At 36.2% G+C, this 72,089-nt stretch overlaps 5 protein-coding genes across 5 annotated transcripts; all 5 read left to right on the forward strand.

Moving 5' to 3' along the window:
- Positions 1–20,774: 20,774 nt before the first annotated feature.
- On the forward strand, positions 20,775–22,494 carry LOC112741561 (stilbene synthase 3-like). Its single transcript, XM_025790581.2, has 2 exons — positions 20,775–21,064; positions 21,380–22,494. Exons 1-2 carry the CDS (start codon positions 20,887–20,889, stop codon positions 22,369–22,371), a joined length of 1,170 nt encoding a protein of 389 aa, XP_025646366.1. The 5' UTR covers positions 20,775–20,886; the 3' UTR covers positions 22,372–22,494.
- Positions 22,495–33,500: 11,006 nt separating this feature from the next.
- Positions 33,501–35,305, forward strand: LOC112741560 (stilbene synthase 3-like). The gene is made up of 2 exons (XM_025790579.2): positions 33,501–33,767; positions 34,129–35,305. The coding sequence occupies exons 1-2, from the start codon at positions 33,590–33,592 to the stop codon at positions 35,118–35,120; spliced, it is 1,170 nt and encodes a 389-aa protein (XP_025646364.1). The 5' UTR covers positions 33,501–33,589; the 3' UTR covers positions 35,121–35,305.
- Positions 35,306–40,574: 5,269 nt separating this feature from the next.
- Positions 40,575–42,442, forward strand: LOC112741555 (stilbene synthase 3-like). Its single transcript, XM_025790575.3, has 2 exons — positions 40,575–40,850; positions 41,209–42,442. The coding sequence occupies exons 1-2, from the start codon at positions 40,673–40,675 to the stop codon at positions 42,198–42,200; spliced, it is 1,170 nt and encodes a 389-aa protein (XP_025646360.1). The 5' UTR covers positions 40,575–40,672; the 3' UTR covers positions 42,201–42,442.
- Positions 42,443–61,444: 19,002 nt separating this feature from the next.
- Positions 61,445–62,607, forward strand: LOC112741562 (uncharacterized). The gene is made up of 4 exons (XM_072215571.1): positions 61,445–61,638; positions 61,709–61,786; positions 61,889–62,026; positions 62,482–62,607. The coding sequence occupies exons 1-4, from the start codon at positions 61,621–61,623 to the stop codon at positions 62,605–62,607; spliced, it is 360 nt and encodes a 119-aa protein (XP_072071672.1). The 5' UTR covers positions 61,445–61,620.
- Positions 62,608–62,889: 282 nt separating this feature from the next.
- LOC140178480 (beta-galactosidase-like) lies at positions 62,890–63,841 on the forward strand. The gene is made up of 4 exons (XM_072215573.1): positions 62,890–62,958; positions 63,333–63,420; positions 63,508–63,593; positions 63,731–63,841. Exons 1-4 carry the CDS (start codon positions 62,890–62,892, stop codon positions 63,839–63,841), a joined length of 354 nt encoding a protein of 117 aa, XP_072071674.1.
- Positions 63,842–72,089: the final 8,248 nt, after the last annotated feature.

The raw sequence follows: 72,089 nt of genomic DNA on the forward strand, positions 1-72,089 counted from the left end.
AGGAATATTTTTGTTCTTAGTCACATCGGTATTCATTTTCTTTTCAAACTCTACATAATCTATTTCAATATGGAATTGTATTAATGTAAGGCCACAAATATACTTTTGTTATTTCCTTTACAAAGTGTTTGATGCGCACTTCTCCTTTGAAAATGTGAAACAGTTTTTGAAATATTTTTCATTCTCTATGAGCAATTCATTCGAAAGTATTTTTAATTCTAGTCGAGATTTATGAGCCTTGTCTTTGGTCTTAGACATTCATTTTCTGTAAACCTCATTCTTTGATTCGACTTAATTTTGCTTCAAACTACTGTACTACTTTTTCTTTTGTTATTCCTATCGGGTTTTGTTGATTAGGGAATCATTTTTGAGATTGCCAAACTAATTTCCGTCTGACACTCTTCATTCTCTATGCATTCCTGACTACTTGTAGTTTTAACAATCCTTTCAAGCCCTGGCGGATTTTGTCCCTTATCTTTTTCCAAGGTCTTGTATTCTTTTGAATAAACTCGAGAATTGCCTTAGAATCACGTACAGCTCTTACGGCTAGCAAACGAAACTTTAAAAAAATGCTGTTCATAGACATGAAAGATGAATTGGTAAGTGTGCAACGTTATGAGGAGAATAGCAGTTTGTTCCTCGTAAAAGTTTGCGGATGTTAGAATTGTGACGGATTATGGAGTTGTGAAATGATTGATGGAATTGGGGAGTTGAAGTTCTGAAATGGGTAAGAGATCTGTGAGCGAGCCTTAAATCCGTTGTTTTATACCAGCCTGTTTTGTATCCCTTTTTGCCACACTAACGACTGTTCTATTTTGTGAACGCCTATCTTGATTTGCACCCTATTTTGTTCTTCCAAGCTTTTGTAAAGTTTTGAACATTTATATATGCATATTAAGATTTCATACTTTTTTATAAAGTGTTTAAAAAAGTAGAGTACAAAGACTATGTGTTACCTTATATATTACTTTAATTTTCGAGGACGAAAATTTTTATAAGTGGGGTAGGATGTAAGACCCTTAAGTTTTTGAAAGTTATTAATAAATTATTATGATGTATTATATTTATTTAAGGCTGCATTTTAGATATTTTTATATAAAAATTGAGTAAACTTTTATTTATTATTTCGAGTTCTTATAATTGAAAAAATGATGAGTATTTTATATACCTTAATTTTAATATATAGATTCTTAACCTTATTTTATAAATGAAGGAGAATTAATCTAATTACCACTGATTTTCGTTGAATTAGTATTTATTCGAAAATAGATTTCAAGTTGATAATAAAATGATATTTCAAACATAATTATTTTATATTAAATTTTAATTTGAATTATTACTTAACCCTACTATCTTATTAATATTTTTACTTTATACAAATCCTAATATTTTACACTACAAAACCCTAGTTTTAATAATTTCCCCCTTTTTCCCAGCTGCCATTACCCTCCCCCTTTCTCCTATTCCAGAAACGTAACATAACAAAGAAATCAAGGAAAAAAAGAAAAAGAGAAAAGAAAATAAAGAAAGAAACAGAAAGGGAGAACAGGAAAGGGGAGACCAAGAAAGAAAGAAAGAAAGGAAAACGGGAAAGAAAGAAAGAAGGAAAGAAAGAAAGGGAGGGCAAAGAGGAAGAGAGACCGAGAAGGGAGAAGGGACCGCGCCACCATTGCGGAGGGAGAGAGAGGCATCGCTGAGCCAGAGCTGCCGCTGGAAGCATCTTCATCGCCACCGTTCCATGGAGCCAAGCCAGCGTCGCCATTGCAAATGAAGAAGAGGCCGCATCAGCTCGCCGCCAAGCCGCTGCCGTCGAGGGTTCGCGCCAGCACCGTCATCGCCAAGTTGCTTCATCTTCCAGTCTCCAGGGTCGCCGTCGCTAGGTTACCACGAAGAGGGGGATCGGGAAGAGAGAGGGAGTTTGCATCTGTTGCTGCTGCTATTGTTGGAAGTCGTCGCCGTCGCCAGAAAAGGGGAAAACAAGCGAGAGTGACACCGGAGAAGGGGGTTTCCATCGCTGCCGGTCCCTGTTGGATTCCACCGTGGAGAAAAGAACGACGCGAGGGAGAGAGGGAGATAGAACCGTGCGAGCCAGAGGAGCCACCATCCTTGCCGTTGCCGCCACGGTTGCCGGTGAGTCATGCACCGCCATCAGAGTCGAAGATAGCACCAACCTTCTTCTTCTGGGTTCGATTCTCCTGTTCTTGAACCTGTGATAGTATTAATGGTACTAACTAGCTATTAGAGTTGTTGCTGCTGCTGAACCGACAGAGACACTTCTAAGCTGCCGCAGCCATTGTCGGAGTTCTTAGCTGCCACCACTGCCATTGGTAAAGAGTATTCTTGCTTTCGATTTCCATCCTTTCAATTTCTAGGGATATGGTTATCACTGCGATGTTATTGCAGCTGCCACTGAGGTTTTCCACCATCACCGGAGCCGCTGTGGGGACAGTTTGGAATTGCTGCCATTGCTTCGTCTCCATGTTTCTCCTTTGTTAAGTAAGCATATCTTTTTCAAAACCTTCACCGCTAGTGTATGTCTGCTCTGTTATGAATTTGATAAAGATTCTGAGATGTTGGTAACGTAGGTTCAAGTTCCGGTTGTTGTGTGTCGCGCTTAGAGTTGCGGTTGCTGCTACGGATAGTGGATAAAGCTAAACTGCTGTCACTGGCCGAGGAAGAGGGGTTTTTGACGCATTTTAGTTTTGCGAGTTTCGACTTTAAGGTAGGGGTTTTTCTTAAATCTATTTTACATTACAGGGTTGTTATAAATCGATATTAACGCGTAAAATACATTTTTGTGATTTCGTGAGTCTTATGAATTGAATTGAGTTGTTTTGGTTGAATGAGATCATTAGTTTGATTTGATATTAAACCTGATTTGATATTGGAATTTGATTTTAAAATAAACTTGGAAAAGACTTGATATTTGAAAATGGGTTATTTATTGAGAATGATTTGCTATTTTGGAGATGATTCGAAAAGTGTTTGAGGGAATGGTTTGGTTTGAAACTGTTTGAGAAGACCGAGAATTCTTAACTATTGATTGATGCTGTTGGTTGAAGTCGGTTTAAATTGTGATTTATAGGATTGGTTGATTGAAATCTGGATTTTGTAATTTCCTTGGGTTGAGTACTGTTACAGTGATAATGGTTGTTGGAAGTGATTTGACTGATTAACAGGTGTTTGGTTTGGTTTGGTTGGGACCCGAAAAGGGTGGCAGTGTCCGAGTTTTAGAGGAGATGCTGCCAAAATTTTATAAAATTGAAAGTTTTTCCTGAAGTGATGATTTAAAAAGATTTAGTTTTTGAACGTTATATGTTTTAAGATTGATTTATTTAGAAAAGAAAGAATTATGTTTTGAGTTGAGATTGTTAATGAACGGGATGGAAAGAAGGATGATGAGGATTCTCTTTGAAATATGGTTTTTGAATGAATTTGGAAATGAGATTTTGGATTGAAGAATAATTATGATGTTGAGAATGTTGAGATATGACCTTTGAATTATTCATATGGCTTATGATTTGAAATATCTGAGATACGAGGTTCCCTGGATTAAGTGCCGTGGCTTGCCACCACGTGTACCAGGTTGAAAACTCGATACTCTGTTGACCCTACGACGTAAGTGTGACCGGGCACTATATAAATTCCCGGGAATGTTACCCCCATTGAGCAATATTGATTATTTGAGAAAAAGCTATGCATAGACTCTTGGGGATGCATGTCGGGGGACAGTCTAAGGACAATTCAGACTTGTCGGCTTGGCTGGATAACCGACAGATGAGCCTCATCAGCCATAGGACAGGCATGCATCATATGCATTTGTATGCTTTGCTTGGGTTTGAACTTGTTTTGGTTTGCCTAATTGCTAAACTGTTCTTAACTGCTACTTGAACTATTTGCTGTAACTGCTACCTACTTGTGTTTTCCTTGTCTGTCTTGCCTGTGTTTGTTCTGGCGTGCTACATTTGGGAATGAACTTGGATGCTGAATTAATGATTGTGTTGTTTGATTGCGTGGTTGATTTCTGATTGAGATTTTCTTATAAGAAAGGAAAGATTTTGGATTTCTGAAAGATTAAACATTGTTTCTTTGAAAAGAGTTTTGAACGATTTTCTATTGGTTTTAAAAGATTCATAAGGCAATGATAATCACTGAGCTTGAAAACAGTTTCTTATTAAATATCTTCTTATAACAACTTTGAAACTCCGTGGTGAGACCGTGTGGTTAGGTTCTCACCCCCTACAGCTTTACCTTTTCAGGAACCGGATGAAGAAGCATTAAGAAGAGATATACTGCGTTTGGTTTATAAGATGTATTAATTAGATTATTTTCTTCCCTCGTCTTTGTTATTACGAGTTTGTAAGAGGGATAGGAATTGTATGTTTTATATGTATATTATATTATGAGTTATTATATAAGGAGTCTTGTATATGAATCTATGCCTGTTTGTATTTTTCTTAAGATAAAGTGTTTAATTTCGGTTTTTCTAAGAAATCAGCGATACAGTGTTGAGTCACAGGCTCCTATTTTAGTATTTAGTATGTAAAGTAGTCGTAATACTTCTTGCTATCAGAGTAGCGCAGCCGGAAGCGTGACTTCTGATAGTGAGGGTGTTACAGTAACTAGGCTAGGATGCCCGAAAGTTTCGTTTAGGTTCAAGCAGCGTGATTTTGTCAATAATTTAATCTGCTTACCGATGATCGGTCTTGATCTTATCTTGGGATTGGACTGGTTATCTGAGAACCATGTTCTGCTTGATTGTTCTACAAAGTCGGTGTACTTTACGCCGGAGGATACAGAAGGGCCGGTCGTGGTGAATAATTATTACTTGAATTCGATGATGGTGAACTGTTCTGGAATCGAATGTCAGGGTATCCTGTTGTTAACCGCTGGTGTTTCGGGTGATGATCAAATGTTGGATCAGATTCCGGTAGTGTGTGAGTTTCCGGAAGTGTTTCCCGATGATATTGAGGAATTTCCACCTAATCGAGAGGTCGAGTTTGCTATTGAGTTGGTGCCTGGGGCGGGACCAATCTCAAGTGCTCCTTATAGGATGTCACCGTTAGAGATGGCCGAGCTAAAGTCTCAGTTAGAGGAATTGTTGGTTAAGAACTTTATTCGACCAAGTGCATCCCCGTGGGGTGCTCCAGTGCTACTGGTAAAGAAGAAAGATGGAAGTATGCGACTCTGTGTGGGTTACAGGCAGCTGATCAAGATCACCATAAAGAATAAGTACCCATTGCCGAGAATTGATGATCTCATGGATCAGTTACAAGGAGCTGGGGTTTTCTCCAAGATCGATTTGCGATCCGGTTATCACCAGATAAGGGTGAGGGGTGAGGATATCCCTAAGACCGCTTTCAGGACTCGTTATGGTCATTACGAGTATACTGTAATGTCTTTTGGGTTGACGAACGCTCCTGCAGTATTCATGGATTACATGAATAGAGTGTTCCGTCTGTTTTTGGATAAATTCGTTGTTGTCTTTATTGACGACATACTAATTTACTCCAAGACTGAAGAAGAGCATGTGGAACACTTGAGGACCGTGTTGCAAATTCTAAAGGAGAAGAAACTCTATGCGAAACTGTCTAAGTGTGAGTTTTGGAAGGAGGAGGTGAAGTTTTTGGGTCACGTGGTGAGTAAGAAGGGAATAGCCGTAGATCCAACTAAGGTGGAAGCTGTGATGGATTGGAGGCAACCAACCACAGTAACCGAGATAAGGAGTTTTTTGGGTTTAGCTGGCTATTACCAAAGGTTCATCAAAGGCTTTTTGCAATAGGCTTGCCGTTGTCAAAGTTAACCCGCAAAGACACTCCGTTTGTTTGGACTCCTGAGTGCGAGGAGAGCTTTCAGAGATTGAAGAAAAAGTTGACCACTGCACCTGTGTTAGTGTTACCTGAGCCGAACGAGCCTTTTGAGGTATACTGTGATGCCTTGTTAAAGGGTCTAGGATGCGTGCTGATGCAGCATCATAATGTGGTGGCGTATGCCTCACGACAGTTGAGACCTCACGAAGTTAGTTACCCTACGCACGATTTGGAACTCGCTGCGGTTGTGTTTGCCTTGAAGGTGTGGAGGCATTATCTCTATGGTGTTAAGTTCCAAGTCTTCTCTGATCACAAGAGCTTGAAATATCTCTTCGATCAGAAAGAGCTTAATATGAGGCAGAGAAGGTGGATGGAATTATTGAAGGACTACGAATTTGAGCTGAATTACCATCCGGGAAAGGCGAATGTAGTGGCGGATGCGTTAAGTCGGAAGTCGTTATATGCGGCTTGGATGATGCTTCAAGAGGAGAAGTTGCTCAAGGGATTCGAGAGTCTAAAAATTGGTGTTCGAGAAGTATCTGGAACCTTGTGTTTGAGCCGATTAGAAATCTCGAGTGACTTTAAGTCTGAACTCCTAAAGGCTCATGAAAATGATGAAGCGTTATGGAAGGTGTTACCGGCTATCGAGCAAGGAAAACAGTGGAGAGTGTCGGAAGAAAAAGATGGGTTATGGAGATTCAAGGGTAGGATCATTATGCCGGATGTTGGCATTTTGAGGCGAGATATCTTAAAGGAGGCACACAAAAGCGGATTCTCCATTCACCCGGGAAGTACTAAGATGTACCATGATTTAAAGGCGATGTTTTGGTGGCCAGGTATGAAGAATGATGTGGCAGAATATGTTTCAAAGTGCTTAACTTGCCAAAAGGTAAAGATTGAACATCAAAGACCTTCTGGGATGTTGCAACCTTTAGAGGTTTCGCAATGGAAGTGGGAAAGTATTGCAATGGACTTTGTGTCGGGATTGCCAAGGACTAGGACTGGTTTTGATGCTATCTGGGTGATTGTGGACCGACTGACGAAGTCAGCTCACTTTTTACCCGTTCAGATGACTTACACCCTTGAGGAGCTAGCTCGGTTATACATAAAGGAAATTGTGAGACTCTATGATGTACCTGCTACTATAATCTCTGATAGAGATCTTCGTTTCACTTCGAGGTTCTGGGGTGCATTTCAGAAATCTTTTGGAACCCGATTAAGCTTGAGTACAGCTTACCATCCTCAAATAGATGGTCAATCCGAGAGGACGATCCAAACACTAGAGGATATGTTGAGAGCTTGTGTTTTGGACCAACCGGTGAGTTGGGATCGGTATATGCCGTTAGTGGAGTTTGCATACAATAATAGTTACCATGCGAGCATCGGAATGGCTCCATATGAGGCATTGTATGGGAGGAAATGCCAATCTCCGCTATGTTGGTATGAAGCTGGAGAGAAAGGCTTGTTGGGGCTGGAAATGATAGCTGAGACCACTGAACAAGTCAAGAAAATCTGAGATAGGATGCTTACGGCGCAGAGTCGCCAGAAGAGTTACGCCGATCAGAGGCGGAAGCCCTTGGAATTTGAGAAAGGAGATCATGTTTTCCGTAAGGTTACTCCGACCACAGGAGTAGGTAGAGCGATTAAAGCAAAGAAGTTGAATCCTCGATACATTGGTCCATTTCAGATCCTAGAGAGGATTGGACCAGTGGCGTATCGAATGGCTCTACCACCACATCTTTCGAACCTGCACGACGTATTTCACGTGTCGCAACTTTGGAAGTACACTCCTGATGCTAGTCATGTGTTAGAACCTGAATCGGTTCAGTTAAGAGAAGATTTGACGCTTCCAGTGGCTCCAGCCAGAATCGATGATACTAGTATCAAATGGTTGCGTGAAAAAGAGGTTTCATTGGTCAAAGTGGCATGGAGTCGAGGCGGTGTTGAGGAACACACTTGGGAACTTGAATCGGAGATGCGAACGGATTATCCGCACTTATTCTCAGGTAATTGAATTTGAATTTTGTGGGCAAAATTCCCAATTAGGTGGGTAGGATGTAAGACCCGGTTAATTAACGGCTAATTAACCCATAAATGAGAATTTATTCTAGAAAGCCAAAAATGTTATTTTTATGGCTTAATATGATAGAGGAGATTGGGACGAGAATTTCGGTACCAATTTTATAGAAATCGGACCAAGATTGGACCGAACGGGCCAAACCGGTCCAACCGGATCCAAAATGGGCCCTTGGCCCAACTAAACTAAACTAAAACCCTAGTTTTCAGCACTCTTTCTCCTCACAACACACAAACACATGCTGAAAATTAAGATGGAGGGGGGAAGAACACTCTCTCAAGTTCTCTCCCTTGGTTGATCTTCAAACCACCATAACTTTTGATCTAGAGCTCCGATTGCCGCACCGTTTGCGGCCACGCATTCATCACGAAGAGCTCTAAAAAACCCATACAATCAATCTTGAGGTCAGCCACGTTTTCCTCTTCGAATTTCCAGCCTTGTTTTCGAGTTTCATGATCAAAAATGTTGAGATTTTGGGTTCTTTGATGTTATAGGACCCAACTCTCTTGGAGGAGAAGGTTAATCTTGTCTCCTTGGACCTTGGGTGTGGTAAGATTCTCAACCCTAGTGTAATTTGTTGTTCTATGATGTTTGGGTATTGAGATGTTGTGTATGGATATGATTATTGTGGCTTAGGTTGTGTATATGTGAATATTGGAGCTTGATTGGTGACCTTGAAAAGCTTGGGAGAGGGTTTTGTGTGATAAAATCTGTTCTTGGAGGTGTTGAGACCTTGAGAGCTTGTGGACAAGTGGTTTGGAAGTGCTCCGGTTGAGCTTGGAAAATCGGCTAAGGTATGGTTTCGGTTTCCCGTATCTAATATGTAATGTGGTAGGAAATACTTAGGCTAGAGGCCCTAAGATAGGCATTGAATTGATGATGTTGTTGAATGATTGAGATATATGATGTGATCATATATGTGATTATGAATATTGATGCCTTGATTGTGTGATATATGAGAAAATGCATGTTGTGATATATGCTTGATGAATGATTGAGGTTGAATTGATGGATGGTACCATGTTGATGGTGAGTATGATGATGATTAGGTATAATGATGGTTGATTGGAAATGGAATTATTGGAAATTGGGATGAGGAAGGATGTATGACATGATATTGTGTTTGTCCTTTAGCCATTTGATTGAGAAGTGTTAAAATGGTTGGATGTGGTTTTGGGAACCTTGGTAAAGTGTCAATGTGTGAGTTGAGGATGGCTTGATGTTGATTTTGGTACATTTTGATTGATTTCAAAGAAAAGGGATGAAATTGGCATGTTTTGATTGATTTTGAAAAGAGTTGAAAGTGGCTTGTTTTGAAAATGGCACTTTATGGTTTTGTATAAAAATATGGTTTTTGGGCATACTTTGACGGGACATAACTTGGACTACGGATCTCTGATTTGTGCCAAATCTGTTTAGAAATGAAATTGGATCCGGGATTTCCATGCCGTTCGAAGAACGGGTGAAAAACGATTTAAAATGAGAAAGTTATGTCCGTCGGAAGATTGGGGGTTGAATCTGTAAATTCTGCAGCTTTTAACTTAAAAAATTTTTAGCAGAATGACCCTCCGCGCGTAGGCGCACTTGGCGCGTACGCGCCGTTCTTCGAGAAAGCACCATCCACATGTGCGCGTGGTGTGCGCGGGCGCGTCGATGCGCTGTACCAAATGCCCAGCCATTTTCCCGAGAGTTGTGCCAAAGTTGTGCCAGTTTTGTGCCTGGGGCGCAAGAGCACCCACGCGTACGCGTGGCTGACGCTTGCGCGTCGTTGGCTAATTTTCAATCCCCGCGTCCGCGCGTGTGACGCTTGCGCGTCGATGAGTTTTAAGGCCATCCACGCGTGCGCGCAGAGTGCGCGTACGCGTGGCCCTGTTTTCATCCCAAAGTTGATTTTTGAGTTTTAAAAGCCAAATTTCATACTTCTAAGCCTTCGATCTCACGAATTATGTCTTAAATCATTATGATATGCCTAGCATGAGAAAAAGGGCTAGTGAATGTGGTAACTTGCGAGTGAAGCAAGGGGAAAAATGAATGATCATTGAGGATCAAAGATGATTATGTGAGACGTGGAGGATGGCGGTGGAAGTGCTTGTTGTGCCATGGGCCGAAGGGCCGTAATTGTTAATGAATTGGCTGGTTATTGATTTAACCGTGAGCCGGATGGCTAGATTATTGACGTGTTACGGCGGAGCCATGATTATGGCTAAGTATAAATGCATATATGCTATTGAATGAATTGTGAATGTTTGCACTTCCACCATCGGAGATGAGGGTTTCCCTGGGAGGAAGCAGTGGCTAGCCACCACGTGCTCCAGGTTGAGACTCGAAGCTCTTTTGACCCTATGTCGTAAGTGTGGCCGGGCACTATGAAAGGCTCGGATGAGCTCGCCCCCGTAAATATTCACCAGTGAGGGTGATGGATATGGATCATGATTATGATCAAGTTTATGATGAGTATAACTCGAGTTGGGGATGCGCGACAGAGGGACAGTCCAATGGTTAGCTACCGGGACTTGTCGAGTTGGCTCTATAACCGACAGATGATATCATCAGCCACTAGGGACAGGCATGCATCATAAGCATACTATATTAATTGTTTGAGATTGCCTATTTGACTGCATATTACTTGCTAATTGTCTAAATGCCTTATCTGTTCCTATTTGTAAATCTCTTGTCTGATATAACTGTGTTTGCTATATTATACTCCTGCTGGTGGTTGGGAGGTCTGAAGGAATTGGAAAGGGAAGTATTAGTTAGACTGAAGGATCTTTAGTCAGTTGCCACTTACGGTTTAGCTTGTTTATAAGCTTTGATATTATCTGGAGGAAGTTATAGGATTGCCTTCGGCTTTCCTCATTATTATGTATTATATATGTGGAAGCTGTTACCGTGCTGGGGACCTCTGGTTCTCACCCATGCGGATTTTGTGGTTTTCAGATGCAGGACGCGAGGCTTCTCGTTAAGGCATGCTGGAGACTTCTGGATTAGCGAAGATCCTTTGTTCTCGGGACTCCGTCTTGGTTTATATATCTTGTTTAGATACTTTTATCTCTATTAAATAATACAAACTGTGATGACTCCTCTTATAGGAGATTTTTGGAGAGTATGGTTCTGTATTTGTGTCCCTTTGGGTTTCCTTTGGGTTTTCCTTATTTTATTATATGTATATATTGCTATGCTCGGACCAGTTATCTTCGCAGCCGGATTTTGAGTCTTGATATTCCCGTTTTTGACACTCTTTATATATATATGATCTTGCGTTAGCTTATCCTTTGCTCGTTACGTTATCGATCGGAGTGTTGCGCGTTCGAGTTACGGTTTTTGTTTACCCCTTTTTCTACAAAGGCTCCTAGTTATAACCAATTATTCATACTACTATACGTACTAAATTTTTGTTTTAGAGGTCGTAATAACTTGCCATCTCTAAATTATGACTTAAGCATAAGACTCTGTATGGTAGAGTGTTACATGTCTAATTTGGTCTTTTTATCTATGTGGTACTGCTGAGAAAATTGAGATTAAGCTCTTTACAAGTTAAAAAATTGGTTATTGAAGTTAATGGCTTAATGCAATGTGTGATCCTACTGATGACATATTTTTTATTGTATGATGATGATAACAAGTAAACCAGTTAGTCTAGAATTATGCAGAATCTGTTCTCCATTTCTTTTTTCAAATTCTACATTTTTTCTTGTTCTATTTTTGGTACTTATTAAATTATTATCTCCCTTACATAATCATTTTATTAAATTTAAGATGAGTGAATTTTTGGGTTTATTTCTATTTTTGTTACTTAATATGCTTTATTTTTAGTTTTCAAAGAAGCACTTAATATATACCTTAATTTGGAAACCAAGTTGGGTTGGTCTAGTGGTTAGCTCACTAGTCTGCTTAAGCAAGTGTCGGGGGTTCGAATCCCGCCTTGTGCATGCAGCAACTCATTGGCCAGCGACAAACCCTTAAATGGAGCTCAGTACCGCGACGGATTAGTCTTTGGCCTGTCGGGCTGGGGGATACCGTGGGAAACCAAAAAAAAAATTATATACCTTAATTTGCTGTATGTATGGTTTCACTAGCTAGTACCGTTGTTATTGAAAAAAAAGGATAAGACTGTGCTTGTATATCATATTATGTGATGTATGACGTGCGTGGTTTTTTTGTCTGGAAAATGGTGTTTCTTATTCTTTTTATTGTCTCGTGTAATAATTAATCTGATTTTGATATTGGCAGGATAAATTTAAGAGTTCTATAGAATAGGCTACGCAAAAAGGATTTGAAAAAGGAAGTAATCCACCAAATGAGATGGATGTCTGGTGTGAAATAGCCAGAGTTAAAAAGAGAAGAATTTATGGACTTGGAATAGAATCCACTACAGTTAAGAAAAGATCTAGTTATCCTGACTCCAGTTCCGATTGGTTTCAAAGGTCAGAACATGAAGAAATAATGAAGAAAATACAAGAAGAGAATGATGATTTGAAAACTAGGCTGGAAAAGACAGAAAAAAGATTTGAACTCAATAACTGTTTGCTTCAACAAATGATGAAAAAACTTAATTTTAAAATTTCGATTCCTTAACTAGAAGGTAGAAAAATAAATATAGGAGAGGATGAAGATGGTAAACATACATCTGAAGAGTGATTATTTCATTGTAGTTGTGATGCTAGTTAGTTAATAGACTTTAAATGATGTAATTAGTAATTTGAAAGTGTTGTTTACTTATTATTGTTGTTGATAATAATATTGAATTGATTAGTTATTTTGGTTATTGGTTAAGTGTGTTATGTTATTTAAGATATATCTTTTATGGGTTGGCTTTTATGTGTTAAGGTGTAGATTTTGTGTTGATGGTTTTTCAATATTTGATGGCCTAGATGTAGAGATTTAGTAAAAAATTGATAATTAAAAAATTAGGATCAGCCATGGAGATTTGGTCACTAAAATGCTTGGTTAGGAATTAGCGATTGAAATGTTGGTTGCTAAAATATAGGTCCCCACTTAGCGACTAAATTAGAGACTGAAACATTGGTCACAAATTAGCAACTGAGTTAGCGACCAATTTACTCAGAGACCGATTTAGCGACGGAAAATTTGGTCACCGACCAATTATATTAGCGACCGATTTATCGACTGATACTCTTTGGTGAGAGCTTGGTGACCTTGTTCACAAATCGGTCGCTATTGTTTAACGACTGAAGTTGGTTGCTATTTTCTGATTAGCGACCAAGGTTTTAGCCACCACCCGAATTGATCGCTAAATCGATGCTAAATCGGTCATTATTTCAGTAATTTCTTGTAGTATAATCTTAAAAAAGTATCACTACAACATTTTCAGGCTGAGGCAACATTTAAAAAGTGTTGCCTAAAAGCTGACAAAAGGTTGCTTTTGATCTATGGCAACACTTTTAGACCTAAGGCAACGTTTTTGGGCGGCGTTGCATATGCAGCCGTTGCCTTAGATCAAGGCAACACTTTTTTGTTTCAAAAGCAACGCTTTTGAGAGCAACACTTCAAAAGTGTGTTTGAGACAACACTTTTGCAATGTTGTCTTTTCTCATATTTTGACCACTACTAAAAAATGTTACCTATTTGTAATAAAATACAACCTTTTTATATGTTGCTTATAAGTTTGAATTTGTAATACTTTAAAGTGTTGCCTTATAGTTTTGAATATACAACCTTTTAAAGTATTGCCTTTTCTTTTGGATATACAACTTATACAAGTGTTGCCTTTTCTTTTGGATATGCAACCTATACAAGTGTTGCTTTTTCTTTTGGATATGCAACCATACAAGTGTTGTCTAATATACAAAATATGCAACTAATAGAAGGGTTGCCTTTTTGGTAAAAATAAAAATTACTTTTGTAATAAAAATACAAAAAAATAAAATATACAATAAATTTTTCTGTTCATACATGTGTAATTATTTTAATTAATAAATAAATTTATGCACAATAAAAAAATTATAAAAGAGACAAAATAACTAATAATAAAATTCTAATTAAAATATATATTAAAAGTTCAATTAGTATTTTAAATACATGATCTGTAAAAACAGTGATAGATACAGAATTATATATAGAATTAATTGATTGCAATGAAGCATCAAGATACATAGAGTAAATTACAGGAAAATTGGTAGTAGTGGATGTCCCCCAATACTTTAATGCAGCCAAATCATAAGCCCTAGCTGCTTTATCTTCTTTATCATATCCACCTACATATATATATGCATACAAATTAAATAAACTAGAGTCTCCCTAAACACATAATAACAAGAAGGAATCAAAGAGAGACTCTTACCCAAATACACTGAAGGAAGAGAGAAGTTGCATTGCATTCATGAAAATCACAAGAGAAAAGTCATAAAAACCTTGATTGAATGTAAAAATAAAATAAAATAGTAGACACACACCTTGGCGACCTTTTCTTGATTGTCCTTCCCTTCTACAGCTATTATTCCAAAGATGAGCTTTATATCTTCCGGTCCATCTATGTCTATTTATTTATTTCTTTCATCAATTAATATATTGGAATAGACAAGGCAGGAATTTCCAAATTAAACACAATAATGAAATTGAAACCTTGTTACGCCACGGTATATTGAAGTTCTCTGGCCAAAGGTATCTAGAGTTCTTCCATTAGAAGGTGGGGCTTCAATAATGCTGTTATTGTCACAGCTGGTTGTTGATGAATCCTTATTACTACCACTTCCCATGGACAATGTGAGTGCTTGCAGATTATTACTTATTTGAAACTGCTGCACACAATATAAAGTGGAGCACTAGGATGCATCAGTGGCCAAAATAACAATAAAAGAAAGCACTTAATATTAAGAACAATGAAGATTCTTAATTAACTACTTTTTTTATCATTTGCACAAAAAAATTTCATCAAATAACTAGAAAATCAATTACCTGTGTCCCAAATAGTAAGCTTTTTTATATGGTATATAGCAGCATTTCTGTATATGGCATATAGCAGCATCTGAAGTACCCCAAGTGCAAAATCCAACACATTTGGTAGCTGACAATTAATTACTCAATTAATAAGTCAAGTCGCTTTCAAATTCTTTAACTTTATATTCAAACTGATAAAGTTGGTGTACTTATGGCAATACATATATCACTGAGAAATAAACCATATGCAAACCACATAACCGCACTTAATGTGAGGAAAAATGACAAATTGAATGGCATAAATTGAACACTCTTTGTTCTTATAACATGTGCCTGCATCACGTACAATAATAACTAATCACAAAGCTAATAACAAGTATGATATTAAGAAATTAATGAAATTAAATGATAATTAATCACTGACCACAATGCTTAGAGGTGCTGCAAAAACAGAGCAATCATGAATTAACAAAACACAAAGAAACTACTATTCTTAATTAATAAGCCCTTTAATTTCTTGTCCGCCCTCATCACCACCCTCATTTATATACTACCTGGGTTTCAGTTTTCTTTTCCCTTCTCCACATACTCCTGAATCCTCCATTTTTTCTCTTCTACAAATTCATTGAATCAAAATCAGGTTCTTCTTTCTTTCTAGTTGAACAATAACCACGTACTTGAACCATTAATTTAGTCCTTACTCATATTCTTTCTTTCTTTCTTGACCAAAATCCATTGGCCTATAAGGCTATAAATCATAGTACAAATGCTACACATTTTCTAGGAAAGAGCCATTTCTTTTCCCTCTAAACAGTTTCCATTGGTGGGGTATGTATGCTACCTATTAATTAATGACGTGTTTTAATGTTCAAGATCTGAGAGAAAAAGAACACATTACCCTGCATTCTCTTTACTAACATCTGAATCTGAATATGGATCTTGTAATGAGAAGACACATGATTTATATGTCATTGTCAGAATCAGAATCTATTTATAATAACTGCGAAACCATAACCAAGTTACCTTCATGTTTGTTGTTGCCAAAACAGATTTCAAGTTGTGGTTGGCTTTTCCCAAGTCTATATTTCTGCAATGACCAGAAAAACAAAGAAAATATGTTGGTAAAAGAAAAGAAGTCCATGATATTTGGAATGAGTGAAAGCAAGAATAAAGGGAAATGCCTATAAATAAATGGCTCTTGAGATGAATTTGCAAATATTATAGCTATGAAAGCAAACCTACAAAATTTTCAAAAAGAGAGAAGCAGAAAAAAAAGAAGTGAACGTAATTGGAAACATGGCGAAAAACTTAGCGCTAACTCCATTGAACTGAAATATAGCCCAACAAAAAGAGAGTTTCAATTCCAAACTCAATAAAGAAATAAAGACCATACCTCTGCCAAGATGGTAGGGTGAGCATTGTGTATGCGAGTTTGATCTTATTGGCAACTCCCGAAAGGGATTTAAAATTTGTAGCTGCCTTCCTTACGGCCAAGGATTCGACAGGGTGCTGCCAAGCCCATTCAAACTGCAATCCCCCAATCAAAATGTGTTAAAATCTGGCTATAATCCCCATTTTTTTTATTTCTTCATGTATCAATATAATATACCCTATTCATATAAAATTACTCATATGTCATATATTTAAATGTCCTAATATTTGTAACAGAATCTAATTTAGGACATTTGCATTATTTCATAACGAGCTATTTATTTTATTTTATTTGGACAAAAATCAGCTGAAGAAAGCTTCATTTTCAGCAAAATTTCAAAACTAGAAAAGATGAGCTTTATATCTTCCAGTCCATCTATGTCTATTTATTTATTTCTTTCATCAATTAATATATAGCAACATACCTTGAAATTGCTTTTCCATCCTAAGAAATTGCTTGTTAAACACTCTAAAATTGAAAGATGTGTCACTGACCCACCATAGCTGCAAAAAAGCACAAGATAGTTTTGGTTTATGCAACCGAAAGTCCTAAAGCATCAAAAAATGGATCTAAATGGAATTCTTTCATATATAGCAACGTACCTTGAATGTTTCCCAACCTGAAGCAGAAGCTGAAGTACAGTTGGCAACAAGATCAGCTCCTCCTCCATTTTCTGCGGCGAGATATTTCTGGAACTTAGTGGCATTAGCTGCACTTGAGTTCCATCCTGAAATCATAAGGAGTTCTATTAAATTTGCAAATGAAGTGGACCTTAATAAAGAAAGAATCATAACAAGAGACCTTTGTTGGCATTTCCATCAAAGAGAGAAGGTTTCATCCATCCCTCAGCAAGCAACCAATTTCCTAGATTCACAGCTTTGTATGGCAAATTTTGTGCAACAAGAACAGAATGAGGAGGGTGTGAGAGGCATAAAGCCAACAAGAAGGCAAACAAGTATCTAAATGCCATTCTAAATTGTTTCGTGGATAAGATTGTAAAGAATCACAGAATTTATATAGCCATGGTTTGTAAATCAATATCATACAATAAAGCACATTAAGTTTGTATTAAAAGAGGAAGGACAAATTGTAATGACTTGACCCAAGTGTTAACCAAATTCAGATATTCATATTATTAATTACTAATTTGACACCAGTATCATAGGCACTAATAGAGCCACTACCATAGTCAAATGTGGATATAATCACATCTAAATGCATAATGAGTGAGAAAGAATATCAGGAAGAATCAACCCATAGAAATATCTTACGAGGTTATGACGCAACAATTTGCTATATACACACAATTTGCACATAGTGTTCACCAAAGATCCATAAATATTTTTTTTATCAATCTCCTTCAAGATAAAAACAAAAGCCAAACACCAAGCACAGGGGATAGAGACAAACTCAGGGCATAAATTAATAGTATGAACACTTTAGTTATCTTATATGAGACAAAAGACACTAAAACAGGGACTGGCGACAAACTCAGGACATAAATTAACAAATTGAGGAACGACAGCCTACCTGGAGGACTACAGCAACAAGCACAGAGGCAAAGATGGCGACAAACACAGAGCAGTAGTTAAGAGGCAAAAAGGCAACAACAACGGCAGAGAAATAAACATTTATGAGACTTGTAATCCAATTTGTGTTTGTTATATGGTCTTAGAACATGAAGTATCTAAAAGGATAATAATTAAATAAGCTATCAATTCAGATCATGAAGTATTTATCAGTGGACCTAGCTAGCTAAACCAAAATTACTTTAATTTCAGGATGATAACCATAAATACATATAGAATTAGGCTATAAAATATGCAGTTATATCATTATGATCCAATAAACAAGTTTATATAATAGAACTCATACAACAATTGCTAAGGGAACATTGCAAGTCAACCAAGAGTAAAAGTTCAATTTACCAAATAAGAAAGAATACTAAAATGCTAAAGTTAAAGTTCACAACTCCACATTTCATAATCACAAAATCTGACCAAACCCTTAAATTTACACAATAACGTTCAATATTAAATTCTACAGAGAAATTTCAATCCAAATAAACACAGTGAGAGTAGAACCAATTACTTTTAATTTGTAGCTACACACCGTGAGAGTAGCTACGTCAAAACTAACGTGCACAAGTTTCATATAACCAAAAATTAGGATTCAAAACAAAAAAAGTGCTAAAATAGAAAAGAAAAACAGAGGCAGAATCATCAATACCTACAGAATAGTGACTGGCAATGGTGAATACTAGCAGAAGAACGCCGGCAAATTGGAAGAAATCAGAGATGAAGGGCGAGCATTAATGATCGAACATGAGAATCTCAAAATAGAGAAGCTCAAAGCACGAGCAGAAACGCGAGCACTGATAATCGAGCATGGCAATGGAGATTAAATATCACCAAAAAGCTATAATAGCAACATCAACATTATTAAAATTAGGATTTAAAGCGCAAAAAAGAAAAAGAAAAAGAAAGAGGTAGAATCATAGGTACCTGCGGAACAATGACCAGTGGTGATGAACAAACGCCAGTAAAATCGAAGAGTTTAGAGATGAAGACAACGAACAGTGATGATCGAAGCTCAAAACTAAAGAAGAACACGAGCAAAACGATGAACACAAGCAGATTAGGGCAAACCGCGAACAATGATGAACGAGCAGAGAAGAACGCACATCAATGTCTCCATTGCCATAATCGAATTCGAGATTGTGTTTAGGGATTGTGTGCTGGGGTTAGGGATTTTGTGTTTGTGTTTCGATAAAGAGAGGAACACGAGGTAAACTGTGTTGAAAACAGAAATGAATGAAAAAATAACTCAGCAGAAAAAGAAAAACTCAACTAAAAAATATACTAGCTGAATTGATGCAAGCTAACAAGGCGAGAGCAGGAACGCGAGCAAAACAAGGCGAAGAGAAGAACCTGACTAGCATGACGAACCGTGAGTAGAGAGGAACACGAAGAGAGCACAACAAGGCCAGTAGGGACAAACACGACAAACTGTGACTAGGGAGGAACACAGAGAGGGAATGCTTCTCCGCGAGTAGAGAAGGAATCGCGAATTGCATTGATTTAGGGGTTAGGGTTACCAGTAGCATTTTGTTTCAACATTTTGTTTGGAATTGAATGTGAAGATGATGAATGAATAAAAGTTTGTGTATTTCAATCATTTGGTTTTCTATTGATATATTTAGCGAAAAAATTGAAATTTTAACAAAAATAGAATACTTATATATTTTAGACAACACTTATAATGAGAAGCTTATTAAAACTTTTAAAGCAATTCTAAAAAAGTGTAATTTATGTACATGGTAAGCGTTATATGTGTATTTCGCTGAAGCAACGCCTTTCACGTGTTGTCTATCTAATCAAAGGGAACACTTATGTAGTGTTAGTTAAAAAAGTGTGGCGATAGTAATATTTAATTGCAACAAATATTAAGCATTGTTTTTTATCATTTTAAACAACACTTTTTAGGTGTTGCTTACCTTACATGTTGCAATAGGTCAAAAATGTTGTAGTGTATTTTATCCTTTTATAATCAACAAAAAAATAGTATTTTAATCTTTTATAATAAAATTTTATTTTTGAATACAAACTTTGATCCTAAAAAGAGCATTTTAGTCCTTTTAAACTTAATAAAAAGGATATATTAGTTTTTTATTCAATTATATTTTTCTCGTTTACCTGTAATAATTAACAAGAAAGTATGTTATATATATTAAGAAAAAAACAACATAATAATATTTATATAGTTGCCAATGAAGAATATGATAACGACATATATATGCTTCTTATACACTAGTGGGGATGTATTATTACATTCTGATGTGGACATAAATATATAGTGGAATATCTTAGTCAAATAGGTTTTGCCTAACATGTTATATATCTTAATCAAATATGGTTGCCGCCATCTTAGTAAATTCATCTACTAAACTCATCTAATATAATCAATTAATTAAGACCAGCAGACTCATATGGTGGTAGACTCCACTGTCATCCACCAAACTCCTCACACACTCAGTCAAACTACATCATGTTTAATTTTAATAATGAAATTTAGATAAAAACGATAAGATCACTTATAAATATACATAAATATCGTTAGTTATAATAACAAACGAACATTTTTGCTTCGAAGAGATTTCAACATGGCATGGATATAATGGTACTAGTGAAGCACGTGATACGCCCAGCTACCCTTTTTTTTTTTTTAAAGTAGAAATAGGTATTTTAAACATGTGCAAAAAGGCTTTACGATTTGATATAATACCACCAAAATAATTATTATAAGTGTTTGCTTCCTCGAGGGCTTTACAATTTTTATAAGTTTCTCCAATAAATCACTGAATAAGAGAGTGATGTAATCTAGTATTTTTTTTCCTTTCAAATTCAAAGTAAAACAATTAAACAATACGAAAGTCAGAGCACATCGTTTTTGAATCCAGGGACATCATTCAAGTTTACTACATCAGTTGCACTTCGTGTATTTAATTCCTCATATGCCCCTACTCTCATGCATATAAATACCTTCCTCTCCCATGCCTAAGTCTTCATCCAAATATCTTTGTTATTACAAAGAACATAGCTAAGCTTTGCCATCCTAAATAACATAGCTAAACTTCGCTATTCAGATCCAAACAACACAGCTCAGAAAATATGGTTGCCGTGAGTGAGATCCGCAAGGTTCAAAGGGCAGAAGGCCCTGCAACCGTATTAGCGATTGGTACAGCAAATCCATCAAACTGTGTTGATCAGAGTACATATGCAGATTACTACTTTAGAGTAACTAATAGCGAGCACATGACGGATCTCAAAAAGAAGTTTCAACGTATTTGTATGTATTCTTATTAAGTATTTTAATTTTGTTTTATTTAATATTTATCAAAGTAAAATTCATCGTTTTACTTTCATAAATAAAAGTATTTGAAAATATAAAAAATAAAAAAATTTGGATATTAATAATAATAACTACTTAAAGATAACAATAACTACTTAATAATAACTTTACTTCTATAATTACAAATTTGGATAAATTATATATTCAAATGGTACTTAAAAGTAACTCAAGAATAATATTATTGCTATTTATATCATTTGCTAAAGTTTATCGAAGATAATGATGGATGTGAATTACACATTATTATTTCAGGTGAGAGAACACAGATCAAGAACAGACATATGTACTTAACAGAAGAGATACTAAAAGAGAATCCTAATATGTGTGCATACAAGGCACCGTCGTTGGATGCAAGAGAAGACATGATGATCAGGGAGGTACCAAGGGTTGGAAAAGAGGCTGCAACCAAGGCCATCAAGGAATGGGGCCAGCCAATGTCTAAAATCACGCATTTGATCTTCTGCACCACCAGTGGCGTTGCATTGCCTGGCGTTGATTACGAACTCATCGTACTCTTAGGGCTTGACCCATGTGTCAAGAGGTACATGATGTACCACCAAGGTTGCTTCGCTGGCGGCACTGTCCTTCGTTTGGCTAAGGATTTGGCTGAAAACAACAAGGATGCTCGTGTGCTTATCGTTTGTTCTGAGAATACCGCAGTCACTTTCCGTGGTCCTAGTGAGACTGACATGGATAGTCTTGTAGGGCAAGCATTGTTTGCGGATGGAGCTGCTGCGATTATCATTGGTTCAGATCCTGTGCCACAAGTTGAGAAGCCTATCTTTGAGCTTGTCTCGACTGATCAAAAACTTATCCCTGACAGCCATGGAGCCATCGGTGGTCTCCTTCGTGAAGTTGGACTTACATTCTATCTTAACAAAAGTGTTCCTGATATTATTTCGCAAAATATTAACGACGCGCTCAGTAAAGCTTTTGATCCATTAGGTATATCTGATTATAACTCAATATTTTGGATTGCACATCCTGGTGGACGTGCAATTCTGGACCAGGTTGAACAGAAGGTAAATTTGAAACCAGAGAAAATGAAAGCCACTAGAGATGTGCTTAGCAATTATGGTAACATGTCAAGTGCATGTGTGTTCTTCATCATGGATTTGATGAGGAAAAAGTCGCTTGAAGAAGGACTTAAAACCACTGGTGAAGGACTTGATTGGGGTGTGCTTTTTGGGTTTGGTCCTGGTCTCACTATTGAAACTGTTGTTCTTCGCAGTGTAGGCATATGATGCACTTCTACGCATATATACAATTGTGGTACCTTCTAATAATTATTTTTTTTCTCAAGAATAAGGCCCTGATGTTCTTTATATATACAAACACATGATTGAATGAGTGAAAATTTTGACAAAGATGTCTAAAGTTATTTCTTTATGCTAAGATTTAATATCAACGTTTGTAACTGTTAGTAAAAAATATATCAAATTCTTTTTTGATTGGGCAACATGACACATTCCAATATTTGGGTTGCATTTTCATCTTAAAACAACTATAAACACCTTTGTATGGGGTTGCATATAAGTAAAGTAAAAAAGTATTATGTATGATAGTACAAGTCTTGAGAGTAATATGTTTGTAGTTTTTTATAAATTATCATGTGTGTGAAGTATCTCAAATAATTATATACGAAGATCCTATAATTGTTTTCTTGTGAATATACTTTTTTTTATCATTGAATGACAGATTTTAGATTTAATTTTGGTATATTATAAAAATATTATCTTTATCTAAAAATGATATTATTTCTTTTAAACCGTTACTTTCTCCCATAAAATACGCTTTTAAAGTGTGACTAAATAAATATCTTTATAAAAAATATTTTTAACATCTTTATTAGAATAGATATTTTATATAATAATATAATGTCACTTTCTTGTCTAAATTTTAATCTGTTATTATACAAGCTTGAATATAATAAAATTAATTATATAGAAAAAAGAATACTCATGTCATATTGTGTTGTAGCAAATACGAAATAAAATTCAATTTCATATATACTATTCTGTATTGTTCTAGTCATAGCTTGTGTTACACACATTAAAGTAGCATATATAGTAGTTCAAATATATTCATGATCAGGTTATCTGGTTTTATACCTCTACAAGCAGAATACGTTGCAAAAATAGCAGCATTTTTTGCAACTGTTGGTATCTACGACTTTTGAAATCAAATTTAAATTTTGAGAGTTTAATTCAATTAAACAACTCTAATTCAAAAAGGGTATTTTAGTTTTGATATTAGAGTAAATAGGCGTTTTTGACCATGAAAGATTCAGATGCATGCTGACATTTCTACTCATGAAAGATGGAAATTAAAGATATACCCATGAAAGATGGGCTTTTGTAGACAAAATTATTCGAACCCTAAACAATTAAATAAAATTCCCAAACTACCCTCTAATATAACCTAACTCTAACATCTAATTTTACTCCACACCACCACTTTCCCAATCCCAAACCCTACCACCAAACCCTGTCTTTGCCTCAAAAAACCTTGAACTTGTTGGACTCCTTGAAGCACAGGAACATCTCCAACGGCATCCTCCATGCCTCTTCCCACTCCATCGTTGTCAAATCAAGCCACAGAACCAGGATCGTCGAGCATGGCGCATTCAACAAAAATGACGATTTTAATCTCCAACCATCATCACCGTTGCGTGACCTCCATCAACCATGTAGTGGTATTTTTTCTTAGTTGGTCTTTCAATTGGTGAGAAAGAGCTTTGAGGCATGGTGTTTCCGGTGGCTGTGGTGGCAGAAGAAGAGTTAAAGCGCTTGGGAACCCCTGTACGCATAACTTGCGTACGGGACCATTGTACGCGACATGACCAACCTATTCGGGTTGGGTATCTCGCATACGCGAGTAGAGTGCTTGCGTACAAGAGCATTGAAAATTGTACGCCCACGCATACGCGTGGCTCATGTGTACGCGTGACCCCTGTTTTCAGCAAATAAATTTTGTGTTTTAAATATGATTTTAAATCTCTAAACCTTTGTTTTCACTCTTTTAACCCTAGATAGTAGTCAGCCTAACAATAGGATGAAGCTAGGGAAAAGGTGGTAGCTTAGGGATGAAGAAGGATTTTTAAAAGGTAATATGTGGTGGGAGAAGACGGTACTTGATATGATAAATATGATGAAAGTGGTGTATGAAGCATAAGAGAGGAATATGTAATTGAGAATGATGTATGAGATAATTGATGAAGTTAATTAATTAGGAGTAATAAAACTTATGATAAATGATTAAGTGGCTATGATTTATTGAGGAAGTGCGGTAGTGTTGCGAGTATGCCGGAGATACATATGTGAGCTAAGGGTTGAGTATTTTTGAGCTTGGGGTACTGTCTTCCCCATGTCAGCCGGGGATTGTGATTATTGTTCATGTAGCTGTGATGTTCTTCCCATGGATATCATTGAGCTTGGGGTATTATTTTTCCCATGTCAGCTTGGGACTTTCCCCATGGATGTTATTGAGCTTGGGGTGTTGTCTCCCCCATGTCAACTTGGGGATTCTCCCCATGGTGAATTTTGAGCTTGAGGACATGTCGGGCTGGCTACGTAACCGACAGTTGATATCAACAGTGATAGGATAGGCATGCATCATATTGCATTTGTTTGCTCTGCCTAGGTTTGCTTAATTGTTTTGGCTTGCCTATATGATAAACTCTGTCTAATTGGTAACTGTGATACTTGTTGTAACTGTTCTCTAAATGTGCTAGCCTTGTATTTGCTTGTGTTTGTAATTGTCCTTCTGTTTTGAGTACTTTGGTGGTGGATTAAGGATAATGGTGTTTTGTTCTGAATTGGGCCAGAGGCCGAGTTGGTTTGAATTTGGGCCTAAGGCGGTAATTGGTTGGATCAGTGATAAGTATTAGTTAACAATGATTTACTAGTAAGCGATAAAATGTATAGAATATTATGTTTTATGAAGGTGAAAACAAGGTTTAGAGTTAAATGGAATAGAAAGTAAACTGCAGAGTTAGAGTTAAGTTGTGACTTGGGTACCTTAGAGAGTTTTACCAAATTTATGGTTCAGTTTACTCCTTTAAGTTTTATAATCTGAGTGTCGAAGTTCTAGGATTGCCTTTGGCTTTCCCGGGACCTTATTTATTATATTTGTGGGTACCTTAACCATACTAAGAACCCATTTTTCTCATCCTATACAATATTGTTGTTTTTCAGATGCAGATTGTGAAGCACCACTCTGTATTCTAGAGACGCGGACGAAGCAAAGAACTTTTGGGACTTAGGGTCGTATCTTTGTTTATATTTATGAATGTATATAGATTCTCCACTTTGTATTTTTATGTTTGTTCCTCTTAGAGGTTGACTCGGAGAAACAGGTTGTCGTTTTTTGCTTTTGGTCATTTTAGGATCCTCTTATATATATGTATATATATACTTGTATGTTCTATCCGGTTTATCTTCGCGAACCGAGTTAGAAGCTTTGTTAATTATATCTTTGACACTCCCTTTTTATTATTCATACACGTATATCTTACGTTTCTTCGTACGCAATTTTTTCATTTACAAGAGCGATGCGCCCTTTGTTTTAAACTCTCCTTCAAAGGCTCCTCGTTATAAAACTCCTTTCAACTATTATTATATATATTTTTACTTTTAGAGGTCGTAATATTGCCACCTCGGTTTTATGACTTAAGCATAAGACTCTGTGTGGTAGGGTGTTACACATATCCTAATACAAGCCATGAGCTCACGTGTCGGTTGGTTGCCTGCACCCGACAACATTCCTAAAATAGGCGTTACATATCGCCGTCCCTATCTCAGAAAATATTCCTTCCATGAGCGTTACATATCACCATCCTCATTGGGCCGTACTCATAGTCTCAGGTGGGCGTTACGTATCGCCGTCTCCACTAATCCTCATGCACAATATCTCAAGTGAGCATTACGTATCGCCGTCCTCACGAGATTGTACTCAATAATAATAATCACGCAAGCGGGACAAAACTTTCATCCTTGCCAATCAACAATCACACTTCAATTATAATCACGCAAGCAGGATAATGCCTCCATCTTTGCTAATTCAGTCATCCACCATAGTCAAATTCATCACTTTACCAATTATATCATCAATGACATAATCAGTCATCATCAATCATAATCGCTAGTACATATCTTAATCACATTTTCATCATAAGCCTCATATAAATCTCACTTTTGTCATAAGCCTCAAATCAAACACGGTTTCTCATCATTACTCTCATAATAAACATAATCCTCATCATGATCATCAACTCTACTCTGTACACTTTAATATTCACCGGGTTTAGACTTAGGTCGTTACATATGGCTTGCGGGTATTAAGCGTCTAATAAGATACCCTAAACTCGAGATCAAGGTTACAACCAACTCAATGCAAGTACAATATAATCATTTCTGAAGCGTCTAATAAGATACCCTAATATGAAGCGTCTAATAAGAAAAATTACTGTAAATAAGGAGGAACGACGAAACAAAACAGCAGTAGCTCCAGCGGTGCTCACGGCGATAACTATGTCATTTCTGATTACTAGAATCACGGTGTGGCTTGCAGCAACGGCGAACCAATCCAGTTCCAGCGGCCTCCTTCCATAGCAATAGCAGTGTAGCAGCAGCGACAACTCCGGGAAGCTCATGCAGTGGCACAACAGCTCGATGGCTGTGCAGCAGCTCAGCAGCAGTGGAAGTAGCCCCTCCTTCCTCTTTGGCCATCTTGTTCTCTTCCCCTCTCTCTCTCTCTCTCTATCTCGTTCGACGACGATGGCAGCGGCCAGGGTTCGGTGGCAATGGCTTCTTTGACGGTGGCGACGACCCTTGATAGTATCAGCGGTGACAAGACGCAGCTTCCTCTAGCTCGCGTTTTCAACAGCAGCAGCTCCCTCTCTCTCCCATGGTTCTGTCTCTCTCTCACGTGGTGGCACCAAGCCCTGCCGACGCTGTCTCCCTCTCCTATCTTCTCCCATTCATGTGTGTGTGTGGGAAGGGGAGTGACGGCGCTGAGTGTGGGTGAGGGTTAAGGGTGAATGTGTTAGGGTTAGAATTTTTGAATTAAGAGGGTAAGGATAGGAATTTTAATAAAATTAGAGGGTAGAGTGGTAATTTAAAACCAAATATAAGTATCTTTAAGAATACTATTTAATTATCAACTTACAAATTATTTTTAAATAAGTACTCTAATTTTTAAATTAGAGATAAATAAATTAATTTTTTTTATTGTTAAAATTATATTCAAACTATCAATATTTAAATTAAATTAACAAATTATCATTATTTTTCAATAGCTAACTTTAAATTTTGAATACGAAAATTATACTATTAATATAAAAATAATATAAAAATCTCTGAGTAATAATTACTTTAAACTCAAATTACTAAAAACTCAGGTTTTAAATATCTTAAATAAAAGAATCTCTGAAAATAAAATCTTGAATAAATATAATAAATTATAAATAATTTATTATTTAATTTCAGAAAATTCGGGATGTTATAAGCAATGTGAAATTCATGTACAAAGATATAATATTAAAGCCTTAAGTATCCAATTATGTTATTGATGACAGTGGTGGTGATGATGACGACGGTAGTGATAATGGTAGTTGAGAATGAAAATGGTGGTAGGGTTTGGGATTGGAAAGTAGTGGTGTGGAGTAAAATTAGATATTAGAGTTAGGTTATATTAGAGGATAGTTTGGAGATTTTATTTAATTTTTTAGAGTTCGGATAATTTTATTTGCAAAAGTCTATCTTTCATGGGTATAACTTTAATTTCCGATTTTTATAGATAAAAAATTCAGTGTTCAAATATTTTATGATTAGAAATGACTATTTACTCCTTGATATTAGGATAAATTATCAAAATGGTATTCAAAAATTAATTTTATTAACAAAAATAATCTAAAAAGTAGTTACGAAAAACACATAAGAGTTTGAAAAAACTAAAAACATGACAAAAAAACATGTGATGAAAATCACAAAAATATCTATTTTTAATAAGTGGCAAACAAATTTTATATTTAAAAAATACTTATATATTTGATTTAAATTTTTGTAAGAATATTTGGATAAGTAATGCATAAAAAAATTGAAGCAAAATTTGATCACAAGACTTCTTTTACAGTTTTTTAAATTTATTTTTTCAGTTTTTTGCAAAAAGTTTATTTGGAGTGAACCAATTTTGAGAATGAAAATGTTCGAGTGTATATTTGTCGTTCATATCTTTTAATGTTTTTTAACAATATAAACTTTTAAATATTATTTCGGTACGTGATTTTTCCTTAAAATTAATCCTAAACGAGGTAATTTAATCTTTTTAAAATAAAATTTTTTACTTGCTTGTCTTTTACAATTAATCTTGAAAGAGGTATTATTTTAGTTTTTTTTTCTTAAAATTAACCAAATTTGTATTTTATAATTTTTATAATCAAATTTAAATTTCTAATGTCTAGTACAATTAAAAAAAGGGTAAAAAACCCAAATAAGCCAAGGAGAGCTCCAAATTACCCAAATCAAAAATCCACACCTGAATCCACCAGGACGAATTATTATATAATTCGAATCAATAAGATTCGAATTATACTCTCAAGTAATTCGAATTGATATAATTCGAATTATGTGCATGCAACGAGTTAAAGTAATTCGAATTGAGTTAATACGAATTACTATGAAGGAAACAAAATAAAGTAATTCGAAACAAGTTGTTTCGAATTATAATTAACTAATTCGAGTTTAATTAATTCGAATTACTAGGTTAGCTTGTGATACAACATAATTCGAAACAAATTGTTTCGAATTATATATATATAGTACGAACCAGAGCTGTATATATATGCTGTGAACTCATGATGCTCTCAACAAAGAGGGGAGATGGCTAGTGAGGAGAGTTTCCTAGTGCTGGTACATTACAGAGGGTCGATTAAGAGAAAAACTCGGTCCGGCGTGAAGTTCATTGATAAGGATCCCCTATGTATTATCGTGACGCCAACAACCACCTACGATGCTCTTGTTAGCTCTGTGCTGGAGAAGCTTGGTCTCGAAGGAGTTAAAAGGGTCAAGAAGTTTTTCTACCGCATTCCAACAGCGGTGCTCCATGACACCGTGAAGTTTGATTGTTCCACAATCGGTAGTGATGAGGACTTGTAGGTTATGTTTCTTTGTCGTAGGCAGTTTCCCGAGGTAAGGACACCAGAGTTGTTGGCAAAGTTGGTTGATGTGGTATCTAGCTCGGGTGGTTCGAACCGGAATGCCAATACTATAGCCGCGGTTGCCGGCTCGAGCTCGAGACCTGCTGTTGCTTCATCCTCTGCTCCTGTGTATGAGCCACCGATGCAGCTTGTTGCGTCCCCTTCGTTTGCCGTTGATCTGAGCGGCAATGTTAGAGACGAGGTTCGGTATGGGGAACATATTCCCACCGAGGTACATTGTCCCACACCGGCTGGTGTTGGTGATGGTTTGTTTGATGATCCAGATGACGATGACGTGGAGCCGGATATGATCGCTGATGAAAGCGGCGATGATGTTGGAACTACTGTTCCGAGAAGGGCTACAGGTGGATCTAGTTCTGGCACACAGCAGTATCCACCCCATTTTTCTTCGTTGGACCTGGATGCCATGCGGCAGGACGAAAATGCACAAACCACTAACATATACAATATATTTCATAAGGAACCAGAAAATAAATCGTGATGGGTAAAAGATATATGAAACAAACGACCAACATTTTATACACAAACCGCTCACTCAAACCACGTGCAAATACCATTAACAAAAACAGATGCATTTTCACATTTATCATAAATCACTACCGTTAACCGCTAACCATCACTGAAACCACTATCCAAAACCGTTAACAAAAACCCAGTACAAAAAACACTAACAAAAACCACTGGCCTAAACCGCTTGCTTAAACCGCTAACACTAAAATAAACCGCTATAAAAAACCATTAACAAAACCCACTACCATACACCACCAACTCAAACCACGCCCCTAAACCGCTAACCATCACTAAAACCACTATCCAAAACCATTAACACAAACCGATTACAAAAAACAATTTCAAATACCACTAACAAAAACCACTGGCCTAAACCGCTTGCTTAAACCGCTAACACTAAAATAAACCGGTATAAAAAACCATTAACAAAAACCACTAGCCTACACCACTATCCTAAACCACTATCCTAAACCACTAACAGTAACATAAACCATTATCAAAAACCATTAACAAATACCGTTATCATAAACCGCTTTCATAAACCACTAACCTCGTCGTTGATCACACCGGCGATATGAGCAACTCCATCCAAACGATAAAGCCTTCCCGGATCATCCCCCATCGACAAAAAAAGCCGCTCTGGTCTTACTCGTACCGAACGTTGGTCTTATTCTCTGGGATTTGGTGGGGTTGGAGAATGAGAAAGTGATTCGAATGAACTTGGTTCGAACTCCTTTTATAGCCGAAACCCTTGTAATTCGAATCAACTAGATCCGAACCTCTCTAAAGTGCACTTCTCCTGGTAATTCGAATTAACTAAATTCGAAATAGGTAAGTATAATTCGAAACGAGTTGTTTCGAATTACTTAATTTTTTTGCATGTGTATAATTCGAGTCATATCAATTCGAATTACTTTAACTCGTTGCATGCACATAATTCGAATTATATCAATTCGAATTACTTGAGAGTATAATTCGAATCTTATTGATTCAAATTATATAATAATTCGTCCTGGTGGATTCAGGTATGGATTTTTGATTTGGCTGATTTGGGTAATTTGGAGCTCTCCTTGGCTTATTTGGGTTTTTTACCCTTAAAAAAAAATCCTAATTCTAAGAGAAAATTTTCATATTTTCAAAATTAAGTTACATAGTTGCGTATTTTAGTCATTTTAAAGTTAAATTTAAATTTCTATTTTATAATACAAATTAAACAACTTTAACTCTAAAAGAGTATTTTTCTAATAATTAATCTTGAAAAGGTATTTTGCTTTTTTAAAATCAACAAAAAAAAAATCTTTTTTGTCTTCAATAATTAAATTTTAATTTTGGATACAGAATCTTAATCTCAAAAGAATATTTTAGACTTTTTAAAATTAACAAAAAAATATTAGTTTTTTATTCAATTATATTTTTTTCGTTTACCTGTAGTTCTTAACAAATTATATAAAAGGACAACATAATAATATATTTATATAGTTGCATTGCCAATGAATGAAGAACATGATAACGACATATGCCTCTTACTATATACTATATATACATACACTAGAGGATGTATAATGTATTATTGCATGCTGATGTGGACATAAATAGTGAAATATCTTAAACAAATGTGATCTGTTTTGCCGAACGTTTTATATGCCAATATCAATATGGTTGCAGCCATGTTATTACATTCATCTATCGTTGATGCAAATCAAAAACTGCATAATAGGATGTTAGAGTGTGTTTCATCTGCCTTTTCATTTTCAGTATTTTTATTTTTAAAATTTATAAAAAATAATAAAAGTAATAAAATATTTAACTTTAATTTTTTATAAAATTTAAAAATAAAAAATACAAGAACATTTTTGCTTCAAAGAGATTTCAACATGACATGGATATAATGGTACTAGTGAAGAACGTGATGCCCAGCTATCCTTTTTTTCCCCCCTTAAGTAGAAATAGGTATTTAATTAACTACGGAGTCTAAAATATCAAAAAGGTCAAATTACAGATTTTTGTTGGTAGAGGTCTGTGTTTATGGGTTGGGTCGGATTAGGTTTAATTAGTCTTGACGTCATTTTTAAGAAGTTACTAGATCTATTTTGGTTTGATCCAAAAGTGATAAAAAATAAATCGAATTAAACTGAATAATTGACCCGATACAAAATTAGTATATACAAACTTTTAAATTTTATATACTAAAATAATAAAAATTTAATTTTAAAAATTAAATTTAACAAATGTTATATCATATTTATACTAAAATAAATTATTTTAAAATAAATACAATACCATATAATATAACAAATATTAATTAAAGTATAAAAGTATAATATGAAATTACTAATTTTATTCTAAAATATATATTTTTATTATAGAAAATAACTTTGGACCGGGTCGGATAGCTCGAATCATAATTCGAACTCGACCAAAAAATAACAATAAATAAAAATAATAAATTCGAATCTAATAAAATATGTCTTGAATTTAGGCCAAATTTTAAACTGTATCAAGTCTTGAACACTCCTATTTACTTGTAACTCTTCCACCCATACTATACTTAGTATAGTAAGGACAAATTTAACTAGAAAATGTGTCACTAAATTTCCTTTTCATTTCACATGTGATATCTAGCAATTCTAAACTTGTGCAAAAAACCTTACAATGAGATATAATACCACCAAAATAATTACTGTAAAGTGTTTGCTTCCTCCATGGCTTTTTGGACCTCATCAATAATATTGTCTCCCTCCATACATAAGAATTGAACCTTTCTAATGGAGTGTTTTTAAAATATTATTTTTTATTTTTAAAAAGTGTATTGATTTAAAATTAAAATTTGTATTGGAGTTACTGATGAAATAAAATCGATATCACCTTAGTAATATGGTATCATTTTAATAGAAAATTAATAAAATTTTGTCACTCATATAATTATATTAATAAAATAATTAAAAAATATAAAATTCTAATTGAATTAAAACTAAATATTAAAGAGACAAATTTTATTTTTAATTTTAAATTATTATTTATAACAAATGATCCCACAAATATTCAAAATGAAATTAAAATTGAAACTAATATTAGAGATGTTCTAAGTGAATATCAGGTTAATGGCCATTATATATATATATATATATATATATATATATATATATATATATATATGTAATTCGTTTTTTATTTATTAAATTAAATTTATATCGTAATTAACAAATTTGGAATTAGTTAAGCTAGTAACGTCACGTTATCACAAAGAAATCGTAGAAAGTACAAATTTATTTTAATAAAAATTTATTATATATAATAAAAATAGGTAACAGATAATAAATAATTAAAAGCATAAATAATGTATATCTAAAAATAAAAATAGAAGATAACAATAAATTTCCTCCCGTGCCTCCAAATGACCAGGGACATTATTGGTCAAGAATTGCAGCGGGGACATTATTGCTGAACAGGGACATTATTCGGAGTCTACTATACTATATGATTGAGAACATCGTCTTTGAAGTTAACTAATTAAATAATAATCATTGTCATTTTGTCACTATCATCACTACACTTTTAAGATGAGCACGTTTTCTATATATCCAATATTGACCATTTAATTCCACATATGCCCCGACTCTCATGCATATAAATATCCCCTCTCCCTGCCCAAGTCTTCATCAAATCAAAATACCTTTCTTATTCCAAAGAACATATCTAAGCTTTTCTATCCCAAAAAACACAGCTAAGAAAAGATGGTGTCTGTGAGTGGAATTCGCAAGGTTCAAAGGGCAGAAGGTCCAGCAACTGTATTGGCAATTGGAACAGCAAATCCACCGAACTGTATTGATCAGAGTACATATGCAGATTATTATTTTAGAGTAACCAATAGCGAACACATGACTGATCTCAAGAAGAAATTTCAGCGCATCTGTATGTATTTTTATTAAGCATTCTATATTTGTTTTATTTAATATTTATCAGAGTAAAATTCATTCTTTTATTTTTATATTAATTAATACGCAATAATTTAACATATTATACAACATATCATATTTGCTGCTTAATATTAACAATAATAATTACTTAATAATAAATTATTTCAATAGTTATAAAATAAATTATTTCAATAGTTATAAATTTGGATAAACTATTAAAATAATGAGACATGAACGTTCAAGTCACTATAAAAATAACTCAAAAATAACATTATTATTGATGTGTGTATGTGTATGTCGTTTTCTAAATGTCATCAAGGGTATTGATGGATGTGAATTTCATATTATTATTTCAGGTGAGAGAACACAGATCAAGAACAGACATATGTACTTAACAGAAGAGATACTGAAAGAGAACCCTAACATATGCGCATACAAGGCACCGTCGTTGGATGCAAGAGAAGACATGATGATCAGGGAGGTACCAAGGGTTGGAAAAGAGGCTGCAACCAAGGCCATCAAGGAATGGGGCCAGCCAATGTCTAAGATCACACATTTGATCTTCTGCACCACCAGCGGCGTTGCGTTGCCTGGCGTTGATTACGAACTCATCGTACTCTTAGGGCTTGACCCATGTGTCAAGAGGTACATGATGTACCACCAAGGCTGCTTCGCTGGCGGCACTGTCCTTCGTTTGGCTAAGGACTTGGCAGAGAACAACAAGGATGCTCGTGTGCTTATTGTTTGTTCTGAGAATACTGCAGTCACTTTCCGTGGTCCTAGTGAGACAGACATGGATAGTCTTGTAGGGCAAGCATTGTTTGCGGATGGAGCTGCTGCGATTATCATTGGTTCTGATCCTATACCACAGGTTGAGAAGCCTATCTTTGAGCTTGTTTCGACTGATCAAAAACTTGTCCCTAACAGCCATGGAGCCATCGGTGGTCTCCTTCGTGAAGTTGGACTTACATTCTATCTTAACAAGAGTGTTCCTGATATTATTTCCCAAAATATCAACGACGCACTCAGTAAAGCTTTTGATCCATTGGGTATATCTGATTATAACTCAATATTTTGGATTGCACACCCTGGTGGACGTGCAATTTTGGACCAGGTTGAACAGAAGGTGAATTTGAAACCAGAGAAAATGAAAGCCACTAGAGATGTGCTTAGCAATTATGGTAACATGTCAAGTGCATGTGTGTTTTTCATCATGGATTTGATGAGGAAGAAGTCCCTTGAAGGAGGGCTTAAAACCACTGGAGAAGGACTTGATTGGGGTGTTCTTTTTGGTTTTGGTCCTGGTCTCACTATTGAAACAGTTGTTCTTCGTAGCGTAGCCATATGATGTAGTTTATTATATATCTCTGCATATATATGTTATTTTTTAATAATTTTCTTTTGCTCCAAAATAAGATCCTGAAAACTTAGACAAAGATGTCTAAAGTTATTTTTTTATGCAAAAATTCAATGTCAAAGTTTGTAACTGTTAGTAAAGTATAATTCAAATTCTTTTTGATTGATTGAGCAGCATGACACATACCAATATTTGGGTTGCAATTTTATGTGAGAACAACTATAAACACCTTTGTATGAGTTCCCATTTAAGATAAAGTAAAAAAGTATTAGGTCCGATAGTATAAGACTTGATGTATGCGTTTGTAATTTTTATATTATCGTGTGTTTGAAGCATTTCATATAATTATAAATTATATAATGGGTAAAGTACTGCTTTCGATTTTAATGTTTGAAATAAATCTTAATTTTATATTTAATATTTGACCTGAGTATTACTTTTATTGTCTAATTTTCAATATGTTGTTATACAAGTTTGAAATACAATTATACAGTAGTTGAAATACATTGCAAAAATAATGGCAGTTTTTGAAACCGCCGGTATCGACTAGTTATTCTATTATTTTTTATATCTTATAGGATAGAATGTACCAAATGCGACTTTTTTATGGGATGTACTTACAAACGGCGTAAATGTAAATAATAGTAATTAGGAATCCGGAATAATTTTTATCTCAGTGTTCAATCAGACATATTTACTCAAGAGATTTTAAACCAATAAATAAAGTTTGGAAGATGTTTATAATTGATTATAGAGTAGTCAGCATCATGAGTGCTGGATTATTGGATTAAAGCTAGACCCCTTCCCCTGTTTTTTTTTTTTTTTTGTAAGTCTGATTGGACAACATTTCAAAAGCATATGTCCTATTCTCAATGATATGAAGCCGTTTGAGTACAGAGGATTTTTGACGTGTTGATGGGGTTGGTGATTTTGATTTTTTTTTTATTTTTAGAGAATTTTGATTCTAATTTAAATATACTATTTTTAGGGATATTAATTTGTATTTTAAATATATAAAAAAAGAACGTTCGATGTTAGTTCTAAAAAAGAATGAGGTGCTAATTTGATTCCACAAAATTTTGGGGATCAATTTGATTTACATATGTGAAATTTAATAAACTATTTTCGATAGATTCTTTTGCTATTCCTAACGACAAATACTATTGTTTAAAGAGACATTTACATTTACACTATCTTCTCCTGTTACATATCTAAATGACTTTTTTTCCATTTACTTGTAAAATATACATTATTTTTTTTTTTGTTCACTCGTGTGACCTAAAAAAAGAAAAAATAATAAAAACAAAGACAAAGGAAAGAAAGAAAACAGCAGGGCAGGGATGAAACACCCTAACCCTGTTGAGCAAGAATTGGGTCGACTTCCATAGGTGGATTAATCCAATATACTGCAATTCCATCCCTCTGCGCTCCCAACTCGCATCGTAATTTAACTTAATTAGCAAAACCTTTCTCTAGTCCAACTCGCAAATGTTTTGCCAATTCCATAGTTGCTGTAAATATATAAAAATGTGATCAGTTAAAATGAAAAAAATTATAAATTAACTAACAGATCTTGAATAATTCGAATATTAAAATAATAAAAAATACATGTTTTTTTATTAATAGATATAGATGAAGATAAAAGATATTATTGAAATAAAAATAAAAATTTATATACAAATTAAACTCCAATCATTGTTATATACAATGGTGTTGGTAAGCTTTAGTCACTAAAATATTTTTTTGCTTTAATTCACGTTTTAAAACTGTAACTATTAGGTATAAAAAACCATAATCTTTGATTTATAATCACGGTTTTGAATAGAAGTCACAGTTTTCAACCATGACTAATATATATAGTCACGACTTTTAAGAAAAGGTCACATCCTTTTCTTACAAAGTGAAAAACAGCATTTTTTATTTATAGTCCCATTTCACAACTGTGACCTTAGTCATGTCATAGTTACAAGTTTTAATCGTAACATTATCCATTTTATAATCATAGTTTTTAACTGTGACCATAATCCTTTTATTACCACGGTTTCTAACTGTGACCTTAACTCTACTTATAGTCACAATTTTTAATTGTGACATTAGACTATTTTATAGTTATGGTTAAAAACCGTGATATTTGGTCTTTTTTTTTTCTTTAAAATATGATAACTATGATCGCAATTTATAAACGTGAGATTTAAGTTTTTTTTTATTTAGTCAAAAAAAAGCCAAATATTTTTTTTCTCAACTATCCTACAAAATGTATCAAATAAGTTTAATAAAAGACGCAAATCTGACTTGATAAATTGTATTTTGATATATGTAATACAAATATAACTTTACAGTAAAATTTAGATTAGACACCAAATAGGTCTCAAATTATACAAGTTTAGTTACATTATATTATCACAATGCTTATAAGAAAAACCTATAAAAAAAAATCACAATGATACCAAAATATTACAATTAAGTAACAGCAAGATATAACCCAGAATTTATTCAGGGTGGGATAAGTACTATTTTTGTCTTTAAGATTTAAGGTTAAAATCAAAATTGTCCTTAATTTTTTTTTTTGTCAAAATAGTCTCCAACGTTACATTTAGTATTAAAATTATCCGTTTTAACACAATAACAATACCTTTTGTCAGCATCACCACACCATTGTCTCTCTCTCCATGGTCACCACTCACCACCACTAACAATACCACATTTCAAATCTTTCAAATTCAATAACAACAAGAAAAAAATTCTCCTTCAAATTCAACAACAACAACAAAGAAGACAGAGAGCCTAACTTCAAAAAATATTGAACCCTAATTTAAAATCATTGAAGATTCTAATTTAAAATCCTTGAACCCTAACTTTAAAAATTAGGAACCTGAATCCTAACTTCCATGGTAGTAGTGGCACTAAATGCAGACGATGATGATATTGCATAGAAAAGCTACGGTGACAAGGTGTCATAGAGGCGGCGGCAAGAGACAACAGAGAGGTGTGAGCAAGGAGACGAGGGGAGGTACGGGGCGGTGTTGCCGGAATGCGAGGAGAGTCGCTGGTGGTGTGGCAAGGGAGAAGACAGAAAGCCAAACTGCATCACCAGGACAGTATTGTGACTGGGGAGAAGACGGAGAGTTAAATCGCGTGGAGAGAATTGATGGAAGAGAGTCAGAAGGAAACTAAAAGTAACATATATAACATGCAAATAATATAAATTATTCTAAGAACAAACTAGGTTAATTTCTTGTCTTATCTTATATTTTAGTATGCTTTTTATGTGCAAAGCCACTTTTTTATTGATGATGATGATGAGGAGTTTTTTTGGAGGGCTTTCAAGTATAGGACAAGTAAGTGATTTAGTCAAATGATGTCGGATATCTGTGAGGGTATGGATACAATCCACGAATGGCTAATTCCTGCTTACAAAAAGGTGTTGGAAAGGTACTGAAAAATAGATGAGAAATAAAAAAAATATAAGAAAAAAAGCAAGGGAAAATTGAGCGTCACTCTTAGGTGGTTCTGTCCATTGCGGTGGTTCTATTCCACTGAGTTCAACTATAGAGAGGATGGTAACATAATTTAAGTGGCTTTAGATCTTATTTAATAGACATTTATTTATGTAAAATTTTTCTTATTTTGTATTTTATGTGAAATATAGAAGAAGCAGTTACGTTGGGCCGTACACCAACTAACAAGGAAGTCTTCAAGAAAACCCACAGACTTAAAAGTGACAAGTCTAAATTGGTGGACAAGCGCTCTCAAGACACTCATGTGAGATATACTATAAATATTAAATTATTAATTAATTAAAATATTATATAAATGTGGTCTTGGATTTGTTGTTTATACACGTGCCTTATGATTTTCTTATGGTTTTATGTGAAAATAGCTTTTGTTCCAATTCTTATTGAGAAACATGTATTGATATACTGTATGTTAGGAAACTGTTACTGGAATAAACCAGTTAAAAAACTGTTACATAAGAAGACATAACGGTGTTGTTTAGTCGATAGCTACCATTCTAATTCTAGTGCACAAGAAGAAGAAGGATTCAGGGATAGATATCCTTTGTAGTAATTTTTTTATTTGTTGTTTTAAAGTAGGGGAATAGATCTCATAGAGAGGGCAAGTAAAATACAAAAGAGCGAGAGTGAGAGAGACAAAAATCCGACGGTAATTTGTGTAGAAGAATTATCGATAGAAAAAATCTGTCGGTAAGTAATTTTCGACAAAACTTTTACAGAAGGACAAAATCTGTCGGTAATTTTGTCGATAACTAAATATCCGTCTGTAATAAAGATCAAATCTACCTGTAAATTCATCTGTAATAAGCAATTTTTTAATTGTGTATCATAGTTTAATTAAAGCTAAAAATGTTATAGTGAGTTTTGGATTCGATGACTATGATGTTAAAAAAAATGTTATTGTATGGTCTTTAATTTCCATGACAGTCCTTAATATTATGCTAAATTCAATTTATTCTTGGGATATTTGAGATGATATATATATATATATATTGAGGAGTATCTGTGGTTCCACAGTTTTACAAGTTTATAAGTTGTGAAGTGCACTATTTTTTATGAAAATATCTTTTCCACCGGTAAAAAGATGAGAGTGGCTATAGTAATAAAAATTTTAGTAGTATAAAATAATATAGTCAATTATATTATTATTTTATTTGTTCAAACAGGACTACTAATTAACTAAAGACCAGACTCATATATGGTGGTAGACTCCAGTGTCATCCACCAAACTCCTCTTACACCCAGTCAAACACATCGGCTTTCAATATTGAAATTTAATAAGATCACCTTAATTATAAATAATTAAATATCCTATAAGTACACTATTAGTTAATAAATCACACACATATTTTTGCTTCGAAGATATTTAATTTCAACATGACATGGATGTAATGCATGGTAATAAGCACGTGTGCCCAACTACCTACGGGATGCACTTATTCATATCCTTCATACTTTAGATATATGTAATGTAAATAAACAGAGTCGCCAGACATTAAATAAAAGATTTCTATAATATGATTGTTTGCATACATGAGATAAAAGAGGAAATTAAAAGAAATAACAAATACTATATTCTACCAACCACACAAAATGGACCCATACATCAACCACTAAAGACGAAAAGATCTCTAAACAAATATGCCGCCGATCTAGTCCGCCATCCACACAATATCATGAATTAAATAACACTAAAACTACACAATATATGTAACATGATACATGCACAATCAATCAATCAAAGTCAAAGCAAAACAATTAAACAACCAAGAAGTCAGAATACTTCGTTTTTGAAGTTAACTAATTAAATAATAATCATTGTCACCATTACGACACTTTGAGTTAGCACGTTTTCTATGTAAGTTCCAATTCCCCCATTTAATTCCACATATGCCCCTACTCATGCATATAAATATTCCCCTTCTCTCTGCCTAAGTCTTCACCAAAATACAAAGCACATAGCTAAAGTTTGCTCTCCCAAAGAACATAGCTAAGCTTTGTTGTCCCAAAGAACACAGCTAGGAAAAGATGGTGGCCGTTAGTGAGATCCGCATGGCTCAAAGGGCAGAAGGCCCTGCAACTGTATTGGCGATTGGTACAGCAAATCCACCAAACTGTGTTGATCAGAGTACATATGCAGATTATTATTTTAGAGTCACCAACAGTGAGCATATGACCGATCTTAAGAAGAAGTTTCAGCGCATTTGTATGTATTTTTATTAATTAAGTATTTTAATTTTATTTTATTTAATATTTATCAAAAAATTTTATCGTTTTACTTTTATATTACTTAAAACAGAAAATTAACATATTATACAATATATCATATTCACTGTTTGATGATAATAATAATAATAATAATAATAATAATAATAATAATAATAATAATAAATATATAGCATTATTTCCATAATTATAAATTTATAAAAACTATATATTCAAATGGTATTTAAAGATTTAAGTCACTACAAAAATAACTCAAGAATAACATTATTACTATATATATCATTTTCTAAACTTTATCAAAGGTAATGATGGATGTGAATTACACATTTTTATTTCAGGTGAGAGAACACAGATCAAGAACAGACATATGTACTTAACAGAAGAGATACTAAAAGAAAATCCTAACATGTGTGCATACAAGGCACCGTCATTGGATGCAAGAGAAGACATGATGATCAGGGAGGTACCAAGAGTTGGAAAAGAGGCTGCAACCAAGGCCATCAAGGAATGGGGCCAGCCAATGTCTAAGATCACACATTTGATCTTCTGCACCACCAGCGGCGTTGCGTTGCCTGGCGTTGATTACGAACTCATCGTACTTTTAGGGCTGGACCCATGCGTCAAGAGGTACATGATGTACCACCAAGGTTGCTTCGCTGGTGGCACTGTCCTTCGTTTGGCTAAGGACTTGGCTGAAAACAACAAGGATGCTCGTGTACTTATCGTTTGTTCTGAGAATACCGCAGTCACTTTCCGCGGTCCTAGTGAGACAGACATGGATAGTCTTGTAGGACAAGCATTGTTTGCCGATGGAGCTGCTGCGATTATCATTGGTTCTGATCCTGTGCCAGAGGTTGAGAAGCCTATCTTTGAGCTTGTTTCGACCGATCAAAAACTTGTCCCTGGCAGCCATGGAGCCATCGGTGGTCTCCTTCGTGAAGTTGGACTTACATTCTATCTTAACAAGAGTGTTCCTGATATTATTTCGCAAAATATCAATGACGCGCTCAATAAAGCTTTTGATCCATTGGGTATTTCTGATTATAACTCAATATTTTGGATTGCACATCCTGGTGGGCGTGCAATTTTGGACCAGGTTGAACAGAAGGTGAACTTGAAGCCAGAGAAGATGAAAGCCACTAGAGATGTGCTTAGCAATTATGGTAACATGTCAAGTGCCTGTGTGTTCTTCATTATGGATTTGATGAGGAAGAGGTCTCTTGAAGAAGGACTTAAAACTACCGGAGAAGGACTTGATTGGGGTGTGCTTTTTGGCTTTGGTCCTGGTCTCACTATTGAAACTGTCGTTCTCCGCAGTGTGGCCATATAATGCACTTAATTATGCATATATGCGATTGTGTTATTTTTTAATAATTTTCTTTGGCTCTAAAATAAGCTAAGGTGCTGAATGGCTCATATATTATTAGATGAGTGAAAAATTAAAAAAAGATGTCCAAAGTTAATTCTTTATGCAAACATCATTCAATATCAAAGTCTGTAATTGTTAGTAAAAAATTATATCAAATTCTTTTCAATCGAGCAGCATAACACATGCCTTTATTGATTGGGTTGTAATTTAAGTCTGATTGCACTGTGCACAACATTTCAAAAGTATATGTCTCCTATTCTCAATCATATGAAACCGTTTGAGTACACAGCATTTTTTGATAGGGTTGGTGATTTTGATTTGTTAGATTAGTTTGTTAGGGTTTGGTTTTTTATTTTTAGGGAATTTTTATTCTAATTTAAATATACTGATTTTTAGGGATTTTTGTATCTTAAATATATGAGAGAAAAAAGTGAGACGTTAATTTCTAAAAAAACGAGGTGCTAATTTGGTTCGACAAAACTTTGGGAGATCAATTTGAATTACATATGTGAAGTTTGATAAATTATTTTGGCTATTTACTCATAAAAAGTTATTAAATGTGTAGTTGTATTTACATTTTTTTTTATTAACAACGGGGTTTAATGGTAAAAGAAAAATAAACTAAAAGACAATACTTGAAAATGAGATACCGATAAAATCAGCATGAAGACGAAGAGAAGTACAAAAGGATAAATTAATGAATTTACATTATTCATACTAAGGTAATATATTTATTGATATCTCTTTTTCTAAAATTTAATTGGTATATGTATCTGTGTTTTGCACGGAATAATATAAAATTAATTAAATTAAAATTTTAACTATTTTTAATATTAAAAATAAGAAAATCAATGGCTAATAATTTTTTATTTATTTTCGAAGTATAACAATCACTCGTTAATAATAATATATAGTTTGTGATTAAATTAAAATATTTATATTAGAATCCTATCTTTTCAAAGATTTCTCTTTAAATAACATTAGGGGTTGAATTTGTAGATATTTTTTCATGATTTATGAGTAAAACTTTTAAATCCTCTTACACTAATTTTAAAACCGATTTGAGCAAGTACAATCTAACATGAGATAATTTTTTTTTCTTGAATTCCCTTTTTTGTTATCATAGCAAAAGAAACTATTATGAAAAATTGTTTTTGTTAAAATCTACTTAGAATTGTTTTATATTCTAGTAACATATTTATTCTTGGTACTAAATTAATATGACCAACATTGTCACTTGTTGAAACTTATCAATATATTTTATCTATTCTTGAGTTGAAGTAGCTGTATTTGTACCTAAAAACGGTTTTATATTTTTTTTTTGTTAGTTTAACGCTTACCAAAACTATCAAAGATAAGATGAACGCACAATACTACAAGAAAAATGTTGAGTACCGTCGAATTTACCGTTGGATTCTTCAAATATATCCGACGGTGTTGAAACTTATCAATATATTTTATCTATTCTTGAGTTGAAGTAGCTGTATTTGTACCTAAAAACGGTTTTATATTTTTTTTTTGTTAGTTTAACGCTTACCAAAACTATCAAAGATAAGATGAACGCACAATACTACAAGAAAAATGTTGAGTACCGTCGAATTTACCGTTGGATTCTTCAAATATATCCGACGGTGATGAATTCATCGTCGAATTTACCGTCGGAAAAAATCAGGCAGTATAAACCTCGCCGGTAAATGTTTACCGTCGGATTTTGCGACGAATTACTAGCTCAAAAAACCAATTGGTTATCGGCGGATTTTTCCGACAGTAACGTTGGTGGCCAAAAAAGTTGTTTCGCGCCATGTTATCGTCGGATTATTCCTACGGTAATTCCAACGGTAATGTCATTTTTTTCAAATTTTAAATAAATGGTCAATATTAATTTTAAATTTAAATTATTTTTACACAATTAGTGATCAATTCATAAATAATACAATGTGCTAATTAAATAAAAGCCATGTACACCAAAAAAAATATATGAAACAGTAATACAAAAACCTAATATCTACAGATCCAGGTAGTCATCGTCAGTTCCGTGGCACTGAGTCGGTGGTGCAGGACGCGGTGACGATGTCCGTGTGCCATCAGCACTACCGCTTCCACTTGTAGCAGGATCGTTGCCACCAGCAGGGTTGATGCCAGCGGCATGCAACTGGGCCTGGTATACCTCCATCTGAGCCTCCATACGCTGCATCCGCCCCAGCGACTCCTTAAACTTTAACTTGAGCTCATTTGTAAACGTCACACGGGTGAGGATCTCCTGATACCTCTCTCGATAATCTTTAAGCTCCTGCACCCGGAGCCTCAAATCCACGCCTTCCTCGGGCTGGACGGCTCGACTGGTGGCGGAGCCTGATGACGGCCTCAACATCGAGGTGCAGAGGCTACTGGCGAAGAATGATCCCATCCCGTGTTCGCAGTTATTGTATGGGGCTGAGGTCGCAGATCCATCGGCGACGTCCTCCCCACTTTGCTGAGACTGCTGAGTCATGGCCTCTAGTCTCTGTGTGTAGGACTCCGGTGCAATTAACACAAGTTACTGTGTGATTAGTAAGCTAAGACAGATGTGCAGTTAATATCTAATAATTTTATAGCAGAAGATAATCAGACATATGTTTACTCACATAATGGTCCTGAGACCGCTGATCAACAAATTTTTCTTTGTTCTCCTTTAGCGTGTGGGTGTACTTGATGGTCTCCGCCAATGTGTCCTTGCGGTCGAACGATTTCAACTACACAAGTTGCATTGAAATACAAAATTATTAGAATGCCTAGTCATGATATGCAAAATAGATAACATAACGAAGTTATTAACAATATTAAAGGTACTACATACCAGCCTGGCCTTCGTCTTTATGAAGGTCGCCGAGCTACTGGTGTACTTTGACGACCTCTCCGATGCCCTGTTAGCTCGGTTGGTGAGACGCTGATGCCTGAACCCTAAATCGGTCTCCCGATGACTGATAAACCACTATTTTATGGTTTATATTGTGTTTAATTGTGTGGTTTTATCATGATCCTTACCCACTTATTCATTAATTTAGCATGCATTTATATTTCCTTCCTGAAATTATTACATGATTGAAAACTCCTTTATTCCATTCGATGCCATGACCTGTGTGTTAAGCGTTTCAGGCTTTATAGGGCATGAATGAGTTGGAGATTGGAAAGGAAGCTAGCAAAAATGGAAGGAACACAAGAAATTGAGGAGATAACCAGCGAGAAGTGATGCGGCCGCATGGCTCATGCGACTGCGCGAAAGAGGAGAAATCGCAGTGACGCGGCCGCATGGCTCACGCGACCGCACGGACTGGAAAAGCACGAGCGACGCGGAGGCGTGGACGACGCGAACGCATGGCAAGGAAAAGCGCGAATGACGCGTCCGCATGGATGACGCGATCACGTGACATGCGCGATCTGCAGGATTCGCTGGGGGCGATTTGGACCCTATTTTGACCTAGTTCTCGGCCCAGAACAGCAGACTAGAGCCAGAGAACATGCAGAAACCAGGGACAACATTCATTCTACACAGTTTTAGTTTTTAGATCTAGTTTTACTCCTCCCCTAGGTTTTCTCTCGGAAGACATTGATAGTTCTTAGGATTTTATTTTCTCTAGCTTTTTGCATTGGGATATTGAGAAGAGTTATCACCTCATCAAGACTTCGTCATTCTAGTTCGTTTTCTTTACTTGGCTTACTCTTCCATGTTCTTTGCTTTGCTTAATTTTACCATTGGAATATTTTTAGGATTATTTAATACAAGGATCATTTTTATTTTTAATTGACTATTTTAATTTTTATTTACAATGTCTTTCTTTAATTCCTTTTCATATGCTATGAATTTTACCTTTACAATGAGTGAGTAGTTCCCTAACTTGATGGGGAGTTGATTAAAAGGAACCCTTGAGTTGGAAGATTGTAATTGGGTTATTGTTGGTTTGCTCTCTAGTTCCTGACACCAATCCTCCCAAGAGTGGATTGGGACTTGTGGATAGAATAGTATTCCAACTTGTTTTACCTTTCCTTACTTAGTAAAGGATAACTAAATGAAATAACTCTCAATTGTCAATTAATCTTAAGAGTGTTCCATCAAGAATAGGGCTTCCATGTAATCAACTCCCAGTCAAGGCTTTTATTTACATTATTCAATTTCATGAATTTAATTTCCTGTTTACTCAACTCAAACCTTTTCGAAAACATCTGATTAATAAAATAGCACCCTTTCCTGCAACTCGTTGGGAGACGACCTGGGATTCATACTCCCAGTATTTTAAATTTCAATTTTCTGTGACACCTTTCTAAATTGAGCGGTGGATTTCTGGCGAGTTAAGAACTATACTTGCAACGCATATATTCTAATAATTTTTAATTCACCAATTTATGCCCACATCAATTTTTGGCGCCGTTGCCGGGGAGTTGCAATAGAGTGCTAAAGTTATTAATTAGAATTTATTTATTTGCATTTTATTTTATTTTGCTACTATGAGCTGCATGTTTCTTTCGCTAGATGATGCGTTCACTTCCTGATCCACACTTGCCAGTATTCGATCCTGAGATTGAAAGAACCATCTCACGAATAAGGTGAGCTCAGCGTCGGTTAGTCCTCTCTGAGGGCGGATTTGAAACGCCATCTGAGGAAGAAACCAGCCCCCGTTCTACTGATTCGGTTGATTTACGTACAGGTAACATGGCGGCAGCCAGAAGAGTTACCATCCAGGAGGAAGGAGCCCCTGATTTTACAATGCAACCGTTTCAAGCGCATCACCCAGCGGTGGCTACAGATTTCGAAATAAAGACCGCACTGCTCAATTTGATGCTCAAGTTTCATGGCTTACCTGCTCAAGAGCCTATCAAGCACCTGAGAAATTTCCAGGCAGCCTGTTCTACTGTCAGGCGAGATGGTACAGATGAAACTTTAATTCTGCTGAAAGCTTTCCCGTTTTCTCTTGAGGGAAAAGCAAGAGAGTGGTACTACACTCAACCCCTAGCAAATGTATCCAACTGGGATACGCTCAGAAAAGAGTTTTTGGAGAAATTCTTTCCATCTGAAGTTACTGATAAACTGAGGAAAGACATTTCCACGATTGTTCAAGATGACAACGAGACTCTCTTTGAATACTGGGAGCGCTTCAATAGTCTTCTGGAAGCATGCCCCACCACATGATCGACAAGATAGTGTTACTCAGCTACATCACACAGGGTATGAGGCCCCAAGATAAGACCACATTGGAAAGTGCTAGCAATGGGTCTATGAAAAAGTACAAGACCACTGATGAGGCATGGCAATTGATCAGCGACTTAGCTGAATCTACTAGGAACCACAGACAGAAGCAAGGCCGTTCAAAAGCTGTTGCAGAAGTATCCTCTAGCAGAGAGACTATTGCTCTGACTCAGAGTATCTGTGAAATGACCAACTTGCTGAAGCAAATGCAATTGAATCAACAACAAGTTCAACAAGCTCAACCTCCTTCACCACAGCAAAACCAACAGTTAGTCCCACAAAGAGTCTGCAGAATTTGTGCTGATTATAGCCATTATACTGTTGAATGCCCGCAACTCCAACAGGAAGACAACATGGTGGCATCCACTCATAACTTCTATGACCGCCCCAACCAAGGGTACAATCAAGGTGGAAATAATAACCATGGATGGCAGGACAATTCTAACCAGAATTGGAGGGACAACAATAACAGAGGAGGCAGAGATAATCAGGAAAATCAGAGGTGGAATAATAACAACAACAGGCAGCAGAACCAACCTTACAGAGCACCTCACCTGAGGCAGTCCCAAGGACCACAGAGTACCCAACAGCAGACCTCTCAATTTACTCACCCTTCTTCGTCTCCTAATGAAGAGTTACTAAAATTTTTTGAGCGAAGTCAACAGACCATGGAAAATAACATTAATGCCAGTCTGAATGGTCTGACCGCTACTTTGCAAGCTCTTGTCTCATAGATTGGATCAATGCAAAATTCCAGTAACCAACCTTCGAGCTCCACTGGAATCCCCTCTCAACCATTACCAAATCCAAAGGGAGGCATTAATGCCATCACCCTAAGGTCCGGAACCACACTGCAGGAGAAGAATCAGGAGGAGCCAAGCCCACCAGAACACGCCTCAGCTGAAGAGGTCGTAGGAATAGAAGATGTTGAAGAGGAAGAGGACATACAGGACATAACTGAAAAAGAAGAAGCCCAACCACAGGAGGAAGTACCAAGAGGCGCAGACACTGCAGAAAACACCACTCCCATTCCATTTTCACAACTTGCAAGGAAGCCCAGGAAGCAGCTGGAACCTGATCCCAAAATGGTAGAAATATTCAAAAAGGTTGAGGTAACCGTTCCTCTTTTTGATGTTATTCAACAAGTACCTAAATATGCAAAGTTTCTAAAAGATTTATGTATACATAAGGACAAAATTCATGAATTAGAAACTATTCCTTTAGATAGTTCCATATCTGCTTTAATGGGAGGATTACCTGAGAAGTGTAGTGACCCAGGTCCTTGTATAGTTAGTTGTACTATTGGTGGAGTAGTAATTTATGATTGCATGTGTGATTTAGGAGCGTGTGTTAGTATAATGCCTTTGTCTATATATGATATTTTGAGGCTCCTTCCCTTAAAAAGGTCGGCATCTCGTTTTATGTTAGCAGATAAAAGCATTATTACAGTGGCTGGAGTTGCTGAAGATGTTTTAGTGAACATTAAAGGGCTTACATTTCCCACTGATTTTTATATCTTGGAGATGCCCCATAATGACTCAGATAAGCCATCATCAATCCTACTTGGGAGACCATTCCTGAAGACATCAAAATTCAAATTGGATGCTTTTTCAGGAACATACTCTTTTGAAATAAATGGCCGCATAGTAATCTTCAATCTGAATGGAATCATAAACAACCCTACAGAAGATCATTCTATCTTTCAGTGTGATGTCATAGATGAAACTGTAGCTGCAATTCACAAGGAAGAGTTAGAAGAGAGGCATACTGGACAAGGTCCAAGTGTGGGGATCCTCTTGACTGACAATGAGGGCACTTCGGCATTTTCACAAGTTCCAGACGATCCAGAGCCTGCCCATGATCAGAAGTTGGAATTAAAACCTCTTCCTCCACATCTCAAATATGCTTATCTCGAAGATGAGCAGAAGTTTCCAGTTATCATTGCAAGGGAACTTACTTCTCCACAAGAAGAGCAGCTACTTGATGTACTGAGGAGGCACAAGAAGGCAATTGGGTGGAGTTTGGCAGACATGGTAGGCATCAACCCTCAAGTATGTGAGCACAAAATATTTTTAGAAGAGGGAGCAAGACCTGTCTGTCAACCCCAAAGAAGATTGAATCCCACTATCTTGGAAGTTGTCAAAAAGGAAGTGACTAGACTATTGGAAGCAGGTATCATCTATCCCATTTCAAACAGTGAATGGGTTAGCACAGTACAAGTGGTGCCCAAGAAGTCTGGAGTCACTACAGTGAAGAATGAGCATGGAGAGCTCATAGCAACTAGAGTTCAGAATGCTTGGAGAGTCTGCATTGATTACAGGCGTCTCAACCAAGCTACCCGTAAGGATCACTACCCACTTCCATTCATTGATCAAATGCTGGATCGCCTGTCAGGTAAATCACATTATTGCTTTTTAGATGGTTACACAGGTTATTTCCAGATTCATGTAGCTCCTGAGGATCAGGAAAAGACCACTTTTACATGTCCTTTTGGGACTTATGCTTACAAGAGAATGCCCTTTGGCTTGTGCAATGCACCAGCTACTTTCCAAAGGTGTATGATGAGTCTTTTCTCTGATCTTATTGAGGACTGTATGGAGGTTTTTATGGATGATTTTAGCGTTTATGGTGATTCTTTTAGCCTTTGCTTAGATGGATTATCTAGAGTATTAGATAGATGTGTTAATACAAACCTTGTATTGAATTTTGAAAAATGTCATTTTATGGTAAAACAAGGGATTGTATTAGGACATGTGGTATCTAATAATGGCATTTCTGTAGACCCAGCAAAGGTGAATGTTATTTGTAGTTTACCTTACCCCTCCTCTGTGAGGGAAGTCCATTCGTTCCTTGGCCATGCAGGTTTTTACAGGAGATTTATTAAGGACTTTAGTAAGGTAGCACTTCCCTTATCCAGATTACTACAGAAGGATATTGAGTTCGAGTTCAGTGAAGATTGCAAGCAAGCGTTTGATAAGCTGAAGGCCCCCCTGACTTAAGCTCCAATTGTGAGAGGACCAAACTGGAGCCAGCTGTTTGAAATCATGTGCGATGCTTCCAACCATGCAGTAGGAGCAGCGCTGGCTCAGCGCGAAGGTAAGGATCCTTTTGTTATTGCTTATACGTCTAAGACTTTAGACGCTGCCCAGTCCAATTATACTACTACTGAGAAAGAGCTTCTTGCTATTATTTTTGCTCTGGATAAATTCCGAGCTTATTTACTTGGTACTAGAGTTGTAGTGTATTCGGACCATGCAGCTTTAAAGTATCTATTATCTAAAAAGGAGTCCAAACCAAGGCTTATACGTTGGATACTGCTATTACAAGAATTTGATTTAGAAATAAAGGATAGGAGTGGTAACCAGAATTTAGTGGCAGACCACTTGAGTCGCCTTGAGCACATTAAGGATGATTCTACTCCTATAGATGATAATTTTCCATTTGATAACCTGCAAGCAGTATCTGAAGTATCCCCTTGGTATGCACCTGTAGCTAGTTATCTAGTTAGCCGCACATTTCCTCCAAACTTTTCTAAGCATCAAAGAGACAAGCTGAAAAGCGAGTCTAAATATTATATATGGGATGACCCATATTTATGGAGATGTGGCCCTGATCAGGTAATTAGACGGTGTGTGCCTCAATCAAAATTCTAGTCCATCTTAGAGGCCTGTCACTCATCTGAGAGTGGAGGACATTTTGGCCCTCAAAGAACTGCTAGAAAAATCTTGGACTGTGGATTCTAGTGGCCTACTCTTTTTAGAGACGCTGTTAAATTTTGTTAATCTTGCCCCCCATGCCAAAAATTTGGTAATATATCCAAGAGGGATGAGATGCCTCAACAATATATGCTTTTCTGTGAAATTTTTGATGTTTGGGGCATTGACTTCATGGGTCCATTTCCAAATTCTAATGGTTATTTTTATATATTGTTAGTTGTGGATTACGTTTCCAAATGGGTGAAAGCAATTCCTACCCGCACTGATGATGCTAACACTGTTGTTTCCTTTGTGAGAAACCATATTATCTGTCGCTTTGGATCCCCACGAGCAATCGTGAGCGATCAAGGCACCCATTTTTGTAACAGGAGACTAACAGGACTAATGAAGAAGCATGGGATAATTCATAAAGTTGTGACAGCATACCATCCTCAGACCAATGGGCAAGCCGAGGTATCAAATAGAGAGATAAAGCGTATCTTGCAGAAGATAGTAAAGCCTTATAGAAGAGACTGGAGTACCAGGCTATAAGATGCACTCTGGGCATACAGAACAGCATACAAAACACCCATTGGGATGAGTCCTTTTCGCTTAGTTTATGGAAAAGCTTGTCATCTCCTGGTAGAAATATAGCACAAAGCCTTTTGGGCAGTCAAGGAGTGCAACATGGGAATTGAGAAAGCCAGAGCTGAAAGGAAGTTGCAACTGCAAGAACTAGAGAGCCTTCGCCTAGAGGCTTATGAGAACTCAAGACTACACAAGGAGAAGATGAAGGCTGTACATGACCAAAACATCAAGAGGAAAGAGTTCTAACCTGGGGACTCGGTCCTCCTTTACAAATCTCGACTGAGGCTCATGCCAGACAAGTTGAGATCAAGATGGGAAGGTCCATACAGAGTAGAGAAGGCCGAACCGTACGGAGTTTATCACCTTAGCCATCCTTTGAGCTCGGAGCTTATCAAAGTTAATAGACATCGTTTAAAGCTGTACCATGGCGAAAAGCGGAAGAAAGACAAGGAACTCGAGATCTTCCTCTTAGAAGATCCCCACATAGCCAAAGACTGAGCTAGTGGAGCATCCAACTTACGGACGTTAAAGCAAAGTGCTAGGTGGGAGACAACCCACCATGGTATGATCATTCTTTTCTCTATTTCTAGTTTTCTTATCCAATAACTCTTCTCTTTATTAGTAGATTTCGTGCATTTGTATTTACATATTTTTATTTTAAAAAAAAAGAAAAATGCCACGCGACGCGACCGCATCAGCGACGCGTCCGCGTCGCAAGGACAAGGGAGAGAAATAAAAACGAATAGAGAGTCACGCTGGAGCGTGGCTGGAGGAGTGCCAGTGGCACAAATCAGCCCACGTGACAACGTCGCCGACGCGTCTGCGTCGTATGGGCTTAATGACCTCCCACGCGACCGCGTGCCCCACACGACCGCGTGCCCTGATTTTCGACGTAGAAAGGGTGCACAGCTGAAAGTTGTGCTAGAGTGGTGCTGGACTGGCGCTGGACGCGCAATCCCCCTCACGCGACCGCGTGCCCCACGCGGCCGCGTCGTACCCCATAAACTGCCCACTCACGCGATCGCATGCCCCATGCGATCGCGTCACCTAAAATTTGGCATTTAATGATTTTGAACAGAGAGTTGTGCGAGTGCGAGGCAACCCTCGCGCCACTGACACAAACTGGGTCACGCGACCGCGTGACCGACGCGACTGCGTCCATCACCTTAAGCGCAAGTCGCGCGACCGGATGCCCCATGCGATCGCGTCGCTTGCGCCGCACAGCTCAACCTAAATTGCCAAATATCTTATCTTTCTCTTCTCCAAATCCTAATTTTTCTTTTCCCTCCTTATTTCTTCCTCCTCCCTTCTTCCTTCTATCTCACCTTTCACTCTCTCTCCCTCACCTCCATTAACAAGGTTTTATTTTCTTCTTCACCCTTTTCTTTTCTATCATTCTTCTTATTTTATATGTTATTTTCTTTTCTTTTCTTTTTCTTTTCATTATTCATATTTTCTTTCTTCTTCTTTCCTTTTTACATGGTGTTAGAATTTTATTTGAGTTATTATTCTTCCTTATATGCTTGTGGATTGTTGCAAATTGTTTGACAATTATATATTATTTTCTTTAAAAGGTTGCTTGCATGTTCACTTTAATACTTTCTATACTTTATTTACCTTGCATGCTATGTGTTTGTGAAAAATTCCGTATGGCATTATGCACTTCTCTATGTTATTCTACTATTCAATGCTTGCTTTTCACAAATTCCCTTTACTATTATATTAATTGAATTTAATTGTCAATACAAACGTGATGGTTTGCTACAAAGTGATGCTTGATCTATGCTACTCATGCCCTTTGCCGGCATGCCAATAAACACCTTGCATTCACTTGTCATCATATGCACTAACTATTTTCCATTAATAATCTTTCACATGTACTCATGAGCGTGTGTTAACATCATTTACCTTTTAATGTGCATTTATAACCATCATTTTTCGTTCTCTTCATTGCTATGTATCTCTTTGAATTCAATTTACTCTCTCTTCCCTTTTCAGGATGGCCACCAAGAAAGGAAAAGAGAAAGCTACTCCCAAACCTCCAGCAAGAAGAGGAACTAAAAGAGCACTAGTGGCAGAGCCTTCTTCAACTGCAGTCAAGCCCTCAACAAAAAGAGTTAAGAGGATCATAAAGGTTGATGAAAAGGAGAAAGCCTTTCAAGCAAAGGACACTGCGCGATTTTCCAATCGCTACTGTGAGCATATGTTCCCCATCCTGGCTGAAAGGAGTTACAACAACGAACACCTTCTTATCCTCCCGCCCAATATTGCTACTTTTGTTGAGCTGTAAATTGAACGAAGACAATGGGGTTTCCTACAGAGACAACAGAAGCAGGTCAATCTTTCTTGGGTAGTCGAGTTCTGCTCTAACTTCTACCTGCCTACCCTGCAGTCTGTCTTTGTCCGTCAGAAGCAAGTCCCTATTACAGAAGAGGCTATTCAACAAGCTTTGAGTCTTCCCCCTATTCCAGAAGGATTGGACGCCTTTCAAGAAGCCGCACTCAAGCGCCAGATGTACCAATTTGACTGGGAAGCTGTTCTCAGAGTTATCGAACTACCTGGCAGCCGTTGGATCTACGGATACCATCGTACCCGCCCTAAGGGAATATCAGCTTCAGCACTTACCTTGGAGGCTCGCGTATGGGCACAGATCATGTCCCATTACATCTTTCTGAGCACTCACGAGTCCTCCTTCACTGCAGACATGGCCGTTCTACTATGGTGTATCCTTACAGACCAGCCTCTGAATCTACCAAGACATATCCGGAATGCCACGGGACACGTACAAATTGCGGGCAACTTACCTTTTCCCGCCTTGGTCTCAAATCTTGTCTCAGCAGTCGGAGTTTCTGATAGAGCTGGAGACACCAAAGCCATACTTCCACGGGATGATCAGTATGTCCCCAATGGGAAGTACCTCAGACTTCCAGCAGCCACTACAAGCCTTCTTACTGCACCGGTTGAAGATATCCCTTCTTCAACACCACAAGCACCTACAACAGATGAACTGCTCCAGCAGATAATCAAAAGATTGGATCGGCAAGAACAGAAAGCGAAGTTAAGAGAGCGCCGTAACGAGCGCCGATTCAAACACCTCAAGGAGCTACTCAAGGGACACTTCAAGGACTCAGACACCCCGGACTCCACTTCTTTTACCAGCACAGGGAGCCATGATGGTCCCGACTGTGGAGATACTGCAACCAGCCCACCCCTGTTCCTGATAGATGGCACCGAGGACGGTGCAAAGCCTTAAGTGTGGGGAGGTCGGTCAGTACCTGACTTCCGGAGGTAATTTCTCTTCCCTAGCACCAATAAATTAGGATATTTTAGTTAGTTTTTTCTTTCTTTTATAGAATAGGATAAATTGCATAGTAATAGGTTAGTTGCATGCATGCTCTACTTGATTGAAAAGACAATAAGTTTCTTCTAAGACTCTATCTTTGGAACAAAATTTCACTAATTTTTCACATTTTTATGATAAATTTGCTTGAAGTTGTATTTGGAACATGATGTTTGAGCTAAAGAACACACAACCTGTGAAGATTTGAGCCTTTATGCATGGTTACATTATTTAACCATAATTATTTTATTCTTGTGTGTTTACTTCTCTATGATTGTAATCTATATTTTGTTTTATCTTATATGTCCAATATTTATTATATTTGTATGCTTGCATATGATTGAGGCCATTATTTGTTTAAACTCACTTATCCAAATTAAGCCTACCCTTTTCAATTACCTTTGTTAACCACTTTGAGCCTTTAAATCCCATTTGTTCTATATTTCACCACATTACTAGCCTTAAGCGGAAAAACAATTGTATATCCCAAATTGAATCTTTGGTTAGCTTAAGATAGAATTGTGTGTGCTAGTTAAGTATGGGAAATTGTGGGAACAAAAGTTATTAAGGGAATGTGTCATGATAATTTAATGGGAATTTGGATACCTACTCATGTGAAACTATAAGAATTAAAAATCTATGTGCATTGATAAGCTATGTTTATTTTCGCTTCCATATAAAAAAATAATTTTTAAATAAATAAATGAATAAGGGGACAAAATTACCCCAATGCTGAATTAAGAATTCAAAAATCAATGCACATATGATAAAAAAAAATTTAAATAAAAAGTTGATACATGAGTATGGAATGTAAAAGGGGAATTCTGGGTAGCTAGGTATGAATTCTAAGGTTATGCAAGTTATATAGGTTGGGTTGAAGCTTGGGTTAATTAAAGATTCAATTTATAAGCTCACTTGACCATACATGTATCCCTACCTACCTTGGCCCCATTACAACCTTGAAAAGACCTCATGATGTTTGCATGGGTATATTAACTGTTGTTGATTGGTTAGGAGAAGAACAAAAGTTAGAGAGCATGATTAGAGAAGAATAGAGTGATTACCCTATACACTAGAGAGATTAGAGCGTACATACATCATCAGTGAGGGTTCAATGCTTGAATTTCCATGTTCCTTGCTTTCATGAGCTATCTTCTTGGACTTTTATCTGTCTTACTGTATAATGATAGAATTAGTGGAATTTGATTTGTAATTGTTTTGAAGAGCTTATTTACTTTTGATCAAGTAGACATGAATCATATAGTTGCATTCATATATATAGGATTGCATTGCATTGCATGAGTTTCTGCATGTTCATACTTATTTACTTTATCTCCTTCAATTAAGCATGAGGACATGCTAATGTTTAAGTGTGGGGAGGTTGATAAACCATTATTTTAGGATTTATATTGTGTTTAATTGTGTGGTTTTATCATGATCCTTACCCACTTATTCATTAATTTAGCATGCATTTATATTTCCTTCCTGAAATTATTACATGATTGAAAACTGCTTCCTAGAGACTTTTAATTATGCATTTTAATTCTCCTTTATTCCATTCGATGCCGTGATATGTGTGTTAAGTGTTTCAGGCTTTATAGGGCATGAATGAGTTGGAGATTGGAAAGGAAGCTAGCAAAAATGGAAGGAACACAAGAAATTGAGGAGATAACCAGCGAAAAGTGACACAGCCGCATGGCTCACGCGACCGCACGGACTGGAAAAGCACGAGCGACGCGGAGGCGTGGACGACGCGAACGCATGGCAAGGAAAAGCGCGAATGACGCGTCCGCATAGATGACGCGATCGCGTGACATGCGCGATCTGCATAATCTGCAGGATTCGCTGGGGGCAATTTTGGACCTTATTTTGACCCAGTTCTCGGCCCAGAACAGCAGACTAGAGCCAAAGAACATGCAGAAACCAGGGACAACATTCATTCTACACAGTTTTAGTTTTTAGATCTAGTTTTACTCCTCCCCTAGGTTTTCTCTCGGAAGACATTGATAGTTCTTAGGATTTTATTTTCTCTAGCTTTTTGCATTGGGATATTGAGAAGAGTTATCACCTCATCAAGACTTCGTCATTCTAGTTTGTTTTCTTTACTTGGCTTACTCTTCCATGTTCTTTGCTTTGCTTAATTTTACCATTGGAATATTTTTAGGATTATTTAATACAAGGATCATTTTTATTTTTAATTGACTATTTTAATTTTTATTTACAATGCCTTTCTTTAATTCCTTTTCATATGCTATGAATTTTACCTTTACAATGAGTGAGTAGTTCCCTAACTTGATGGGGAGTTGATTGAAAGGAACCCTTGAGTTGGAAGATTCAAGAGAAAGATTGTAATTGGGTTATTGTTGGTTTGCTCTCTAGTTTCTGACACCAATCCTCCCAAGAGTGGATTGGGACTTGTGGATAGAACAGTATTCCAACTTGTTTTACCTTTCCTTACTTAGTAAAGGATAACTAAACGAAATAACTCTCAATTGTCAATTAATCTTAAGAGTGTTCCATCAAGAATAGGGCTTCCATGTAATCAACTCCCAGTCAAGGCTTTTATTTACATTATTCAATTTCATCAATTTAATTTCCTGTTTACTCAACTCAAACCTTTTCGAAAACATCTGATTAATAAAATAGCACCCTTTCCTGCAACTCGTTGGGAGACGACCTGGGATTCATACTCCCAGTATTTTAAATTTCAATTTTCTGTGACACCTTTCTAAATTGAGCGGTGGATTTCTGGCGAGTTAAGAACTATACTTGCAATGCATATATTCTAATAATTTTTAATTCACCAATTTCTGCCCGCATCAATGACTGAACAATCCCTTCTTTACCTCGGTCGGAGCCAGCGTGTCCGCTGGTCCTGGCCGTGGCAAACATCATTTAGCATCTGCTAGAGCCGCCGACCCATCCTATAGTCGAATACCCTCCGGATGGCCAGGTCGTGGTCAGCATCACAAATGAAGTGCAATTGCAACAAAGAAGCTTTAAATTCAGTTAGACAAGATAGAGGATATAAACTAGCTAAAAAGAATTAAAACACAAACAATGAAAGTAATTACCACCCATTCTCAAACTAGTGCTACCTGGTCTTAGCGGGCTAGGGATGGTCATACATCAGCTTGATGACATTCGTCATCTCCTGAGTACACGCGTTCGGGTTCGGCAAAAACCTAACAACAGCCCACAAAAAAGAATCAACCTAAATCCATTAAACAAGGATCAATTTTCTGGAAATCTCAACAACAAGAATCATAAAGAATAAAACTAGAAAACAACAACCAACAACATTCCAAATCAACCTAAATCCACTAAACAGGAATCAATTTTCATTGAAAGGTTTGGGGTGCATTCCGATGCAATGTCAAAATGTAGTGGCTTATACGTCGCGACAGCTATGGCCGCACGAAGTGAATTGTCCGACTCCCGACCTGGAACTTGCTACGGTCGAGTTTGCGTCCAAAGAGGTGGATGGAGCTGTTGAAAGACTACGACTTTAGTTTGGAATTCTATATCTATATATCTTTGTCTCTTTAGTTTTCTATATCAAGCTTCCCACTTCAACGTTTTCGAAAGCGATGAGATTTCGGTTTTGTTTTTCTTGCTTGTACCTTTCTTTCAAGGCTCCTACATATATTATCCTTGCTATATATAGCACCTCACCACATTTGATTTACGACCTAGGCGTAAAGCTCTATTGGTAGGGTGTTACAAAAAGTTGCAGTTTTCAACCGTGACTAATATCGCTATAGTCACGACTTTTTGAGAAAAGGTCACAGTCCTTTTCTTACAAAGTGAATAACGTAATTTTTTATTTATAGTCATATTTCATAACTATGACATTAATCCTGCTGTAGTCACAATTTTTAACCATAACATTATCCCTTTTATAATCACAGTTTTTAACTATGACCATAACTCTTTTATTATCACAATTTCTACCTGTGACCTTAACTCTACTCTATAACTCTACTCTATAGTCATGATTTTTAAATGTGACATTAAACTACTTCATAGTCATAGTTAAAAACTGTGACATTTTTTTTTCCTAAAATATGATGGCTAGGATCGCAATTTATAAACGTGACATTTGAGTCTTTTTATTTAGTCAAAAAAAAAGCCAAATATTTTTTTCTCAAATATCCTACAAAATGTATCAAATAAGTTTAATGAAAGACACAAATCTAACTTGATAAAATTTATTTTCATATATCTAATACAAATAAATGTAACTTTACAGTAAAATTTAGATTAGACACCAAATAGGTCTCAAATTATACAAGTCTAGTTACATTATATTACCACAATGTTTATAAGAAAAACCTATAAAAGAATCCCAATGATACCAAAATATTACAATTAAGTAACAGCAAGATATAATCCAAAATTTATTTAAGGTGGGATAAGTATTATTTTGGTCTCTAAGATTTGAGGTTAAAATTAAAATTGTCCTTAATTTTTTTTTTTGGTTCAAAATGGTCCCAACGTTACATATAGTATTAAAATTATCCGTTTTAACACAATAATAATACCTTTTGTCAGCATCACCACACCACTGCCTCTCTCTCCATGGTCACTACTCACCACCACTAACAATACCACATTTTAAATCTTTCAAATTCAACAATAACAACAAATTAAAGAAGACAAAGAGCCTAACTTCAAAAAGCATTGAACCCTAATTTGAAATCATTGAAGATCCTAATTTGAAATCTTTGAGCCCTAATTTAAAAAAAATGGAACCTGAACCCTGACTTGCATGGTGGTGGTGGCAGTGAATGCGGACGACGATGACACTGCATAAAAAAACTATGGTAGCAAGGTGTCATACAGGCGGCAGCAAGAGACTACACAGAGGTGCAGGCGGGTAGAGGAAGGGAGGCACAGGGCGGTGTTGCCCGTAACGCGAGGAGAATCGCCAGTGGTATCGCAAGAGAGAAGACAGAAAGCCAAACTGCATCACCGGTAATGTGATAGGAGATAAGACGGAGAGTCAAATCGTGTGGAAAAAATTGATGGAAGAAAGAGAAAAAGAAACTACAGTGGGACACTACTAGAAAACTAGTTATTACAGACGGATATTTCCGACGGATTTTATCCCACTGAAATACAGACGGAATTTCAGAGGAATTTTTTGTCGGAAAACAAAAAAAATGAATTAGCATAAATTACAGACGGAAGAGAAAATCCGTCTATAATTCTGTCGGAAAAATTAATTTTTTCGTGAAAAATAGTTACAGACGGAAAATCCATCTGTAATTCAATAGACAAAAATACTGTATTTTATTAAATTATTACAGACAGAAAATCCGTCTGTAATTTAAAATTTTCCGCCGGAAAAAATCTTATACCTAATCTACCCCGTCTCTCTCTCTCGAGCTCCCTTCACAAATAACTCTAACCTAATCTACCTCTCTCTCTCTCTCTCTCTCTCTCTCTCTCTCTCTCTCTCTCTCTCTCTCTCTCTCTCTCTCTCTATTCAATTTACAAAGCACTCCATGAAGATGAACACCGTCTTCATTGTGCCTCAGGAAGACGATTAACGTAGCTAACCCTAACCTGTCTTCATTGTGCCTCACTGTACCCCAACTGTCTCTTCATTGTGCCTCACGAAAAACCCCTAACCACCATGAAGAACCCCTAACCACCACGAAGAGCCCCTAACAACACTCTACGAAGATTGTTGCCGGTCGCCGGCGCTCGCACTGCCTCCGTCGAAGAACCCCTAACCGCGACGAAGAACCCCTAACCCTCCTTTGAGTTTCTTCGCTCTTCTCTCGCCACTCTCACCCTCAAGCTCACTGAGTCTCACCTCTCTCACGGCTGGTCTCACCGTTGACCTCTCTCTATCTCTCCGGTATATCGCTTCTCTCGCGGGCGTTTCAGACTCAAGGTCGTCGCGCTCTGTTTTCGTTGCTGCTCTGTCACCGTCGCTGCTCTATCGCGCTCTGTCGCAAGCGAATCGATGGAATTCGACCCAATCCCAATCGGTTCCTGCTCCAAAGAGAACCAGAGCATCTACCAGCAGTTGTTTAAATTACACTGATTCAGGTATGCATTGTTTAAATTACGCCGATAAACCTTAGGGCTCAATTTTTCTACGCCAGTTTTAGCTAGGTTTATCATACTCTGCTTTTGTGGCTCAATTGTTTAATGGTTCCAACTATTGCCATGCTTGTTGGTCCTGATGCTCCCATTGTTCTATTGTTTAGGCAATTTGCAACATAGAATCAGTTATACACTATACACTAAAAGAGTTTTGATTTCAATGCTTAAACTACTTTAACTTTAGTAGGCAGATAGAATTTCTCTTCCTCTTTTGAATATTATCCGAATCTGGAAAGTGGAAGCTTGGTTCTTTTACTTGTCATAAGAAACATATCAGAGACTCAAGCTAGTTCTTTCTTTTTGCTGCTTTTCAAAGATTCTATCTCTGAATGTGCAAAGCAGGACAAGATGGAAAGTAGAGGGAGCAAAGCAATGGCTGCACAGAAAAATGGGCGTTGATCGAATCAAGAAAGGAAAATGGCTTTGATACAAGATGTATGTGATAATTTATTAGTGAAATAAATTTTCAGTACATAGAGTAAATTAATGTTTTCAAACTTGACAGGTTGATAAATTGAAGAGAAAGCTGAGACATGAAAAGAATGTGCATAGTATACTTAATACTTGCTTTCTTTCTTGTCAGGTCTTAAAAAAACAAACTCACTCTTACGAAGAAAGTATAATTAGGAATTTAGGATGGATGAATTAAGTTTTAACTAAAAAAATAATTTTGTGCGGTTACTAGGATCAATACAGGGTGTTTATTATTATTCTATCAAATATTCAGGAACAAAGTCGAAGTGGCTGCGCTAGAACAGAAAAGGCTAGGCATTGGCGATGGATCAGTTGGGATGTTCTCCTCACTTATTGTTCGCGCATGCAGGTAATTCGCTAGTCGATAGTCAATTCCATTCACTTTTCTCATTGCATCCCCTTTCCTTGTTCTCTTTGCTTTCCTTTTCCTTTCTCTTTTTTGTTCTGATTAAGCTCTGAATGTCAAATTGAAACATGATACTATTTTACTTCTGTAAGAAGGATATTGTTTCTTTCTTTGATTTTAGGCTTTATATCAAAGTCCCTAATGAAATTATCCTTGGTTTTTGATGAATCTGATGATGATATTTGTGGATCCTCAACAACAAGAATCTCCTTGATTGCTTCAGGCATGCTTTGCCCTTTTATCATCTTCTTCCAATATTCTCCCACCAACTGGTACTATATATATAGATTAATGTTACAAGTTTACTTGTTCAGGCTTTAGTGAAGTTCCCTTTTGAAGTTTTAAACAATCTAATTGAATCTCCATTTTGATATGTTGATGCTATTTGACGTGATCAGGCAGGTGATGCATGGTTTCTAAATACTCCTGAACAATCATTGAGCTTCATCCTTGCAGATCAAGGTTTTGATGTATGGGTAGGAAATGTGCGTGGAACACGCTGGAGCCTTTTCTATTTACTTTGATATGTTTGAAATAAGAATTATTAAATTGTTCTCAGTGCTGAAGCTACTTATATTCAGCACCAAATTGAGTTCCACAGCACTGTTGATGATCACTGATCTTGAGAAAATATTCTAAATTGTCATGATACTTATATTTTCATTTCACTGTCATTTTCAGTGTATATTATTTTTATTGGAATTGTTAGAGCCAGAGTTTGTACAGTGCATCATGTGATTGATTCAACTTTGGTCCCTTGATAGAAATTCTGGGATTGGAGCTGGCAGGAATTAGCCCTGTATGATATGGCAGAAATGATCAATTACATATATTCAGTAACAAATTCAAAGCTATTCATAGTTGGGCATTCACAGGTAGTTATGATTCTGGACATCATCCTTTTCACTTGCTATTTGGTGGTTGTTGTAGTATGCATTTTATTCATTTCTCTTATTTCCGGGGAACAATTATGTCTGTTTGGGAATACCTATTTACCTTTTGATTTTCTTTTTTATTACACAGTAGAAAAATGGTTGGTATGGTTAAGTGTGGATCTGTTGTGCTGTAGCGTGTTCATCATCCTTGCAATTTGGTTTCTTTTAGTTTTATTTGCTACTTCATTCATTATTTATCCTGTTTTATTTATGCACACAAAAGGAATTATTTTGTCCGATGTCTTATCATTCTCTCTGCTCTCATTTATGCTCTAAATTTGTTTGTTTGATGTAATATATTTATTTTTGGTCAGTATCATGGTGGGACTAACTTTGATAGAACCGCTGGTGGACCATACATGGCCACTTCATATGATTATGATGCTCCTCTTGATGAATATGGTAAAATTACATTGATAAAGAAGAATCTCTATTTCTAATATTTTTCCATAAATGATCCTTGAGTAATTAATTAATTATTGTATGTAGGCAACAAAGCTCAACCAAAATGGGGTCACCTCAAAGAACTCCACAGGGTTTTGAAGTCAATGGAAGAGAGTCTTACAAACGGGAACGTTTCCCAAATTGATTTTGGCAACTCTATCACGATACCAAAATACATGAAAACAAAATTACAACTCTGCATTATTTTTTCCCTCTAATTGAATTAGAGCAATAATGAATAATTACTTTTCAAAAATAATTATTTCAGGCCACTGTGTATGCCTCAAACAAATCATCAAGTTGCTTCTTGACCAATGCCAACACTACCACCGATGCTACTGTCTCGTTTAGAGGAAGAACCTATGCAGTTCCAGCATGATCTGTTTAGCTTGGCTTGGCTTGGCAAATATACACACCAAGAGATTTTTTATTCCATAAGATTTGACTACATACTCTTTTAATTAAATATTTGTTTGTGATGAATTATAGTTGATGTATCAACACACTTTGATGTATGGTTGTTACTTAATATTATAGTTGATGTATTAATACACTTTGTTTATGTTTTGAATTATATTAATTTGCTTGTTTATAGTACTTTTTTTTTAGTTTGATAATACGATGAATTTGTTTATTTTTTGAAATATTATAAATATTCGAATACAAAATAGATAAAAAAATTGTATTTATTAAATTATATTTATTTTGTATGAAAATAGGTTTATTTTTGTAATAGAAAAATTAAAAAAAATATTTTACCTTACCGACGGATTTACAGACGGATTTTCTGTCTGTAATCAGAGTGTAGATGCTTTTCCAAAGTTCAAATTACAGACGGAAAATCTGTTGAAAAATCCGTCTGTAATTACAGACGGAAAATCCGTCTGAAAATCCGTCTGTAATTACAGACGGAAAATCTGTCGGAAAATCCGTCTATAATTACAGACGGAAAATCCGTCGGAAAGTTCGTCGCCTTCGAAAAATGGATGTAGAATTTACAGAGGGAAAATCCGTCGGTAACTGGTAAAAATCTGTCTGTAATTTTCCGACGGAAAAAAATCCGTCCGTAAATAATTTCCGACGGGGCTTTTACAGAGGGACAAAATCCATTGGTAATTTCGTCGGTAACCAAAAATCTGTCTGTAATAAAGACTAAATCCGTCTGTAAATCTATCTGTATTAATCCATTTTCTAATTGTGGGATAGCTCTGGAGATAAAAGACGATGACTTCGGAAGGAGTGAAAATGGGGAGAAGAAGGTGGAAAGGAGGAAGGAGGGTATGGTATATATAGTATGGAGAGGGTATTTTTTTTAATTATCAAATTTTATAAAAAATAAATTTGTTAAAAGGATGATTTTAATACTAAATGTAATGTTGAGAACCATTTAAAAAAAGGTTGAAAATGATTTTGATTTTGATTCTAAATTTTAAAAATCAAAACCGTACTTATCTCATCTAAAGTAGTATTGTTTATATCATTGCCCGATCCTTTGGCTGGCAACTGAAGAAGTTCTTGCACTGCTTTTTTGGGGAATAGAGAAAACAAATAGATAAAATCATTTTCAGACTGGGAACACAGTATACTTGAGTTTTCCTGTATCACACAAATCAAGATATATATTGATACACTTGTAACTAATAACTGCTACAACAGTTTAAACTATATATATCTATAAACAAATCATAGAATCAATTAAATTGTTGTGACTTTGTTTATGAATCACTGGTGATTGGTTAATATTTGGGATAGCAGAAATATTATCCTCCACTATAGCCCTATGTCAACCCACCATAGCTAATGCTAAGCATAACTATTAACTAACGAGAATCATTGACAACTTTAAATCTTGTCATTTTCTTTGGTATTCAAAAAACTGAATTATCAAAGTAGTAAGTACTTTCCAGACTTCCACTTTTCTAGGAACATAAATCCAAAACTAAATCATAAGAAAAAAAAATGAAACTTGGAAACCTTATGCACTTTTAGGTCTTTTATTAAACGTGATATAAAAAAAGGTGACTTAAAAGTCTAAAATAGTTTATTAGAAAAAAAAAATTACTGTTTAAAATCTTGACCTTCTTTGACATTTATTGTCACGTTTTTTAAAAATTGTGTGACAAAAACTTATTTTCTAAAGTCATGGTTCAAAATCATTACCATAGACAAAAACTATGACTATGGAGTATGGACTATCTTTATGACTACAATTTTTAAGCGTAACATAAAAAATATTACTAAAAAATTATATATTACAAACAGATATTTTTGACAGATTTTATCCTACGAAAATACAGATAGATTTTGCGAGAGAAATTTTGTCGGAAACAAAGAAAAATGAATTAGCATCAATTACAGACGGAAAAGAGAATTTGTCGATTATTCTGTCAGAAAAATTAGTTTTTCCGTGGGAAATAGTTACCGACGAAAAATCCGTCCATATTTAAATTAAATGAACAAAATTGCTGATGTTTTTTTAAATTATTATAGTAAAAAAATTTGTCTGTAATTTAAAATATTCCCTTGGAAATGTTAAAGTAAGGGGTTTGGTTCACGTTCTCCGCTTCATTTCACAAAACACCCTCATCCTTCATCGACGGCACTCCTCACCCATCCCCTCAAAATCCTTCAACGGTGGCGCCTCTCGCCCTTGCACTGCCGTTGCCCGAAGCTCCATCACACCCCTTCCCCCAATCTCTATGTCACACCCCTTCCCCAATCTCTCTCTTTCAGTTTCGACGTAGATGAATTTTGCCACCCTCTCGACGCCGTTTTTCGTCGCTTCTCGTTAAAGCTCGCCAGCGTCGTCGCTGCTTCTACATCTTCTTCTCGTCGCCATTGGTTCATGTAGTCTCCGTTGTCCTTTCTGATTACATTGATTCTCTTGCAATTGTATCTGTTCTGTTCTCAAAATAATTTAGGATTTTATTACAGAGATTGATTCTGATCAAATCTAATCTCTGCCATTTATTCAACACATAATTTTAGAGATATATATAATTCATCATCACCAATCTCTATATTAATCAATTCGCTGCATGTTTCTATTAGTTTGTTTCGATTGTTATGATCCCATCTATCTTCAGTTAATTTGATGTGGCTCTAATCTTTCTTCATATATATATATATATATATACGTGCTAGGAGGAGTACAAGTGATTAGCGAGAATATTCGATTGCTCATCCGCTAAAGTCCTGTCTGCCTGCCTGTTGATTTAGTACCCGCGTTTTCGACCCAAAAGGAAGGAATTGAAAATGAAACAAGAATCTGTGTTCACTATCTATGGAGCGGAGTGACTATCCTTAATCTCCTCTTCCCTATCTCCCCCTTGCCTTTTTTCATTTTTCTCGCCAGCAGGTGGGACTCGAATCCACTACTACATAGGCTTTTTTTTCCTTGTTCTAGGTCTTGGTCTTAGCTGATGGTGTAGTCAGACGACAAGGAATACAAACACGCAGTACTTAGTGAAGTTCCTAACTTCTTTCTAGCATACCGAGGAAAGAGCGCATGTGAACTGAAAGTCCATACCTTCGGTCTATCACCGCGGAGTGCCGGACCTGCCTTCCCTATATATATATATATATATATATATATATATATAACAATAATTTTACTAGGGGTAGGTGACTTGGTTCTGATTGTGATATCTTCATAGTCAATTTGATGATATTGAATGCCACATATCATATATATTATATTGGCTTATTAGTTTCAAGCATATAATATGTCATTATGATTGACTTGCAGATAAAATTTGTGATGAGTTTGGAAAACTCTAATTTAAATTGATGATGATCAAACATTATTAAAATAATTAGTTGCAAAATTATTAATGTAATTTTAATCCATATGTGCTAATTGAAATAATTTTGCTATGCAGGTTTTTGCAATTGGGCCAAAAAGAAAAGAAAATTATAACAAGCCCAATATAAATGTAAACATTCAGCCTTGTTCAAAATGCTTGAGTATTATGGCTGAAGCAATTTGTGGTTAATTGGGCCTGAATCAAATTAATCTAGCCCAAAATGATTTGCCTCAAGACCATTAAGGTTGGTCCAAAAATTAAAAGAAGAGAAAGCAAGGAATGCTTCCAACGGATCTCTTTCTCTCATGTGATGGATTCCAAATTCATTCAATTATCATTAATTGCATGGGAACAATGAGAGAGAAAAGGCAATTGATTTGATTGCTGCCTTAATGATACACGCTACTCAGCAAAGGGAAGAAACAAATTCAATTAATTTCATTTTCTTTCCTAGTTCAATGCTTTTCTAATTTCTCTCTCTTCCCTCTCTACTTGCTTCTCACTTTCGGTCACTTCCATCACAGCAACCATGGAAGCTTTTGCAAGCTATCAAGAAGAAGCTAGAAGCAAGCTAACGACCATTGCAATGATGGCAAGAAAAAGAAAACAAAAAGTATGTTGTGGCTGAGATTTTCATCACTTATGGTAAGATTTGTTGAAGAGATCTCAGCTTTTCCATACCAAAAATGGATGATGAAGATTTTGGTCAGAGGAAGAAGATCTCAGAGGGATGGCTTGTCTCTGCTTTTGGGTTCACTCATCACAAAAGGTAGCTAGGGTGGCTACATGAAAGAGGAAGCAAAAGTGGAGCAGGAGGAGCTGTCATGCATCAAGAAGCATCAAGGGCTAGAGTCCTTCTTGGAGTGCAAGACAAGTTGGATGGCTCAGATCGATGAAGCTTGGTGTAAAGAGAAGACTCAGAGGTAATTGCATGTTGGTTCTAACATTCGGTTATCTCTCCTCTCTCTCTCTGGCCGAACCAGTTTGCATGAAGAAGAAGAAGTTTAGCTTGGTTTATTTTGTTTCAACAGTGGAGGCTTCCCCCTATAAGTAAGGGAGAACAGCCAGGGCTTAAAGCAAGGAAAAGAGTGAGCACAGAGTTCCTATAGCTCCCCAAGCTAACAGAAGTTCTTCTCCTTCAATGTTTTCTATTTTGTAATTTTCTGTTTAATTTTGTCTGTCTTGAGTCTCATGGAAAAAGGCAAACAGTAAGGTTTGTAAGAAAAAGCCATATAGTTGAAAAAGGCAGAGAGTGAAAAATTAAAAGAAAAAGCCATAGATGTCCTTAGAGGTCCTTTGTACATCTGTATTGTGTTTCATGATTCTGTGGGAATCCCCTTGCAAGTTGGGTTAGCACTTAGCAGTTGAAAGCTTGGCTGTAACCAAGTCAAGTTCAGGATTGGGGGTTTAGATTCTAGACTTGTCCCAGATAGGAAGGGTAGTTCCTAGGGAGAATTGGTGTTTCTAATCAAGGATGATTATAGTGAAATTCCATCATTGTTGTGATGGAGACTGGATGTAGGCTGCATTGCACTTAGCAGCTGAACCAAGATATATCTTGGTGTAATTCTCTATCTCTTTTCTACTCCATTTCTGTTTCTGCTGCACAGGAGATAAAACTGAAAAATATCTCATGTCGAGTGACGAGATAAAAAGAAAAAGTCTCATGGCTGGGTACGAGACAAAAATAAAAAAGTCTCTAGAAGTTGTTTCAAAGACCAGCAAGTTACTAAGCGAAAAAAAGGGGCTAAGATTCAACCCCCCTTGTCTTAGCCACTGAAAACCATCAATTGGTATCAGAGCTTGGTCTCAAAGAGATCAAGCTTTGGAGCTTGGAGAAAAGATCCAGATGGCAGAAAACAGTGGCTCAAACCTGGTGTCTTACAACCTGACAGAAGGACAGTCAAGCAACAGACCTCCTCTTTTCAATGGGAAAAAATATACCTATTAGAAGGAGAGAATGAAGATCTTTGTGCAAGCAGTAGACTACAGGCTCTGGAAGATTATCTTGGAGGGTCCTCAATTTCCAACCACCACAAGTGCTGAAGGAGTCGTCTCTCTTAAACCCGAAGCAAGCTGGACCGAAGAAGACAGAAAGAAGGTGGAGCTCAATGCCAAGGCTATCAACTTGCTCAACTGTGCTATCATCTTCGAGGAGTACCGACGAGTATCACGATGCACAACGGCAAAGGAAATCTGGGACAAACTTCAAATCACTCATGAAGGAACCACCATAGTGAAGAAGACCAGGATAGACATGCTGAACAGAGAATATGAAATGTTCTCAATGAAGGAAGAAGAATCAATAGATGAGTTGTTCGAAAGATTCAACATTATCATTGTTAGCTTGGATGCTATGGGAATAAAGTATCCTGATTCTGTGCTTGTGAGGAGAGTTTTAAGATGTCTTACAAAAGAGCAGGAAACAAAAGCATTAATCATATCTGAGAGTAGTGGTCTAGATTCCATGACATATGATGACTTGAGAGGAAACTTACTTGCTTTTGAAAACACTTATTTGAAAAAAGATTCAAAGAAAAAAGGAATTGCTTTTACATCTGTTACTAACCCCCTGGATGATGAATCCAGTGATAATTCCTCTGAAAATGAATTTGTGTTATTTGCCAAAAAATTCAGGAAAATGGTAGAGTTCAAGGAGAGAAGCAAGGGAAGCAGCTCTAGGAAAACAAAGAAAAGATCTCAGCAAGGTGATATGTTACAACTACAAAGAAACTGGACATTTCAAATCAGATTGCCCTAAGTTGAAGAAAGAAGAGAAGCCAAAGAAAGGAAAAAAGAAAGGTCTGATGGCTTCTTGGGAGGACTTGGAAAATGATTTAGAAGATGATGAGGAATCCGAAACCAAGTCTCAACCATGTCTCATGGCAGACCACGTTGAACAGGTAGTCACTCATAACCCTGACACTGAAGCTCTTCATCTTATGATAGACCACCTTTTTGAAAAAATTAGATGCTTCCTACTTGATAATCAAGATCTTGAACAACAAATCACCATTCTTAAAGCAGAAAATGGTTTTCTCAAAGATAAGTTAAGGGAGGCTAAAACTGCCGTTGATCTTGTTGAAGAAAATAAGCAGTTAAAAGCCCAACTCAAGAGCTGTGAAAGTGATCATTCTGTTGTTGCATATGTAAATTGTTTTAAAGAAAATGAAGAGTTGCTTAAAGAGGTCAAAAGACTTAAAGAAGACTTAGCCAAGTTCACTCAAAGTTCTGAAAATCTAAATCAAATCTTGGCTAGTCAAAAACCTCTTTATGATAAAGCTGGCTTGGGATTCTTTAAATCTGTTGAGAAACCCTATTTTGAAAATATTGCTTCATCTTCTAATGATACAAGGATTCAAAATCCAGCAAGCTTTAACAAAACAGCAACTCCAAGGTTTTGTAGACTATGTAACCGAAATGGACACTTTTCCATTCAATGCTTCTTTGGAGAAAGAATGATTGGTGACAAAGTTTGCAAAGTTGTTTTTGACTATAATGGTTTGGGACAGAGAAGATGGTTTAACGTAAAAGGATCCAAGAAAATTTAGATACCTAAGGTCACTTGAGCTTGTTTTGTAGGTATGCCTAGCATCCAAGAGGAAGGACAACATGTGGTACATGGACATCAGATGCTCTAGGCATATGACCGGAAAGACAACCTTCTTCATAAAGCTTGATGAGTATGATGGAGGATTTGTCACTTTCGGTGATGATGGTAAAGGAAAGATAATGGCCATTGGAAAAGTTAGTAAAAGCTTTTCATCTTGTATAAATGATGTTCTTCTTGTAAATGGTTTGAAACATAATTTATTTAGTGTAAGCCAATTGTGTGATCTAGGATATGAAGTTATTTTTAAAAAGTATGTGTGCTTAGTTATATGTAAAAAATATGGGGATATTTTGTTTGAGGCTAAAAGGTGCAATAATGTGTATGGATTGACTCTTGAGGACTTGAAAGAACAAAAAGTGACATGTTTCACCTCTCTTGAATCTGAAAAATGGCTATGGCATAGAAAATTGGGTTACGCTAGCATGTATCAAATTTCTAAGCTAGTTAAGAAAAATCTGGTTAGAGGAATTCCAAATATCAAATTTGATAAGGATCTTACTTGTGATGCTTGTCAATTAGGCAAACAAGTGAAATCTTCTTTTAAACCAAAAGATGGAATCTCAACCAAGAGGCCATTAGAGATGTTACACATTGATCTTTTTGGTCCAACAAGAACTCAAAGTTTAGGAGGTAAACATTATGGTCTAGTAGTGGTGGATGATTACTCTAGATTCGGTTGGGTACTTTTCCTCGCTCATAAAAATGATACTTTTCATGATTTCTCAACACTTTGCAAAAGAATTCAAAATGAAAAGGATTTAAAAGTTGCCCATTTAAGAAGTGATCACGGAAAGGAATTTGAAAACCAAGATTTTGAAAAATTTTGTGATGATTTTGGAATTGCTCATAACTTTTCTTGTCCTAGAACCCCCAACAGAATGGGGTTGTTGAAAGAAGGAATAGAAGCCTTCAAGAGATGACTAGGGCTATGTTATGTGAAAATAAAATTCCAAAATTTCTATGGGCTGAAGCTGTGAATACAGCTTGTTATATTTTGAATAGGACCATTATTAGAAAATGGTTAAAGAAAACCCCTTATGAGCTATGGAAAGGAACCCCTCCTAATCTTAAGTATTTCCATGTTTTTGGATGCAAATGCTTTGTACTTAACAATAAAGAAAACCTTGGTAAATTTGATCCAAAATCATATGAGGGGATGTTTGTTGGATACTCCACCACTAGCAAGGCTTATAAAATTTACCTCAAAG

Source organism: Arachis hypogaea, chromosome 14, assembly GCF_003086295.3.
Source record: "Arachis hypogaea cultivar Tifrunner chromosome 14, arahy.Tifrunner.gnm2.J5K5, whole genome shotgun sequence".
Classification (NCBI taxonomy): domain Eukaryota; kingdom Viridiplantae; phylum Streptophyta; class Magnoliopsida; order Fabales; family Fabaceae; genus Arachis; species Arachis hypogaea.

Bases quoted from the DNA above. Each gene is read 5' to 3' on its own strand.
- LOC112741562 (XM_072215571.1), top strand. The intron at 61,787-61,888 runs GTCTTAAAAAAA...TGCGGTTACTAG, and splicing joins CTTGCTTTCTTTCTTGTCAG to GATCAATACAGGGTGTTTAT. The intron at 62,027-62,481 runs GTAATTCGCTAG...TGACGTGATCAG, and splicing joins CTTATTGTTCGCGCATGCAG to GCAGGTGATGCATGGTTTCT.
- LOC140178480 (XM_072215573.1), top strand. From the start codon at position 62,890: ATGGCAGAAATGATCAATTACATATATTCAGTAACAAATTCAAAGCTA. The intron at 62,959-63,332 runs GTAGTTATGATT...ATTTTTGGTCAG, and splicing joins TCATAGTTGGGCATTCACAG to TATCATGGTGGGACTAACTT. The intron at 63,594-63,730 runs GTTTCCCAAATT...TAATTATTTCAG, and splicing joins AGAGTCTTACAAACGGGAAC to GCCACTGTGTATGCCTCAAA.
- LOC112741561 (XM_025790581.2), top strand. From the start codon at position 20,887: ATGGTTGCCGTGAGTGAGATCCGCAAGGTTCAAAGGGCAGAAGGCCCT. The intron at 21,065-21,379 runs GTATGTATTCTT...TTATTATTTCAG, and splicing joins AAAGAAGTTTCAACGTATTT to GTGAGAGAACACAGATCAAG.
- LOC112741560 (XM_025790579.2), top strand. From the start codon at position 33,590: ATGGTGTCTGTGAGTGGAATTCGCAAGGTTCAAAGGGCAGAAGGTCCA. The intron at 33,768-34,128 runs GTATGTATTTTT...TTATTATTTCAG, and splicing joins GAAGAAATTTCAGCGCATCT to GTGAGAGAACACAGATCAAG.
- LOC112741555 (XM_025790575.3), top strand. From the start codon at position 40,673: ATGGTGGCCGTTAGTGAGATCCGCATGGCTCAAAGGGCAGAAGGCCCT. The intron at 40,851-41,208 runs GTATGTATTTTT...TTTTTATTTCAG, and splicing joins GAAGAAGTTTCAGCGCATTT to GTGAGAGAACACAGATCAAG.